The sequence below is a fragment of the Bos javanicus genome, chromosome 19, assembly GCF_032452875.1.
Source record: "Bos javanicus breed banteng chromosome 19, ARS-OSU_banteng_1.0, whole genome shotgun sequence".
NCBI lineage: Eukaryota > Metazoa > Chordata > Mammalia > Artiodactyla > Bovidae > Bos > Bos javanicus.
The window spans coordinates 36,661,472-36,731,257 of NC_083886.1; the positions used below are offsets into that span (position 1 = coordinate 36,661,472).

The 69,786-nt window shown below is 54.3% G+C and overlaps 1 protein-coding gene across 1 annotated transcript; it reads left to right on the plus strand.

Moving 5' to 3' along the window:
• The first annotated feature begins 1,975 nt into the window (after nucleotides 1–1,975).
• On the plus strand, nucleotides 1,976–36,205 carry MAP2K3 (mitogen-activated protein kinase kinase 3). The gene is made up of 12 exons (XM_061391316.1): nucleotides 1,976–2,193; nucleotides 10,736–10,802; nucleotides 11,079–11,127; nucleotides 11,867–11,980; nucleotides 12,077–12,196; nucleotides 12,620–12,736; nucleotides 13,617–13,668; nucleotides 14,750–14,877; nucleotides 15,307–15,384; nucleotides 17,083–17,222; nucleotides 18,272–18,317; nucleotides 18,812–36,205. The coding sequence occupies exons 1-12, from the start codon at nucleotides 2,145–2,147 to the stop codon at nucleotides 18,893–18,895; spliced, it is 1,044 nt and encodes a 347-aa protein (XP_061247300.1). The 5' UTR covers nucleotides 1,976–2,144; the 3' UTR covers nucleotides 18,896–36,205.
• Nucleotides 36,206–69,786: the final 33,581 nt, after the last annotated feature.

Sequence of the window (69,786 nt, forward strand, 5' to 3'; positions counted from 1 at the left end):
GCAGCATGCTTTCCATGCTTCCTTTGTTCATTCCTCACATATTTTTTAGGCACCTACTATGTGGAACAGGGTTGTGCAACATAGCATAACATGTCCACAACCCTAGGCTGTGCAACAGGAGTGCTGCAGAGAGCAAGTTGGCAAGATTCCTGTCCAGGATGGTCTGACGGTCCAGAGTGAGAGTCATATTAAAAGCAGAGGAAATAGGAAAGGCGTTGGTGGCGTGAGTGCTGTGCAGAGGAATACAACTGATTTGGGTGCATGGCCAGAAGGCCTCTGAAGGTAGTTCATTTAAGAGGATACCTGCAGGGGACTTCCCCAGTGGCTCAGTGGTTAAGACTTCACCTTCCACTGCAGGGGGTCAAGTGTTCAACCCCTGGTTGGGGTGCTAAGATCCCATATGCCTCCCAGCCAAAAAACCAACAGGTAAAACAGAAGCAATATTGTAACAAATACAATAAAGACTTGGTCCACATCAAAAAATCTTAAAAAAAAAAAAAAAAAAAAAGAGGAGGCCTATGGGATGAAAGGGACCAGCTCCAGGAATCATGGTGGAAGGTTGGAGGGGAAAAGATGTACCAGGCTGAGGGAACAGCAGAGGCGCAGGCCACAGGGTAGGACGGGTATTCGTGTGCACAAGGGGCAGCACTGAGAACCCGCTAACAGTGCGGAGGGAGCACAAGTCCCAGCAGTTGGCAGGGGCCTGAACCCAGAAAACCCACCGGACCAGGCTTGCAGTCCTGGTGGGGAGGTGTCTGTGCTGTTGCCCATTTTGCAGGTGGGTAAGCAGCAGGTCCCGAGGTCACAAGACCCATTTGGGACCAAGTACTCTGGGCCACTCCAGACACCCAGGAGTGGTGAGCCCGGGTCAGTTTCCCATAGGAAGTTCAAAAACACTTGCTGGGCATCTAGTGAGTGCCAGGCCCTAAGCCAGGCACTTGTGAGCTCACATTCATGAACCCATTTCAGAGAGGTTGCCCTGTCTCTGTAGCACAGGTATGTCAGCAGGCATGGAGATGCTCAGCACCCACCTCTGAGTGGCACGGTTGGCATTTGAACTCATAACCTGCTGAGTCCATAGCTCCTGTCTTTCTGCCCACGCCCCGGGTGCAGGAGGAAATAATGATAATAAGGAGGCCTCACCTTATCTCATCGGGCCTCCTCATCACTGTGAGGGTGGGCCCTGTGGCCACCTCATCTTACAAACGAAAAGGCTTCAAGCCTTTCTAGGAGGTGGTGGAATCTGCTTCCCTCACATGAGGCGCCTGGCAGGTGACACACTCATGCCCACGTGAAGCGAGGGACTGACCCCGTGACCTCTGCTAGACTGTTCATTCTAGTGACCTGGTCCCCGTGCCAGATTGGTGAGTGGCTCTTGAAATCCCCCAGGCTCCACGTGGGAGCAGGAGAGAGGGCTGGTCCGTCCGTAATGAATAGTCAACAAACACCTTCTGAGTGTCTGCGGAAGCCTGGGTCCCTTCCTTTCAGCAGCGCCTGGAGGCGGGGACGCGGAAACAGGCTCCGGGGTGACATGACTTGCCCAGGTCAGCCTGGCCAGGAAGTAGTCAAAGCGGGATGTGATCTCGACCCCACCAGGGGGCGGGCGCACTTTGACGCCCGCAGCACCCACTTTTCCGCTTCCCGGGCCGCAGCTGGGCGGGCCTGGGGTACCCAGGATTTCTGGGCACTCCAGCCTGCGCGAGCGGGGCGGGCCCAGGAGTGGGCTGGGCTGGTTTCCTGACCCGCAGCGGGAAGGACCCGCCCGGGCTCCAAGGGGCGGGGCCTGACGGGTTTCCCGGTGAGGGGCGGGCTTGACAGTCTGTGGGAGGAGCCACGCCCTGGGCCAATGGAAGGTGAGGCTTGAGTTTGACGGGCAGGCCCCCGACGCCGTTTGATAGGCAGGGGCCGGGCCCGGAGACTGGAGGGCCAATGGGTTCGCGGGGCGGGGCCTACGTCGGCGCCGTCCCGCCGGGGCCCTGCCGCACTGCCCAGTCTGGCCCCGCCGCCTGCCGCGGACACGTCCCTGTTGCCGCCCTGCCCGCCGCCCGGGCCACCCGCCCGCCCGTAGCCATGAGCGCGCTCCGCCCGGGCCGAGCCCGCCGCCCCCTGGACTAGTTCTGCCGCCGCCCGGACCCGCCCGCACCATGGAGTCCCCTGCCCCGAGCCCGCCCGCCGGCGTGCCCACGTCCAAAGGTAGGAACGCCCGGGCTGCGGACCCGACCTCTGCGCGGTCTCCCGGCCGGGCCCGCACCCGGGCAGCTTCCCGGCCTGGAACCCCTCCCTGATCGGTTCGGGCCCAGCCCGAACTCTGACGAAGGTTTCGTTCTGATCACCCCACACCAGGTCAGAAACCTTGCTTGGACCTCCCCATTTGGACCTTAACTGCAGCATGGACAGGAACAAACGCTCCCAGTCTGGGTCCCTCAGTTGGGACCCAGGTGGGATTCATTCCCATCTTGCACCCAGCCCCCCTCCACTCCTGCGTCCCAGGGCTGTATCCTGGCTGGGGTTTAACTGCCCTTCTGGGGATCTCTCTGTAAACGCCCCCTCCCATGTGGGTGTCCTGGCTACAGTCCAGCTCAGACCTCCCCTAACTCTCCCCCAAGGCTCTCCATCCTAGTAGGCCCCACATGGCCCCTTTCCTGGCCGTCCTTCAGCCCTGTCTCGGTGAGGGGGAACCTCTCTTGGCCTCCCATCACACCTTACTGCATGGCCTCTCCACTGGCTCCGCTCATCTGGACTTGCAGGCTTCTCTTTGTACTGGGGGACCCCATCTCCTCTTGTGCAGGGTTGATTGCTACCAGGTCTGTCCCCGCTGTCTGTGGGTCCAGGGCCAACTGCCAGGCGGTTGCTGGCTATGCAATGGTCTTGCTTTTGTCTTCTCCAAGCAGCCGGCCTTCTTGGAAATTTTTGTGAGGTGGCGGCTGCGGCAGCAGGATTTGTCATGCAGAGGGGGAGGACGAGACTTGGAGGGTGAAAGGGGGATTTTTTTTTTGGCAGGAAAAGGATAGGATGTTTTTGGCATGTCAGAGTCTCAGAGGGCTGGACTGTGTGAGAGATTTCCAAACCGGACGCATCCGTAATGAATGGGCTGCCCCCGCCTCCCTAACCTGCTGCTTCACGCCAGCAGCAGGAGTGTCCTTATCACACCTACCTTCCGTGGACTTCAGGCGTAGGATGTGAGATAGTGAATACTAAAGAGTTCTAGGCAATTGTGGGTGATGACGATGAGAAGCGCTTAGCAGACAGTCTGACTGTGTTACTGTTACCATTTTTCTTGCTGGAAAGGCCCCAGCCATGTGGGATCCAGGCCTTGCCTCTCCTGGTTTGTAGCTGCAGAGTGAGGAGGAGAAAGGTAACAGCTGGCCCTTAGGGGCCCTAATCAGGGGTTACCCCTGCCTCTGTCTCTCTGGGTGGGGCCGGGGTGGCAGCTGGAGCGCTTATGGGATCCCAGGAAGGGTGTGGGTCCTCCTTCCCTGCTGCTGTTCCTGGTGGCTGCAGTGGCTGTGGACCCGAGCCCAGCCGGCCAGGTGGAGGGTAATTAAGTCTTAACCTAAGTGGGAGGCTGGGTCCCTGACCGCTGCCTAGCTACTGTGAGTACCCAGCAGGGACTTGCACTGCGCCGACCTCGTGGAGCTTGGGAACCGGGAAATCAGACATTTCTCTTCCCCAGCTCCAGGTGTAGGCCTAGCCTGGCCAGGCTGTGAGACCTCAGGCAGGTCCATGATCCTCTCTGGGCCACAGGGTTTTCAGGGGCAGAAAGAAGAGATTGGAAACAGTGTTTGAAGTCCCTTTCTGCTGTTCCAGGCAGGGGACGCCTCATCAAAATAAAAATTAAAGTTGCAAGGTTGGGAAGCGAGAGGAGTCAGGTGTATGAAGGAATAAAGCACTTTGGGGCAACACTTATATGCTGTGTGACTTGAGCCCTGGTATTGTCTTCTCTGAGCCTCTCAGCAGAGAGAGGGCCAGGATGAGTTTCCAGTTTGTGGGTCTGGATAACAGATGATGTTGAGTGGGTTGGATGGAGGGTCAGGGGTCTACTCAAGGCCCAGGGACACCCTTAATCTCTTTGGAGTTTGTGGCAACACGTGGCAGGGAAGCCACAATACCCCCCCCCCCACCCCGAAAATCCCAAACTTTTCCTGTGTGCCATGCATTCACCCATTTATGGTTCACAGCCTCATTCACAGACAAGGAAGCTGAGGCTCAGAAGTGTTCAGCGCCTTGCCTGAGGTCACACAGCTGTGACAGATGGAAGTAGGGTTCTAGGACTCAGTGCCCAGTGCTCCCCTGTGTCCCTTTTCTGTGCTGGGTGCTTGGGCTGAGCTGGTGGGACACTTCCCCTTCCCCATCACACCTCTGTCCAGAAGCATCTCCTTGAGTCCATGCCTGACCTGGAGGATGGCCTGAGCCAGAAATGGTGCCTTATGTGTACACAACCCTTTATAGCTGGCACGCTTTATGCTCACTGCAGTGAGGCCCATTTGATAGGTGACAAAACTGAGGTCAGACAGGAGGAGTGGCTTGACCTAGCCCTTCTCATAGTGATGTCTTTCTTCACGCCTTCTTGAGGAATTTGGACCAAGCAGGGTGTGGTTGGCACCTGACCTTAGAGAGCTTTACCTCTGAGCTTCCTGCCCTGCAGGGGTGCCCTGTCCTGCCTTCCCTGCCACTGGCCCGGGGAGTTTCCAAGAGTGCATGAGGCCCCAGGCCCCGTAGCCCTGATATTTTCCCAGCCCCCTTGCCCACAGGCCATCTCTGCCTGGGGTCAGAGGCTGAGAGCAGCCAGGGTCAGAGGGCAGGGGCACGTTTGGATAGCACAGTCTGGGTCTGCTGCCTCCAGCCACATTTGTCCTTGGGGTGCCCCCAGCTGCACTGTGAGTGCTGCCCCCATGGGCACTTCCTGGTTGATCCTCCTGTGCCTCCTGCTGCCCCCTGGGCACACTGAGGCTGCAGGCGCACAGTGTCCTGGCCCTTCCTGCCATGTGGCTGCCCTCCCCTACCCGTCCTGTCCCTGGCTCTTGGAAAGATTGGAAGGTGGCATCTTGGGGACTTCCCCCACCCCTGGCATGACGCACAGGAAACTGTCTATCAGCCAGCCTGTGGCTCAGGGCCTGAAGGGAGCAAAGTTCTCAGTCACTTGTGCGGGGAGAGGGCCGGGGCAGCAGGAGGCTTCCGGCGGGTGAGTCAGCGGGCACTGGGCACTGACTCACTCTTGGGGCATGCCAGCCTGCCGGCTGCAGCTTAAAGGGCCAATGCCTGGCTGCTGGTGGGTGGGAGGGGGGCTGAGTCCCCGCCTCATGGGCCGGCCTCTGGTCCTGGGTTGGGCGTGGAGGCGGCCCCCTCCCTGGACCTGGTACGGGGTGGCTCCAGACCCCTGCTCCTGGCCCCTCGCCCATCCCCCCAGAAACTTCCTCTTGCTCATGGAGCTGGAGCAGGTGGTGGTGACTGTTCACTGCCCTCGGCCCAGGGGCTCCTCCTGCTCAGATGTGCAGCTGGGGGCTCCGGGCTGCAGAGGAGCAGAGGTGCCCTGAACTCCCACAGAGGCGAAGACTCTGGTCAGATCCCAGCCCAGCCCCCCCGATGTAACGCTGGACGTCCACTGCCCACTGTAATGCTTTCAGTCCCCTGGCAGTGCCCAGCTCTCAGATGCAGGCCTCAGCTTCTTCACCTGCAGAATGGGTATGGGAACCCTGCATGCTGGCAGCTGCGAGGATGTGTGTAGACAGCCTCATCCCCCTCGCTAGTACCAGGTACAGGAACAACAGAGACTGCCCTCTGCCTATGAGGAACCTCAGTGAGACAGGAAGTGGGCAGAGCCTGGGCTCAGGGGTGGGTGGGCCTGTGTTCAAATTCTGACTCGCTCCACTGCTTCCCAGCTTCCTCAGGTGCCCTCTCTGACCCTTAGTCTCCTCTTCTGTAAAGTGAGAGTAACCAACCCCCTATCTCAGAGTGGTGGTAAAGGTGGGAGATAGTGTTTGTCAAACAAATGTCATCTGTTATTTTCCCGTTGTTATGGTGGTGGCAGTTGTTCGTTGGTGGATGAACAAACAGAATGGGGACCTTGATGGTGGACTTTAAGCCTTATGACATGACTTTGGCTGCAGCTGGCACCTGCCAGGCTCTGGTCCCCACACTGGAGCCGGGAGCTTCATGGCCTCTTGGGCCTTCCTGGGGAGGGCTTGTGGGGAGCAGAGAGAATGGGATGGTTGCCTCCCCCACAGTGTAGGGCATGTGGCACCAGGAGTCAGAAGAGTGGGAGCCTCCTAGGCCAGCCGCTCAGTGGGCAGAGCCCCTTCAGGGCCAGGCAGGGCACTTGCTGTGGGTATGCAGGGTTGGGTGAGGACTCTCTTGACCGGGGAGCATCCTGGCTGGAGAAAAGGAGGCGGTGGAGGAGTGATTCTGAGGGTCCAGCTTCAAGGTTCGCCACTGAGCTGATGGGGAGCAGCTGGGAGGTAGGGCCTTGGTGGCCGTGGGGAACATTGTCAGTGTTTTGGGAGGGGTCACTGTTGGGCTGCAGAGGAAGAACAACACACAGAGAGCCCCGTGCCAACTGGATGGGGGAGATGGGGTGGGCCTGCCCGGAGCTCAGCTCTGCATGCTGGAGCTCATCGTCTCTAGGGACTGTATCTGCCTCCCCTTGGCGGTGCCTCTCAGAGGTGCCCACAGCATTGTCCACGTGAGTCAGGCTTCTTGCCCAGATGCTTCTGTGGTTGCTTCCCCCTCAGTGGCTCTGGGGACTCCTGCCCCCCGAGAAAGGGTCACCAGACTCACCCTGATGGGGACAGGTGCCTGTCACCCTCCCCATGTCCTGAGGACCCCTCTCTGGAGTGTCACTGCAGGCTGAATGGACAACCCAGGGGTTGTCCTGGCTCTCTGGGAGGCTGTGTCCAGTCACCCTTCCCCCCTGGTGTCCCTCCAGGCAACCCTGAACTGTCCTCCTGTGGTGTGGGGGCTGGGTCTGCAGCCGCTGCTGATGCCTACCAGCAGGTGGGCATCCGTTCTTTTTGTGTGTTTTAACTGCAGACACCACAAGATTGTATAGAATGTACCTCTGCATTTTAAGAAACAAAGAAAAGGGAATTCTGTGCTCCTGACACTCAGCTAAAAAATATCTCACATTTCTGTGCCCCTGAAGCCCTTCAGTGTCGCCTCTTCCTGATAACTGTCCTGACTTTTGTGCTCATCATTTCTGTATTGTTTTAAATCGAGCCCTAAGGTACATGTGGTATATTTAGGTTCACTGACCTGCAGGAGTCCTGGGCCAGCATCCACGCCGTGGTCTGTGAGGCCAGCGCTGGTGTATGGTGGCCGGTGGGGAGAGGTTGGAACTGGCCGGCAGTGAGGAACTGCACCATGGGGGTGATACTGGGGCCTCTGTTGAGGGTCAGCGTGTTAACATGTGGAAGCACTGAGCGTGTCTCAGCGTCTCCAGCTGTTATTGCTTCAAGTGAATCTCAGGCTCCCAGTGGTACAGTGTTCCCCCTGGGCAGCTGTACCACCAGCCCTGACTTTCATTGACTGCATCATTGTGTAGCTTCCAGGGTTTCTCTTAAGATTTTCACAAGCGAATGGTGCAAGGGGACAAGTGAAGGGCCTCGTGTGTCAACAGAGGTGTCTGGGCGCCATCAGGGAGTGTAAAGGGATGCACTTCAAGCCGGGTGTCTGAGGGCCAGCAGCGGAGGCTCAGTCCTGGCCAAAGGGCCTGACCCAGGCGGCCCTGGGCCCACTGCTGAGCATGTACCCTGACGGCACAGCCCGCAGCCCCAGAGCCGAGTCTCTACTCACTCCACACTTGCCTTGGCTCTTGTGCAACCCTGTCGCCAAAAGCAAGGCTCTCTCTGCGACAAGTTCAAATCCCACCTTTGTGCCTTACAGGCTGGGTGGTCCTGGGTAAGTCCCTCCCCTCTCTCTGAGCCTAAGTATCCTCATTCATACAGTGGGGATGAAAAAAAGCACCTGCCTGTCGTTGTCAGATACAGCACTTAGAGCAGCGCCCAGCCTGCATTGAGCTACGTCCCCACCTCTGTACCTCCAGCCCAGGCCTGCTCAGGACCTGACTGGGCACCTGGAGCCTGCCCCTAGCACAGGGGTGTGCCAACTGCCCAGCCATGACCTCAGTGTGGAGTGATTTCATCCCGTTTTACAGACAAGGCAACATGGCTGGTTGTCGGAGGTGGGGGCCTCTCTCTAACGCCCTCTTGTCCATGATAGCAGCAGCCTGCCACTCACATGCAGGCCTTTCCTGTCTCCGCTAGGAGTCACGATGCCCCTGGAGGAGAAGCTCCTCGATTCACCTCACTTAGGGAAACCAGGGCTCTCCACTCCAAGGAGTCTCCACAGCCAGGCCCGCATCTGCCACAGCGCCCCCAGTGCTGAGCCCACAGGGAGCACCAGGCTGGGCTGGGGCCGCTCAGCCTAGCAGCTCTGCCCGCCCCCCGCTCCTGCCCACCACCCCACAGTGGCGAGGTGGCCACTTGGCCACATGCTGGCTTCCTAAGCCCCGGGACCCCACCTCCCTTGTGCCCCCACCTCCTGCGGCCCTTCTCATCTGCAGAGTCCATGGGAGGGCCCCAAGCCATCCAGCTCACAGCCTCCATCCCCTCAGCACTGAGCAGGCAGGCCCTGAGGCCAGATCTGAAGACATTCAGCAACTTGGGGTGCTACTGGCATCTGCGGGGTAGAGGTGCCACCCCACAGGCCAGGATGTTCCAGCACAGGACGCCCAGCCTGGGGAGACAGGCCCACAGATGAAGGGGGCCTGGGGCCCCCCTGAGGAGAGGCTGCAGGTGTCTGCCCACCCACCCCAGGCAGATGCTGGAGCCCCTCCCACAGGTGGGTGGTTCACCCTGCTCTAAGTACAGCTGGGCCTGGGCCTTGTCTCCGCAGGGGCACTGATGCTCCTGCCCGTCACTGGATGGCAGTGCCAGCCCCCCCACCACTGGACCCAAGCTCAGGGGCCCATCTGGGTTCACAGATGAGGTGCTGAGGCCATACAGCAGGGTGTGCTGGAGGCTCGATCCAAACCTGGTCCAGAGGTGGCTTCAAGAGGGTGTGCACACCGAGGCAAGGGGTGCAGGCCTTGGGCGGGAGCCTGGAGGAGGCACTGGGCCGCAGGAGAGGTGTGTGGTCACTGTTTTTGCTCCAGGTGGTCTAGTTCCAGGGCTGCCCAGTGCTTGTGATGCCCATTCTTCTTCAGCACCAACTGCAGGCTGGGCACCGGGCCACATTCTCAGCTGGCCGAGAGCCGGGGACATGACTGCTTGGAGAGGTGACCCCTCGTCGGTCCCCAGGAGGCGTGGGCTGAGGAGGTGTTGCCTTGGGGCTCAGGCCCATCCAGCTCCTTGGGGAGGGGAGCGGGCTTCCTGGGGCCCTTGATGTTGGCAAACTTTAAACAGTAAAGGAACAAACTGTGCAGGTGTGGAGAGAGTGGGCCTGGCCAGAGCTGGCCCTGCTTGTGCCTCAGGGAGTCCTGTCCAGTGCCTGGGCCTACTCCCGGGAAGGTTGGACCCTGCTGGTCCCCTCTCACCTCACGCCCTCCTAGCTGGAGCTGGGGACAGGGCTCCTCCCAGTGGGGAATCTGAGGCCCAGAGGCATGAAGCCTGCCTGGGGCGGTAGGCAGGGGTGAGATGAGGCCTTGGGTCCAGCTTCAGGCCTGAGTCCGCCCTGCCTTGACCCCTGTAGGCCTGCTGGGCTTATCTCCCCCGCCAGCCCCCACCCCCTCCGCACCCCCAGTCAGCCGGGAGTGAGTTGGGGTGAAGTGCTGATGGTGTCAGGTGTGACTGTGGGTCCTCATGCTTCTCCACCTGGGCCCTTTCTGGGGCAGCTGAGGCTGAGAGAGGGCAGGGTGTATGCACAGGGGGCCTGCACACGGGGTGCCTGCACACACGGGGCCTGCACACGGGTGCCTGCACACACAGGGCCTGCACACGGGGGCCTGCACACACAGGGCCTGCACACACGGGGCCTGCACACACGGGGCCTGCACACACGGGGCCTGCACATGGGGGCCTGCACACACGGGCCCTGCACATGGGGGGCCTGCACACGGGGCCTGCACACGGGCACCTGCACACATACAGGGCCTGCACACGGGTGCCTGGACATAGGGTCCTGGCCCATGGGCCTGGCTGTGAGTAATGCCCGTTAGACAAAGCCCCGCTTGCTGGGTGGCTTCAATACTGGACTTCCTGTCTGGTGGCTAGAGCCCCATCTAGGTTTCACAGGGCTGGTCCTGCTGCGGCCGCAGATGGTCGTCTTCCTCCCTGATGCATGTCTTGTCTCTGTGTCCAAGCTTCTCCTTTTTAAGGAGCCTGTTGTGTTGGATCAGGGCTCCACTTTGTGACCTCACTGTGACCTGGTCATTTCTGTAAATCTCAAGTAGGATCATGCTCAGAGGTACTGGGTGTTGGGACTTCAGCTTTCACTCTTCAGGCCTGGGAGTGCAGGGGCCTCATGAGGGCTGGGGAGCAGGCTCATCTTCCTTGGGGGGTGCTGTCTTTTCTCAGATGACCGTGGAGTGACTGTTTCAGGATGACCGGCGGGGCTTGGACCCTCTAGCCTGGGCTGGACATGTCCTCTGGGTGCCTGGAGGCCTTGGGGTCCCATCCTGGCACTGACCACAGTGGCCCTTGGCATCTGTGTCTGTGCCGGGCCCCTGGGACCTGTCCCTCTCTGTCCCTGGGGATGTTGGTTGACCAGTGATTGACTGCATGCTCCCTTCTCTCCCTTTTAGGAAAGTCCAGGAGGAAAAAGGATTTACGAATCTCCTGCATGTCCAAGCCGCCGGCGCCCAGCCCCACGTGAGTTGGCCTCAGTTCCTCTGGCACTGCCTGGAAGGCCTCCTGCAGGGGCCAGTGTTGGGGGCCAGGCCGCCTGTGTGGGCAGCATCTCCTCTAAGCAGCTGCGGGGGCCATGTGCCTCGCCTGTCCTCTCGGAGCCCTCCTTGCCCATCTGAGGGCGTGTACATGTGACAGGCCATGTGCTGCCCCACAGATGCTTGGTGACTGTGGGGGGGGTGGGGACCCCCTTGAGAGGGCAGAGCTCTCTGGGGCTCACGCCTCCACTCTCCCCTGCAGGCTCCCCCGGAACCTGGACTCCCGGGCATTCATCACCATTGGAGACAGGGTAGGTGTCAACAGACCCTAGGAGGTGTCTGTGGGTGGAGACAGAGCTGGGCTGTAGAGGGGGCCTGGCTCCTCGATGCTGACCAGGTGGCCCATCTGGTGGCTACCTCCTGGGCCCTGGGGAGCTGGAGTCACGGTGCTGAGTGTGCAGATCCCTGGCTCTGCCCAAAGGGCCTGCGTTTCACTGGCACCTCCTGAGGCCAGTGGTTCCCTTGGGAAGCCAGGCTTGGAGGCCGTGTGCTGCCCACAGGACATGCTCAGGAGTCTTGTTCATCCGCCTGCTTGCTTCCTCTGGCAGCAGGTCAAGAGGGAGGGTAGACGACCAGGGCCTCGTTACTCCCTGGGAGGCAAGGCCGTTCTTTTGTCCTGTCTGTGTTCCCAGAGCCTGAAACAGGGACTTACACGCCATAGGTGATGAATGAGTGAGTCTGGCCACCTGAGAGGGTAGGGTGAGAGGAAAAGGGCATCTCTTTAGGACCCAGTACCGCTGGGAGCATTTCCCAGGCTGATGTGCTGACACCCTGTAGTAGCCTTCCGATGTAGGTGCTGTGCCTGTTTTAGAGAAGGGGAGGGGAAGCTCAGAGAGGTTACGTGACTTACCCCAGGACACAGCAGAAGTGGCTGGTGCAAGACTTGAGCACAAGACTTGACTGGCTGGCGATTCTCTTTCTGCTGCCCCAGCATCTCCACTGGTGCCTGACTTGGCCCCCCTGAACCCTCTCTCCTTTCTGTCCCCTAAGAACTTTGAGGTGGAGGCGGATGACCTGGTGACCATTTCAGAGCTGGGCCGAGGTGCCTATGGGGTGGTGGAGAAGGTGCGGCATGCCCAGAGTGGCACCATCATGGCCGTGAAGGTGAGCACTGTCCCCGACCCAGGGCCATCAGAACTGGGGGCACCTGGGGCTGCACCCCTGCCGCCCGGGCTCTGACCGCAGCCCCTCCCCCCGCAGCGCATCCGGGCCACCGTGAACTCTCAGGAGCAGAAGCGCCTGCTCATGGACCTAGATGTCAACATGCGCACGGTGGACTGTTTCTACACCGTCACCTTCTATGGGGCCCTCTTTAGAGAGGTGAGGAAACATGGCCAGCCTCCCCACTGGCCGAGTCAGCTGGCAGGGAGCCCAGGAGCTTGGGGTTACCCCAGGGAATGCTGCACCCAGCCTTCTCAGAAGGCTATCCTGGATGGGGCGTGGGGGTGGGGGACAGTATGTTGCCGGTGAAGGGACCCATCGGCCAGGGTCAGAGCTGGGATGAGCCGTGGAAGTAGGAGTCTGACGGGGGAGAGCCAAGGTGACAGTCGGGGGAGGCTGCCATGTGGACCCAGCAGTGTAGGCGAGCCTTGTCGGGGAGGGGCTGGGAGGTCAGAGATCCCCTGAGGGCTGAGGGGTGGAGGTGTGTCGGGGGCTGGCCGGCTCCATGGGGATGGGCATGGGAGGATGCTGGGCCAGGTAGCCCTGGGCGGATGTGGCTGAGCTGTGGCTGTCCACCTTCAGGGAGACGTGTGGATCTGCATGGAGCTCATGGACACGTCCCTGGACAAGTTCTATCGGAAGGTGCTAGACAAGGGCATGACGATCCCAGAAGACATTCTCGGGGAGATCGCTGTGTCTGTAAGTGGGGTTGAGGGGGTCCCAATGGTAGTGTCTTGGGCAGAGCTGGGCCCCCGGTGTAGCCTCCAGCTGTGGTCCTGCAGCTGGGCAGCTGCCCTTGGAAGCCCCAGGTGCCCCCACCCTGGAGCAGAGCCTGCTCAGGAGACCCCAGGGACCCTGGAGCAACAGAGATTTGGCAGAGCCAGGATCTCTGGGCCTTCCTGTGCAGCTCCTGAGTTTTGAGGCCACAGAAGAGGACTTAGTGTTCACAGCTTCCTTATCCTGAAGATGCTCGGAGGCAGCTCGCAGAGGCACGCAGTCAGGGGAGAAAACCACGGGTCTGCCTCTTGAGCTTGCGTGTCCTAGGGCAGGCGGCTCCCTGGGCATGAGCACCCAGCAGCCAAAGCAGAAGGGGAGTGGGGTCTGTGTACCTGTGGTCCTCATCCCTGACCACAGCTGCGAACATGTAAACTTACCCCCCAGGGCGTTGAGTCAGAATCTTCCGGGTGATTCCTGTGGGGAGTGGCTCTGAGCATGTAGCCCAGTGACTGCTAGTAGGGGAGGGGGGTGGATGCAAGGAGGCTGCAGAAGGGCCAGATTCTACTCAGGAGTCTGGTGGAGGGAGGGACAGCACTCTGGGGGTTCATAAGTCAGACTCCCCAGGGTCTTGGTCACATCACCTGAGACCCTGGCCCATTCAGAGCAGTGTAGGAACCAGGTGTATCAGTATCAGGGTGGCCAGGACACCCCAGCAAAGGCTGGGATGTGGGCGGGAGCCTCAGGTGGTGAGGGGCTGGGTGTGACCTGGGGAAGGGCGACAGACAGCCCTGGGTGGGGAGTCTTATGGCTCTGTCACTGTTGATGCGACCTGTTTCTCCCCACTTCCTATCCCATACACCAGATCGTGAGGGCCCTGGAACACCTGCACAGCAAGCTGTCTGTGATCCACAGAGGTCAGTGCCTGGGCCGGCTGGTGAGGAGGGGCCTGGCCTCACACACACGTTCCCGTGGTCCTGCCGGGCCTGTGATGCTGAGGCTCTGGGAGGCGACAGGCTGTGATGTGCCCGTTGGGTCCGGGCCGCTGTCCACTCCTCTCAGCCGTTCCCGTCAGCCCCCAGGCCCGTCCCAGTTTTGTTCCCTGGTGCTCAGAGCGCGGACAGGGTGGACCTTCATCCTGGGAAAGCCAGCCCATCTTGTCTCAACGTGTTGTTTACGTGTTGAGGAGCGTGCTGCACGAATCCGATCATCGTTTACACTGGGTCACGCCCACCCTCCCCTCCCTTTCTTGCCCTGTAACGCCCCAGCCCCTGACTCCACTGATTTTCTCAAGGGGGTTGGTTTTGCTTGTTCTCAGCCTCCCAATTGGGCTAGTGATTCTGAGACTTGGTGGGGCTGTGTGTGTCCTGCCTGTCCCCTCCCTCTGTGTTCTGAGGGGTCTGCTTTTCCACACGGAGTTCATTAGCCCACTCAGTGGTCCCCGGGTCACTGCTGTTGGCAGGTTTTCGTGGACCCTTTGGGCGTCTCTCTGAGCCCCTGCAGACGTCCTCGTAAAAGGCAGGAGGGATTCGAGTGTATCCTGTGCGTGTGCTTGCTGGATGGCCCCGCTGTGCCCCCTAGCTCACTCCGTGTCCACTCTGTGCCCACTCTGTGCCCGCTCCGTGCCCACCTTGAGTCCTGGGGCTCCGGGTTTTCCCACAGACCCGCCTCCTGTGTTTGAGCGGCTGCCTTGTGCTTCCTGGCCAAGACTGCTGGCCCCTCAGGGTGGATACTGGGTGGTTTACAGTGCTCATACTGTTAGTGATGGGTTCCCTGCATCTGGGTGGACCCCAGAGCCAGAGGTTGCACTGGTAAGTGGAGGCTGAGTCCCAACTGTGAAGCTGCAAAGACATGGTCCTGGGGGAAGCCCTGGTGGAGCCAACTTCTCTCCCCACCTATGGCTGGAGGCCGGGGCTCCTGACTGTGTGGCTACCAGCTCTGACCTGGGCAGTGGGGGCCAACAACCAGTAGCTGAAAGGCGTGTCCTACTTCTGGCAGATGTGAAGCCGTCCAATGTCCTTATCAACAAGGAGGGCCACGTGAAGATGTGTGACTTTGGGATCAGTGGTTACTTGGTGGATTCCGTGGCCAAGACAATGGATGCTGGCTGCAAACCCTACATGGCCGTAAGTGGTTCCCAGGTCATGCCCAGAGGAAGCAGCCAGGCTTAGGCACCTAGCTGTGTCCTCCTGCTCCATCAGGAATGAGGCCTCCCCAGACCCTGAATTTCCTTCTAGAGGGATTCTCCTTCTCAGCCCTCTCCACCCCTTTCTGACTGGCCCCACGGTGTCCATTTGGATGATAGGTTTCACCTCAGGGGGGTGGCTGGTGGGGCCTGCGAGAGTTGCCGATACCCCAAGGTGGGACCCCCAGGTGTGGCAGCTGTGTGGCAAGACTTAGGCTTCCACCTCGAGACCCGGGCCCTCACCAGCCTCAGCTTCCACACTTGCTCTGGGGGAGGTAGGATGGGTGAGCGCTGGCCCCTAAGTTTTTGTGGGGGGCAACCAGACCCAGCTGAGGGGGACTGGGTGACCCTCCTCTGGCTTCTCTTCCAGCCTGAGAGAATCAACCCAGAACTGAACCAGAAAGGCTACAATGTCAAGTCCGATGTCTGGAGCCTCGGCATCACCATGGTATGGCCTGGGGCACCCTTGCTGGTCGGGTGGAGCACAGGTGGGGGCTGTGCCAGGTCTGTGGGCTTCTGGGGGCCAGATAGTCTAGCCTGGACAGAAGGGTTGGTTGGCTTCACAATGTGAGAAGAGACAGTGCCATCAAAGATTATGGTGTCCTCAGTGGCGTGTCCGCAGATGCCTCATGCCCTCCCTGGGTTAGGGCAACGTTATGCCGCTCTCGTCGGTGATGACTTCCTGTTGGACTTCCTCAGGGCTTGTGGTGCTGACTGAGAATGCACAGCCAGCCCCAGACCAACTGGCTCCCTGTGCACGAGGGCTTCACGACAGTGGCGAGGCTCAGCGACCTGCCCTACTCATTTTTGCTGCTTCTCCACGTTTACTCCCACAAATAATGCCATACTATGTGTCTCTATGCCCAGAGGCTGCTTATGTTTTCATTTTTTGAGCTCTTTTAGAAAAAATTACCAGGAGAGAAATGACTAGGTCCAAGGTTTTTGTCCTTAAGCTGTTTTCGTCCTTAAGTTCTGGTGGCCACTGCATCCTTCTCTGCAGCCCAGGTAGGGTCCTCACTCCTGTGTGCCGGAGTCAGTGGAAACTATAGGGAAGAAAGGCTGTCTTGGCCCTATGAAAATCCAGGGTCATAGCCATTCCCGCCACACTGTGTCACCTCCATCTGTGGGCCTGTTTGTGTCTTGGCTGGAGGGGAGCCTAGAGCCTGATGAGAAGGTGCTTTTTGAGCACAACTGGTGACCTGTGTGGGTGCGTCTGCTTGAGTTGAGGTGTCTCCTGTTTATTATGGTGATCGCTTGTCAGGGAGGTGGACCTGAATTTTCATGTCAGCAGTCAAAATTGGAAGCAGAGTTTGTTGTGAGCCAGCCATTCTTTCCTACAAATGACTCCTGCAGGCGAGGCATGGGGCACAGGGAGATCTGGGTCTAGTAGAAGCGATGAGGCCATGGCAACCTTGTGTCCAGGGAGTCGAGGAGAAACAGTGGCAGGATCAGAGTAGAAAGGCTTCCTGGAGGGGGAAGCATTGGAGGTGGGGTTCCCAGGCGTTGGTGGCTGGGTGGTGGGGGCTTTGTGGAGGAGAAAGGCTGCAGACTTCATTTCCTAATGGGGCCTGGTAGATTGCTGCACAGCCCAGAAGATGAACCTCTCAGTCTAACATTCCTCCTGCAAGCTCATGAGAATCATTTCATTTCCCGCTTGCCTTTTCAGTAATAACAACAGCCCACATAAACGGCAGCAGACGCTAAGGTGTTGCTGAGACATTAGGGAGGAGGGAGTGGTTTGTGGGGAACTTCGAAGCTGATCGCTCTTCTAAGGCGCTTTGCTGACAGCAGCTTTATGGGGAGCACCCCAGGCTGCCAGCCCTCTGATTTTTCCAGGTTAGCTGGAACCTGGGTTTTAATGCAAAACCTTCTGAATTCAGATTGTTTGAAAACCTGATAGCCAAGCCAGTCAAAACTCAGGGTTGAATTTGTACCATGAGCTATATAGTCTTTGCTGGCTGGGACAGAAGAACTAACTCCTCTGTCCCTTGGCTTTCATCTTTGGACTGATGTCACCTGTCAGCCCCTTAACCTGCCTCACAGTCCAGCTCTGGCTGCTGGACTAGGACAGGCAGGATCTTTGGAGGCTTTGCTTCCGTGTGGGAGTGTGGGTGTCTCTGACCCAGCAGTGCTATCTCCACTGCAGATCGAGATGGCCATTCTGCGATTTCCTTACGAGTCCTGGGGGACCCCCTTCCAGCAGCTGAAGCAGGTGGTAGAGGAGCCGTCCCCCCAGCTCCCAGCTGACCGTTTCTCCCCTGAGTTTGTGGACTTTACTGCACAGTGGTGAGTCTCAGCCCTGCTCAGACCTGAGGGTCTCCCTGAGCCCAGTCAGTACCCTTCCCTGCCCTGGCCAGATCCCATCCTCCCTGGGCCCGGTCTCCTTTTTGAGCAGATAAACCCCAATAACAGCATGAAAATAGTAGGCAGAAATAGAGTATAAGGATAATTTGACAAACTATGGTCCTGGGAAGAGTTTTTAATACAGTTCCTCTAGAAATGGACAGATGACATAGATCAAAAAGAAAATGAAGAGTATATGGAGGATTTAAATGCACAGTGAATTTGCTTTTGTTGATGTTTAGAACTTTGTATCACATTAAAGAATGCCCACAAGATCCTTATAAAGATTAATTATGTTTGAGATTATAGAGGAAATAAGGGAAAAGGCAGGAGGTAAAGTCGTATAGGCCACATTCTCTTAACTATAATTAGATGGAACAGAAAATACAAACTATAGAGATAAAAGCTACAAGGAAATTAAAAGTAAATTCTTCTAATATACTCTTGGGTTATAAGAGAGATCTAAAACATAAAATTATAAAGTAGTGAGAAGTGAAGACTGAGAGTATAACATACCAACAGCTTTGTGCTGTGGCCAGAGAGACGCTCAGGGGAGAATTCACAGCCTTTCTTTCTTTCACTGGAAAATAAGAAAGTCTGAAAACAGGTGCGCCTGGCAGACAGGGTCATTCTCTCCCAGCACCCATGGTAAGGAACTTCCTCTCTCGATTAAGGACACCAAGCATATGATGGTTAATGGTAGCATTTTAGTACTGGGATCATTGGAAATCTCCTAGGTCACTATAGAGATAAGAAAGCTCACACCCCAGGAGGCAAAGAAACTTGGTCCAGTCTCTGTGGTGGGCACCATGGATCCCACTCTGCCCTTGGAAGCCCCCAGGACAGGTCAGTCCTTTCTTTCCTGAGCCTCGGGAGCATGTGTGTCTCCTTGCTGCTTGGGCAGGGCTGAGCCCAGCCTGACTTGACTGGCCTGGATGGGCTGGACTCACTTCCCTGCCATCCTGGCCCCAGCATACCCTGTTCTCTCCTAGCCTGAGAAAGAACCCCGCGGAACGCATGAGCTACCTGGAGCTGATGGTGAGTGTGGGTGGGGCTCTCTGGGAGAGGGCTGCCTCTATGCACAGCAGTGGGCAGCTCCTCTGGCTTGCCTCTGCATTCAGAATTCTTTGAGGAACTTTGTCGTTCATTCTCTCATTCACTTGTGTACTCTGGCTCCCTCTTTCACCCTTCATGCCAGGCTCTTGGAGTGGGGCAGAGGGCCAGCAGGGCAGGTGGGCCATTTTATTTGGAGGTGTCGGGAGGTTTTGCAGGGGAAGTGGGCCTCAAAGGATGAGTGAGGACCTCCTCGCCGATGGAGAGGGCACTCCACTTGGAATGCCCATTGTGGACAGAGTCCTGGCGTGTGCAGGCAAGAGCAAGTTGAGGGTGGCAGTGAGAGAGCTGAGGAGGAAGCCTGAACACTCTCTACCTGGAGGGCCTCTAAGGGCAGGGGTGCTGGAAGGGTCGGGGTGCAGGTTAGGACTAGGAGTTGGCTGGTTGCCCTCCAAGGTGACTGCCTTCTGTACCCTCAGGAGCACCCTTTCTTCACCTCGCACAAAACCAAGAAGACTGACATCGCTGCCTTCGTGAAGGAGATCCTGGGAGAGGACTCGTAGGGGCAGGGCTTGGACCTTCTCCAACTGTCTGTTGGGGCAGTGCTTGCCCACACCCATAAGCTACTGCCGCCCTGGCCTGGGCACCCAAGAGGAATCCAGGGGGCTGCTGCTGCCTGACAGGCAAGGTCCCAAGTGCCAAAGAACCAGACCGTCGGGGACCCCCAGTGCCTCTGCCCCTGCTGCTCCAAGGACCCCAAGACTCTGGACTTGGAGGGGCCTGATGCCCCTCACAGAGAAGGCAGCCCTGCCTTGTGCAGGCCACTACCTTGGCTCAGCCCTGGATGCCACCCAAGTTGTATATTTTTTTATCTCTCGACTGAATGGACTTTGCACACTTGGCCTAGGCTGGCCACACCTCTCTCCTGGCATTGGTGAGGGGACCCAGCATGGGGATGAGCCACGTGAATTCCCTGGAGCCCCCACAAGGCAGGTGCCAGAGCCGCCGAGGCCTTCACCCCAGCACTGGCAGACGGGGCGCTAAGGGCACCGGGGTCACCTTGCCCTTGCCTGCCGCCTCTAGGGGTGTAGTTTCACCTTTATTTTTTTAATTTATCTTCCTGATTTTTTCTTTCGCTTTGTGGGTTTGGCTGGTTTTTCTTGCATGGTTTGGAGCCGATCACTTTTCTGTCACCTGCTAGGGGACCAGCAGGCTAAGACCTGCCCTGTCTGCTCAGGCTAGGGTCTTGGGAGATGGGCCTAAGGTCTCCACTCAGAGAGGTGCTAGGGGAGCCATCCAGCTCATTCTCCTTGGGGACCGGCTCGAAGGGGGCTGTGGATTTGCTTTTGGTATTGTTTAAAAATATATATATATATTTTTTTTTTTTTGAAGAAAGGACTGCCTGTCCAGGGTCCTGTCCCTGATGGGTTGGGGCAGTTGGCTGATTGCTGTTTTAATTAAAAAAAAAAAAAAAAAACAAGTGGGGCAAAAGGTTGTGTGACTGTGTGTCGGAGGTGTGAGCCCTCCTGCTGCGCAGTGGTGGCTGGTGGCTCTGAGGCACAGGGCCAGGCAGCATGGTCAGGGGGCCTCTGACCTTCCAGGGCTGTGCGCTTCCACACGTGAGGACACGAGGCTGCCTCCAGACTGTGATGAGGCTCCAGGCCCTTGCTGGACGCTGGACAGAGCGCAGACTTGGGCCTGGTCCCCAGGGGCACTGACGAGTGCCTTGTCAGGTGCTGCGCCTGGGCTGGGCGGCCACCTCACTGAGGGTAATTTCATTATCCCCAGCTCACAGATGAGTCCAGAGAGGTGAAGTAACTTGTCCAGAGTCACACAGCTCATGATTGGAGAACTAGGCTCTGGGGCAGAGGGAGTGGGGCAGCTGGAGGACGGCCCCCTTGGCAAGGTTCTCACTCTGTGATCCTTGAGGCCTGGGCTGAAACTCTCTTCCTTCAGACTGAAGTAGAAGGGAATTTACTTGCTCACATAAGCGGAAGTGTGCCTGGCTTCAGGCACCGTGGAATCCGGGAGCCAGGTTAATCTCCTGTGGAACTTAAATCCACCTTACTTGTTTTCTTTGTCTCAGTTTTGTACTCCCCACTTGGGGCCATGTCAGGACTCAGTAGCTGCTGCCAGCTTAGCAAAGTGTTCCAGAATTGCTAAAGCCCCAGGACTGGCTCATCTCGGCTGGGAAGGGTCACAGGCTCATCCTCATGCCCATCTTGGGCAGCAAGGATCCTGCTCAGGAGACTTCTCTGGCCTGCACACCAAGATCTGAGAGCAGGGCCTCACTGGCCCTCTAGGGGAAATGGCATGTTCCTACAGGAGACACGGATCCTCCTGGGGTCCCTCTTTCCTCTGCCTCTATCCACCAGCCTCCCATCTTCAGTTCAGCCAGAGGCGAAGTGTGACTTTCATGCCCAAGGTTGGCCTCCGCCTGGGACAGCCTCTGTGGGTAGTCCTCCTGGATGCAGCGTTTAACAGCCTCAAGCTCCATCTGGGCGGGGAGGCCGTTCTCACCTGGGGGGTCTTTGTGACTGTACCCTGTGCCTAGAACGCCCCTTCCCACCTTCTGTGGGTCTCTGCTTACCAGCTCCTGACTCCTGTGACTTCCCCAGGGAAGCCAGCCTGCACATGGCTCCATCGATGTACTAATCTGGGCTAGTTAGACCCGCCACTATCGTGTGCTCAGTGCCGGAAGCTGCGGAGTGGGGAGCGCCCCACCTCTGATCAGTGGAAACACTAATGAATGAACACGTGAGAAAGGCCTGAGGGCGTGGTCCTGCAGGTGCGCCCGTGGATACCTGCATAGATGGATCGGCCAGCGTGCGAATGTGGCTCCGTGCGCTCGCGCGCGCCCCCCACCTCAAGCGCGCGCGCACACACGCACGCACTCGTGTCCGCGCGCGCGCGCGCGCGCGGGTCCAGCCGACCCGAGCCCCGGGCACAGCCCGGGGTGCTCCTCCCTCCGCAGCCACCAGGCGGCGCGGCACAGCCCTGGCTTCTACCCCTCGGCCCCGGAGTGCCCAAGCGCCGGTCCTCCACGCGGAGACCCGGAGGGGTGCCCCCTGTTCTGGGTTCACAGCGCTCTTGTTCAGTCGCTCAGTCGTCTCCGACCTTTGGCGACCCCATGGACTGCAGCGCGCCAGGCTCCCCTGTCCTCCACTGCGCTCTACAGCTGGTAAATCATCTGCAGTGTCCAAAGGACTTTGCCGTTTACAAAGCCCAGAGCTGTTCACAAAACACAGCTTACAAAGTAATAACTGACCGATAATAAGGCCCTCCGCAGGGTTGCAAAGCACTTTTTACCCAGCAAGTGGTTCACAGTTTGCCAAGCAAAGTTCCTAGATACCTCTTCACGTTGGTTTGAACATGGTTGTTTACAGGTTCGGATACTATGGAGGGGGCCCTGCAGCTTTCACAAAGGGCGTCCAGGTATCTAGCTGGGAGAAGCCTGCGTGCAGGTCACTGACATTCACAAAGCACATGACGATTTATTCAGCCATGAGCACGCCAGGTGGAGGCTCCTTCCACTGTCCATGTGGGTGGGGCCCATGGGCACAGGAACCAGATGGGGCGGGCAGGGGCCTTCCCAGACCTGGGATGAATGAGTCTCTTGGGGACTGACAGACAGACGGTGGAGCTGCATGAACTGTCTGCTTCAGGTGCAGCAGTGAGAGCCTCCTCACGAGGCAGCACTGAAAGCCAGCATCTGGGCCTGGCTGGGAGCAGGAGGTGGCCCCTGTGGGAGGATTTGGTGACTTCCTTTCTGGAGGTGAGGGAAGGCAGCTTTGCTCCTTAGACATCAGCTTGGCTTCTTCTCAGAGCCCTGCTGTGGCTCCTACCTCGTCCAGTCCGTGGCCCACGCCAGCCAGCCTCCACACCCCATACTCCTCCTTGCTCCCTGTGCTTCAGCCACGCCATGCTCAGACCTGCCTCAGGGCCTTTTAACTCGCTGTTCTCTGTGCCCAGATCGTGCCACTCTGCCCTGTCAGTCCTGGCGGGACTCGGACATCTCTTTTCGCCTCAGAGATGCCGTCCTCTTAGAGCGGCCTCCCTGGCCACCTTGTCGCTGTGCCCCCTTGCACTGCTGTGTCTTCTTCACACTCTTGCCTGCTGAGCAGCTCTCCAACTACACTGGGAGTTGTCTTGCCAGCTGGGTCTGTCTTGCTCAGAGCCTGGCCTGGAGAGGGCCAGGCAATGACAGAGGGAGGAGGCAGGTGCAGGGAAGCTGCCCTCTGGTGCCAGAATGATACCAGAACCAATGCAGTGGGGCCCAGAGAGCCAGGCTCTGCCAGTTCTGTGCCACAGCTCAGGGGTGGGCTGGGGACTGCCCTTCTATTTCTTTGAGGCTGTGGGTCCTGGGAGGGCTCTTAGAACCAAGGCCACCCCTGGTTGTACTGACTGGGGGCTCGGAGAAGGGATGTGATGGGCTCACGGTCACACAGGGAGCAACACCAGAGCTGGGATCTTGGCAAGGTCTGGGGACGGGGCTGCCTGCATCACTGCAGTTGTCAGCACAGTGGTCCCGGGACGGTGAGTAAGGTTTATCCTTCTCCCACCCCCTCCAGTTTTTAAGCCCGTCAGGATGGCTCTGGCTCAGGAAAAAGGGAAGGGGCCAGCATGTGGCTCCCGCCATCAGCCCTCCATTCGCTGTGTCCTTGAGTGCTTTGTGGGTAAAGGCAGTGGATGAGAAAGCTGGGCCGGGGTCATTTCCTCTCCCAGCAGGGACTTAAGAGCATCTGGCCAAACCTTTGTCCAGTGCAGGGATCCCTCCCTAGTCACACCCTCACCAGGGGCTGAGACCTCTGCTTGCACACCTCCCCTGATGGGGAGCTTGGTCTCATTCAGACGTGCTTCTTGGAGGGATCTCAGATTCTTCTTGTCCTGGTTCCACTCCCTGAGGCTTGTGATGCCAGAGCCTCATGTGTAGACTCTGGCACACTCTAAATGTTCATTTCTTTGCCTCTTGTGAAAGCCGTTTTGAATACTTTTGGAAACCAGGTGGGAGGGTCTATATATACATCAGCTGTGCTATGTTTATCGCAGCTCGTTTATCCTCAGGCCCAGGGCAGTCAGGTTCTCCTGGAGATCACAAAGCCTCAGCAAGGGTCCAGGCTTGCCTGAGGCCCTCCAGACAGTGAGCTCAGTAACCCAGGAGTCCTGTCCACCCCCCACTCTGATCGAGCCACCTGCCAAGCTGGGTTTAGCTGCATTCACCCCCTCCAGCCTTGCAGAAGTCGTGGGCTGCTCTGTTTCTGTCCTGGACTGGCTTAATGGCAGGACTTGGATGGGGAGATGCTTGGGAGGCAGCAGCAGCTGCCATCTCTAGTTGTGGATGCTCCAGCCCAAGAAGTTCTTTTCCTGGCTCCCAAACCCTCTATGGCTCCCTGTTGCCCACGGGATTCAGGGAACGGAGGCCCAGCACCACATTTCTACAGAAGAGCCTTGTCTGGATTATTCTCTGCAGGGTTTGGCACATGGTAGGTGTCACCTGAGCACCTACTGTGTGCCAGCAACGTTCTAGGACTGGAGCTATAGGTGGACCTAGACAGACCTGGCCTGCCCTCTTTGAGGTCAGAAGGCATCAGACGGAGCATAAGGAAACTTATAAAAGCTTAAAGCTGCATTTCACACTCTCTTCCCATTGTCATTCTCTAAGGAGAAGCATCGAATTATTAAATCATTTAAATTAATTAAACTTAATGGCAATTAAGTAACTCACTTTAATTAAGTAAATTATTTAATTTCTCTCTGATGAGAGATGCAATACTAATGAAAAAGATTTTGTCATATGGGGCTGCAAATAATTGTAACATCTATTTTTGCAGTCCTCCAAGAACCAATTTTTGCCTCCCTTGAAAATGCATGGTTTAAAAAAAAAGAAAAGAAAATGCATGGTTTAGTTTAGAGGATTATAATCTACTCAGTGGAGTGAAAAGGGGACACGTGAGGGGGGACCTTTATTGAGTGCTTGTCATGGGGGGCAGCCCACAGCCTCAGAATACTCCACACGACAGGGTAGGCAGCAGCAGGAGGCCTGGCCATCTCATAGGTGAGGAATGGAGAGAGCATGCCAGGACAGCCTGTGCAAAGGCCCTGGAGCCCAAGGGGGAAGAACAACAGCAATGAGAGGAGCACCTTTCTGAAATGTTCTCATGCCTTTTTGCCCTCAAGCTCTGCTCCAGGCTTCCCACCCTCAGCTCTTGGTTCAGATACACTGAGTTTGACTCTGTCACCCAGCACAGTGACCTTGAAGATGGCATAGCATCTCTCAGACTCAGTTTCCTCTTTGCAAATTGACTAGTAATGCTGATCTTACAGGATTGCAGGTGGCTTCCAGGAAATGCTGGAGAGCGCAAGGTCCATCACGATCCTGGCACCCAGTAGGTATGCAGTTAATGCTCTTGGGCTGGGCCCAGAGCGTGAATTATGGGTCTCAGGCATGGTATTCAGTGACTCCAAATTCATTTTCTATCTCACAGTTGCCTTTAAAACAAAGCCTCATTATTTGTGGTACCATGGGATGCATGTTTGTGGCTGAGATGGGCTTGCTTTTTTTTTTTTTTAATTTTTTAATTATTTATTTATTGGTTGTGCTGGGTCTTTGTTGCTGCACATGGGCTTTCTCTAGTTGCGGTGAGCAGGGGCTACTTTTCTGGGCTTCTCATGGCGGTGGCTTCTCTCATTGTGGAGCACCAATTCTAGGCCCATGGGCCTCAGTAGCTGCACCACACAGGCTTTGGTTGCTCTGTGGCATGTGGAATCTTTCTGGACCAGGGATTGAACCTGCATGCCCTGTGTTGGGAAGCAGATTCTTAATCTACTGTACCACCAGAGAAGTCCTGGGCTTGACTTTTAAATCTTGGTTTCAAGGTCTGCCCTTGGAACTGTAAGATTTCACAGGCTACTATGACAGGTAGGGATGGGATTGTGCATCTCGGGGTGCTGGAGGCTCTGACTGGAGCCAGGACAGAGCCTAGCTGGCGTCTGACCCTCTGTCGGAGCTGACTGGTCCCCTCTGTCTATGGGCAAGTCATGACTTTTCTCAAGGCTCAGACTTGTTTGTTGTGAAATGGATTGGTCAGGCTGCTCCCTGTGTGATCGCAATGGTCTCAGAGAGGAAAGCTTTGGGGAGGAGGGCAGGACTCAGGCGCAGGGCCTGGGGGCCAGGATGACTCACGCTGTTGCTCCCTTTCCTTTCTTGCTCATTTTAGTCTTTCCTCCAGGAATTCCCTTCAGAGTTCTTGGTTGCAAGCAACACAAAGTGCCTGTCCACCATAAGTAAAGGGGGGCATTTCTTGGATCAATCTCAGGGCTTACAGAGTAGACAAGAGAACTTTCAGGTACCAAAGGGGCTACAAGGGCCTGGGCATCAAGGCCAATATTGTCAGGACTGTGTTGTCATCATTGCCCCAGATAGTAAGCTTCTAAGTCCCAGGCAAGAGTGGTCTAGTGACCAGACCAAAGTCTGGTCCTTTCAGCTTCTGTAGTGGGAAATCGAACAGAGGGACTCCTCCCCACTAAGAAGGGGTTTGGGTACTGAACAGTCAACCCCATCCTAAAACACATATTCCCTACACCCTCTTTTTGCTGGTGACTTCCTACTCCTACTCAGCCCTCAAAAGTCACTTCCACAGGTATTGGTCATCTCCTTTGCAGGGTTCCCCTCAAGCTCCCTGCTTCCCTCCATCCATCCAGAGTCGGCTTCCTGCCCCGCCCCGCCCCGCCCCGCCCCGGCCCGGCCCCGCCCCGCCCCGGCCCCGCCTCACTCTACCCTACCCTACCCCACCAGCCTCACCCCACCAATCCAGCCCCGCCCCCACCATGACGCAAAAACCGGACCACGCCCCCATACCACGCCCACAGGTCCCGCTCCGCGCCCCGGTGCAGCGCTATCCCTGCCAGGGAGGTTTCCTGCCTCCGCGCTGCCTCTGGCTGCTTCAGCTGGGTGCGGCTCCAGGCACCGGGGGATCTGTGTGGGAACACGCGCTGTCTCGCTTCCCAGTAGGCACTGCCCAGGATTCCCTTGCACCTAAACCCTTCTCGGTGTCTGCTACACGGAGTACCTCTATGAAAAAGGGTGGGGATGCAGGCGCTAACCGAGGTCAGGTTTTCAGTCCGTACATGTGCTGGGTAAGTGACGCCTGCAGTCGTCACAGGGACCCTCCCGCCCCGCTGCTCCCTCTCCGTCGACGTCCCGGGCTCTCCGCAGAATCTGGACTCTACTTCTCCCGGGTTCCCTCAGGGCTTTTTCATAACACTGCTCTCTTGGCGCACCCCCTCAGTCGCTCCGCTTTAGCTGTGTGGCCTTGGGCAAGTGACTGCACTTCTTACTCGCTCTGTGCTGGGACTTGTTGCCTCCTCAGGGCCAGTGCCAGCATGGCTCACTGGGCAAACGAATCCCAGGTGTCGTGGCTGGCTGAGGGTCCCGGAGAAGTGTCTGGGGCCTCGGTGTGAGGGGAGTGTAGAGGCTGAGAGGATGGGAACTGCAACAGACCTGGGGGGCTTCCTCCTGCGTGTGGAGCGCTGGTGCCTCACCAGAGCCTGCAGACCTCCTTACAGGGACCTCATGCTGGTCCCTGCGCTGTTCTGGGCTTGGCTGCTGGCTGAGACCTGCTTCTGATACTTGCTTCAGAGAGTGGCCCTCGGGCCTTGGGGCCCGCACTGCCCTGAGAGCGCAGTCCGAGCTCCCGAGAGCCGACTCCTGCATCCTGAGGCAACCCCGCCCATCTGCTGCTGCAGAGGTGGCGCTCCTCGCCTGGAGCAGCGCAGATTCAGAGGCGTGATCTTCAGGCCAGAGCTCCCTGGGATCCGGTCGCGGCCAGGACAGAAACGCCCCCTTCGTGGGCCGCTCGGGCTCTCTCCCGCTCCCCTTGCTCCTGCTCCGCGATGGTTTCGGCAGGGAGAGCATCCTTTCCGAGGTTGTGCAACCTGAATCCTTGCCTCAGACTCTGCTTCTGAGAGAATCTGACTAGACCACCTGCTGGCACTAGGTATCTTGGGTGTATTTTAATCAGATGAGTCTATTGGTCAGGATCAAGGTATGGCGGCTTATTAAAAACACCAGCAAAATCACACTAAGGATGGTTTAAAGCAGATAAACAACCATCTCTCTCTCGTACAGTTTGAGGGTCAGCGATCTGTAGCAAAAGGGCAGTTTCATGGCCCAGGGCCTAGGTTCCTTCCATCCTGGGTGTCTGAGGCCTTTGTTCACACCATTCCAGGTGGTCCCTGACACCAGCCCCTGTTTGGAGCAGCAGGTAGAGGGAGAAGCGGCACCTCCCTCCCCTTGAACGGCATACGCATTATTGGCTCACCTCAGGTTGAACAGTTTAGTCAAATAGTCACCACACTGCAAGGGGGGCTGGGAAATGTAGTCCACACACGCAGCTCAGTGCCCACCTAAACCCCAGGGGCCCTGTGGTCTGGGAGGAGAGGGACAGAAACAGGGGAAATCTGTTCATGCTATGACACACAGGGAGGACAGAATATTACCGTGAACCATACTGCAACCATATTCTTCCTTCAGAGATAATGGTCTCTATTTAAGAAAATATGCTTAGGGTCCGTGGTGGTAAAGGCGCTCCTGTAAGGGAAAGCCCGTGGGGTGCAGGGGAGGTTAGGGCTTGTATAGTGCAGTGGGGGCTGGTAAGGCAGGGACAGGAATGGGCCAGGAGGAGTGGTCTGTGGAAGGAGCCCCTCCTGTGAAACCTATCCGCGTCCACTTTTGAGTGGACATGTGACCCACTTCAGTCTGCGTGAGGGCTGTCTAAGAGCAGTGGGGATATTTGCAAAAGACAGAGCTGACCAGGGAATGTGAGAGACACAGGCCAGACCAGGCTGGGTTTGAGGGGCCCTGAAGGATCTCAGAGAAAGCCAATTCCCCCATGAAGGGCCAGGATCACGGCATCTTAACTAAAATACCCACAGGATGTCCCGTGGGCTGATGAGGGCTCCACTCATTTTCCACATATGTTTGCAAAACCAGAATCCTGCCAGGAATACAGATGTACTTTCTTGGTTCATACAGCACCAAGTCCATGAGTTTCCATTTTGGTGGCTGCCTAGTGGTCCATCGCCATGAGGTCCCTTCTTCACCACATACCCCCTAGCTGGATGTGGCCTCCAATAGATACCAAGCTTTCACCCCAGTAACGTGGACATCCTTGAGCAGCAAGTCAGCTGGCATTTCAGATTTAGGTGATTTCCCTGGGCACGATTCCCAGAAGAGGACTGGGGCAGAGGGAAGCACATTTGCCCGTGAGGCCACGGCTTTTGGAGCCAAATAGCTTCCTGGCTGGGTTGTGCTGAGTGGTCCACCTGCCTGCAGAGCCCGGGGCAGGGAGAGGGAGGGGGGCCACTTTTGTTTTGTCTTTCTTTCAAAGATTTTTGAAGTGCTATGTGTTTGCTGTAGAAAGTTTAGAAGATACTGAGCAATTCAAAGAGCAAATTTATCTATTATCCCATCTGCCAGAAATATTTATAAATGGCACTTTTTTAGAATTCATTTTCATTGAGATAAAATTGACATATAACATTGTATGAGCTTAGAGTGTGCAGCTAGCATTTTGATTTATATCCTTCCAGTCTTTTTTTCCCCATATATAAAAGTTCCTATCGTGCAAAAATTCACATGCATAAACCTTTTATTACAAAAGGTTCAAACATATACAATGCTAGGTTGGGTCATGAGGCTTCAGGCACCCAGCTCCCAGTTTCAGCAGTGGTCAGCACACATCAGAATGGTCTCGTTTCTGCCCTTGCCACTTCTTCCCCTCCCAAGCGGTCGTCCTGTTCATCCCAGACATCGTGTAATTTCATCCACAAGAGTTTCAAAATATATTTCTGAAGGTTATGACTTAAAAGACAATTACAGCGTCATTGTTTAGATCTTCATGCGTCACAGCCATTCCTTAATATCAGCAAATATCCAGTCTCAGTCTACAGTTGTCTCCTCAATGTCAGAATGAACAAAATATGGTTTGAATCAGCATCTGAATAAGGTCCCCATGTCACTCTGCCTGATGTATCTCCTAAATACCTTTCATCTAAAGGCTCACCCCCTGTCTTTTCTTCCTTGTAACTAGTTGGGAAAACCAGGTTGTTAGACTCATAGAGTTTCCCGAAGTCTCTCTATTTCCTGTAAGTTGGGAGCCAGGTCTGGAGACTTGATCAGATTCAGCTGGGACTTTATTTATTTACTGGACAAGAACATTAGGTCGGGGGCTCAGTATTCCCCCCAGGGAGAGGTACAGCGTCCTGCCATCTCTGCTGTGTTAGCAGCTGCTGATTTGCAGCACCTGGATTCGCTAATTTATTAGAGGTTGCAAACTGGTGACATCCTAATTCTATCATTCCTGCTTCATTTGTTAGCTGAACGCTTTTGTGGAGAGAAAGTTGCCCTCCCCCAGTGTTTGCACTGGTGGTGTGGGTTCTAAAGGAAAGGCAGGATGTAAGCTTGGGCTTCCCTGGGGGCTCAGTGGTAAAGAATCGCCTGTCAATGCAGGAGACCCGGGTTTGATCCCTGGGTCGGGAAGATGCCCTGGAAGAGGAAATGACAGCCCACTCCAGTATTCTTGCCTGGGAAATCCCATGGACAGAGGAGCCTGGCAGGCTATAGTCCATGGGGTCACAAAAGAGTCGTACTCGACCTAGAGACTGAACAACAACACGGATGTATGCTTGTCTGTCCCTGTAACGGTTTTCTGAGTTAAGTTTGCCAATGGTGATCAAGTAGGGATGAAAACACCATTTAGGAACACATGGGTTCAAAGATATTTTGGGGGGATTTCCCTGGTGCTCGGGTGGTGAAGACTCCATGCTCCCAATACAGGGGGCCTGGGTTCAATCCCTGGTCAGGGAACTAGATCCCACATGATGTAATTAAGACCAAGCTTAGTCAAATAAATAAATAAATAAAAATAAATATTAAAAAACCCTGAAACCCCAAAGATCTTCTATGTGTTTCAACTGATTATGATAATTACCCTTCCTGATACTGGAGAGAGGATGGGATGGCTGGATGGCAACACCGACTTGATGGACATGAGTTTGGGTGAACTCCAGGAGTTGGTGATGGACAGGGAGGTCTGGCTGCAATTCATGGGGTCGCAAAGAGTTGGACATGACTGAGCAACTGAACTGGACTGAACTGAACTGAGGGTCTCTCCCCTGTATGTGATCATTAAGAAAATGGCTTACCGTTGCTGGCCTTTGTAGTTGTGAACACAGCTACGAATTCTTGAACTCACGTCTCCCACCTTGACTCTGGGGAACTGGGCCTTCTTCAGCTACTGGCAGAGTGTGGCAGATGGGCATGAGGGGCCCAAGGTGCTGAGGGGACCATGCCGCAGAGCCTGGCTCCTCAGAGGCCCTGAGCTGGGGAGCCTCCCAGCCAGCATGTCCTCCCTCTGGATGTAAGCAAGGGGCTGCCATCAGCACCATGAGGAAAAGAAGCCTCCACGAGGTGGGTCCCGCATGGACTCATCTTCACAGAATCGTTTACACAGTCAGCCGTGGGGCGGTCATGGGGCAGCAGGTCTTCAGAACCCTCTCTTCCACTCTCGCTTTGAGCAGGAGCCGCGGTGACCCGAGTGCACAGCCCTGGCCCCCTCCCCTGGTTTCCCTGGACTGCAGGCTCTGGCTGTCCCTCCAGCACTGGAGGTTCCTTTCTAAGCCAACCTGAAAATATGTTTTCTATTAATAGGTGAGTTAAGATGGAACAATCAATATGTTTAACTTCAGTTCTGCGTGGTGTTTTATGTTACATTCACACCTACCTGTGCAAGTCTTTTAAACAATGTGTCTTTCACTGTGGTTTTTATTTTCTCTCTCACTGGACTTTATTTTTTGGTACTTAGGAAGGGTTCCTATTTTTGTTCCAGCTGTTACTTTTATAGTAATATCTGTAAGTGACACTTGGTCCTCTCTTTTTTTTGTTATTGGTTTCCTCCTATGAGCCATATTGAAACTTGCTACAGTTGTCTTCCACAGTATCTGATTTGAATTAATATCCTTTTACTCTTGGGTTTCCCAGGTGGCTCTAGGGGTAAAGAACCTGCTTGCCAGTGCAGGAGATGTAAGAGATGTGGGTTTGATCCCTGGGTTGGGAAGATCCTCTGGAGGAGGGCATGGCAACACACTCCAGTTTCTTGCCTGGAGAATCCCCATGAACAGAGAAACCTGGAGGGCTGCAGTCCATAGGGTCACACAGAGTTGGACATGACTGAAGCAACTTAGCATGCACGCACGCCTTTTACACTCAGACATTAACTAGGCAGTTAGTAAGCTTTTTCTATTTTTTACATGCTCTTCCCACTTTCCCTCAAATAGACTATATCTGGTGTAACCGTTCGGCTTCCCAGGTGGCACAGTGGTAAATGGTAAAGAATCCGCCTGTCAATGCAAGAGACATAAGAGATACGCATTAGATCCCTGGGTCAGGAAGATTCCCTTGAGAAGGAAAAGACAACCCACTCCAGTGTTCTTGCAAGTGAAATCCCATGGACAGAGGAGCCTGGCAGGCTAGTCCATGGGGTTGCAAAGAGTCGGACACGACTGAGCAGCATGCACAGTGTAACCATCATTGGTCTTAACTGGGTAGATTCTCACGTGTTTGCACGTTCAGTTCTCACAGTCAGACCTCAGGGCTGTTTCTCTGGTGGTCTTGGTTGTTTCAGGCTTCTTTGCTGGCAGGTCCTTAGGAGGCAGGTGGAAGTAACAGTCCTGAAGTTCTTGCCTGTTGATCTGTTTATGACCGTCGTACTTCCAGGTCAGTTTGGCTGGATCTGCCCCTCTCTGAGGCTGCTGGCAGGAAGGCTTGTGTTGGAGACTCTGACAACAGCCTGATTTCCTGGGAACCGACTTCATCTTTTTTTGCTTGAATTCCCAAAGGCAGCCATAGAATATGTTGGACAACATGTCTCTCTGTTGGCTGTTCTGGATCCGTTTTTCCAGATACTCAACGATGTTCAGTTGTTACATATTTCAGGGACATTTTTTTTTAATTACAGTATTTAGTCTTCGACTAAACACTTGGTTTCCTTCTTCAGCGACTTGTGTTATACACGTTCCATCTTCTGCCTGTTCTCCACGTAGTCACTTTCTCTCGAATCCTGTTTATCTCTTCCACTTTTTTATTGCTTAAAAATTTCCACCTGTTCTAACTTCTGATTCTCTTAGGCATCATCTCTTGTGTTTAGCTGTGTTGTGTTCCTTCTGGTTTACTAATAGTTGTCATTCTGAAATGAGTTTTATATTTTCTTCCCAATTCTTTCCTCAATTCTAGCACATCTTTTCTTAGGTCTTCTCATTTTGATTTGTTATTCTTTTGTATCTTTTATTACTGTCTTACTTTTTATTGACATGTGCAAGAGTTTTAGGGTACATTAAAAAAAAATTCTGGCTGTGGTCCTGTGGCCTGTGTTTCTGGAATGCCTTCATTATCTGTTTCATTTCCTCATTTCTCCCGTAACTTTGCATGGGGCTTGACTATAATCTTCTCTGTTGTTCATTTTTATCTGAAATGACTTTCAGAACTTTGGAGAGGATGACTGGGGCGGCTTCACAATCTTTAGTACTCTTTCCTGCTGTTTTCATGACATGTTAAAAAAAAAAATGGTCTCCTATTTCCTCCTTCCCTCCCTTTCTTCCCTCGCTCCTCCCACCCCTTTCACTTCTAGTTTTTGGCCCCTCCTATGCCTCTTCTGCTCATTTTGGCTTCTGTTCTCAGCACCTCCTTCTCAATATGGGGCCCTGCCCTGGAGGGGAGTTTAGTTATTCATGTTAAGAGTTGCAGGTCTTCTGCAGCCTCTTCACACGTTGCCCGGGTACAGTCACGCACACCTAGTGTGTGTAGCCACCCCTCTGCCGGTCACTGTTTGAAAGGGGATGAGATGGCTTTGGGGCCTTCACCCTCCTGGGGGACAGACAGGGAGTGGGCCGAGCACTGAGAGCAGTCACTCCAGATGCAGCCAGGAAGATGAGACAGGAAAGATGGAGGGACACCCTCAAAAGGCAGAGTGAGGGCCCCAAGGACATGACTCACAGAGAGAGCCTTCTTGCCCTTGAGATGAGGCTGCTCAGTGTTCCTGGTGGGCTCCAGACGGAACCTTGCTCTTGTTGTCTGACTCCTGCATCTTGAGTGTGTGGAGAGGGTAGATAACACACTGTTTTAGTTCATGAGGCTCTGGAGTGAGAGGAGCCACCAGACAGTAGCTACTTTCCATCCCTGGAGACCCCTGCCCTGAGCTGGAGGCCGTGCTGGATGGGACGAGGCGTGTGCTCTCCATGCAGGGAGGATGGAGGAAGGCTGTTTGAAGGATTTGGACAGAGGCAGTGCCTGCTTGCTGGAGGTCCGTGACTCCAGCCCCCCTTACCATTGGGCTGGGGCCATGTGACTTGTCCCAGCCATGGGCTAGAAGAGGAAGTAATGTATGTTGACTTCAGAATGACACGGTGGGAGCTGGAGCCCCCTGATCCGTTTCCTTCTGGACAGAAACTCTGCAGGTTCTGAGTGAAGGGTGGAGGCTGCCAGTGCTGTTGGGGTCAGCATGCGGGAGAGAGTGGCGTGGCCATCGTCCTGCTCGGTCTAGGCCAGGACATGAGTGTGCGTATACCCCCAAGATTGTGGGGTTTTGTCCTCCTGGCATATCCTGGTCTATCTTAACCAACGCAGGTGCTTACTGCATTTTTACACAACACTGAGGCCTTGCCAACCATATTCTTTTATAACATTCTTTTTTAAAGCTAACAATCAGCTTCACTGAAGCACAGTTTATAGAAAATAAAACCCCCCAATTTTAAGTTACAGCTTTATGAGTTTGAGAAAGATCGCCAGCTGTGTAACCATCACCTCCACCAAAGCAACAAACAGCACTTCCTTCTTCTCAAATCCTCTCTGGCCGCTTGATAGTCAGCCTCCAGTCTGGCCACCGGCTCCTGGCAAAGGCTAGTTGCTTCTTGACATGATGGCTTTGCCTTTTCCAGAAAGCTGTATAAATGGAATCCCACTGCACGTAGCCTGTTGTGTCTGACTTCATTCACTTAACATGATGCTTTTGAGGTTTTCCCAAGAGTCTGTTGTTTTTTGTTGCCGAACAGCCCTCCACAGTGTGTGTGGCTCTGCCTCCCCATGGAGGGACATTTTGGGTTCTTTCCAGGTTTGGGCTGCTGTGAGTGAAGCTGTTATGAACATTTGTGCCCAAATTTTTGTGGTCATGTTTTCCTTTCTCTTGGGTAAATCCCTTAGAGTAGAATTTCTGGGTTGTGTGCAAATGTATATTTGACCCCAGAAGAAGCTGCCAAGCTGCGTTCTCAAGTGACTGTACCATTTTCGTCTCCTGATAAGCCACCCATCAGAGTATAACCTGCCTTTACAGTTAACTCGTATATCATTCACATTTCCCTGCTTAAGGAAACATTTTTCTGAAACAGGATTTCAGTGGTTTTGATAATTCAAAGCATCCCCAGTTGGTTAGCATTTAGGGCCTTTGCATTTTTTCCTAATTATGGATAAGACTGTGAAGGACATCGTCTATGTGGTGGTGGTGCACCTCTCTGGTTGTGTCCTAAACGTGGGATTGCTAGGTTAAATGGTATAAACATTTTTTCTGATTTTTGATATGTATCAATACATACTAAGTTCTGAAACCATGCACCAGCTTGTATCAGGACCAGCATGTGGGAGCGTGTTCATTTCTTCTTGGCAGATTTGGAAGAGCCCTTCATGAAGTGGTGATGTTAATCTCTCCTGCCTTATGCTGTGAATACTTTTCACAGTTTTCATTTTGCCTTTTAGCTCTGCTTCAGGCATTTTTTAAAATCCACAGACGTTTTTGAGCTGTTTTGTCATCCAACACGTCCGCCTATTCCTTTGTGACTGTCTCTGTGTGATGCTTAGAGAGTCCCTCCTCAGCTGAAGATGATAAAGAGTCCCTGAGATCCCCGCCCCCCCACTTTCCAAAAAAGAGCTTCATTCTTTACATTTAGCACTGTATCTATTTATTTTTAACTGTGAAGCCTGTAAGACATACTAAAGAGTCTGTTACACAAATGCAAGTTTAACAAATAATAGGAATAAAAATGCCCACCCCAAAAAGAACCAAGAGAAAAAGAAGTCTCAGAAGAGATATACATGTGCGTTATTTATTTTTATTTATGTAGATGTTATAACTGAACAAAACTGAACTACCTTTTGTTTAGGAACACATCTGGCGAAAGTGTAAAGGTGAGCAAGGTAGTGACCCCGGCGTCTGCAGGGCAGATTCCTCTACGGGAAGGGGTGAAGCTGGACAGGAGCATTCAGGGCTTCAGAGGGACTGTGAAGCTCTATTTCTTCAGATGGCTGTGGGCCCTCTGGGGCCCATCCAAGCGTTCTGGCTTCAATTGGACAGTGATCTTGTATCTCCATTCTGTCTGTATATATCCCACATGTCATTCAAAAGTTTTAAAACTGTGGCAAAAGGCATGTAAGATAATACTATTGTCTTAACCGTTTTTATGCGCACAGTTCATTCCTGTTAAGTACAGCCTTGTTGCTGTGCAGCCAGTCCCCAGAACTCATTTCATGTTGAACTCTGTCCTGAACAAAAACAACTCCCCACTCTGCCCCCAGGCCCTGGCATCTGCCGTTCTGCTTTCTCTCCCTGTGAACCTGACGACTCCAGGTGCCTCCTGTGCGTAGAGTAATATTTGTATTTCTGTGACTGGCTTAATTCCACTTAGCATAACGTCCTCAAGATTCACTCATGTTGCAGCAAGTGTCAGGATTTGCTTCCTTTTTAAGGCTGAATAACATTCCGTTGCATGCATAGACCATCCACATGGAATTTTAAAGAAAGAAATAAAAATGTGAATGCTTTGCTTTTGTATTTGATCCTTTAATTGACTAGGACTGTATGTGGGTGGATGGTGCGAGGTAGGGGTGGACATTTGAATTTCTCCACTTTTTCACAAGCTTTGGTGTAAATGTGCACCACGTGTAGGGCAAGGTGGGGAGATAAATGAAGCAGCTATTCTTTTTTTTTTGCCAAATATTGAATGTCTGCAACTTGCCAGGTACTTTTTTGGGTCTGGGGTACATCTCCATGAGGACAGTGACCCTATCCTCACTCCGATAGTGACTGGTGCCAAATGTTGGAAGACATGGGCCTGCCTGGGGTTACAGGAAGAAGTGGTCACTTCCAGCTTTTTGGAGGATGTTACCAGAAGGTGGCCCTTTATCTGGGCCCTAAAACATGGTTGGGATTTGGAGACAGATGAGGAAAAAGACCTTTCACTTAGAGGGAATGACTTAGAGGCCTGGAAGTTGAATGCAGGTATGGTTTCATAGTTTATTAAGTTAGAAAGCTGTAGGTGACAGAAATCCCCAAGTACAGCAGCTTGAATAAAAAAATACATTGAATTATCTCACGTAAAGAAAAGTTCAGAGGCAGCTATTCCACTGTTCAGTGGAAGCTGTCTCTGGCCATCCTACTGTTTTGCCTCCTGCTGTGTGTTGGCTTTTTGTTCTTAGGTTTATTGCCTTATAGCTACAAAAAGACTGCCTCAGCTCCAGCCTTCACATCCTTTCACCATGACCTTCAAAAGCTGCAGAGAAGGTGGGTAACCAGTGTGTAAAGTGTCCACTCCTCCCAGGTCTGTCCCTTTGTGCCAGGAGGATCATCTTTCTCAGCCTTCCTTTATGTCTCCCTGTTCAGCCACTGGCATTGGGACTCTGTGACCAGGTTAGCCCCATCTAGATTCATCCTCTAGAGCTGACAACCTTCTGCAAAGATGGAAATGTTCTGGATCTGTGCTGCCCAGCATGGAGGCCACTGGCCTCATGTCCCTACCAAGCTATTCCTACCGAGCTCTTGCATGCAGCTAGCGAGACTGCAGAACTGAATTTTTATTTAACTTTTAATTAATTTAAATTTAAATAGCTAGATGTGGTGAGAGGCTCCTGTATCAGAGAGCATGGCTGGAATAAGGTCTGGGTTTAGATACTGGGGTGGAGGGACCTGGCTCAGAGAGGGTCAGCATGGGTCTGCTGGGGACCTCCCTGTGAGTAGATGCAGATCAGGTGAGTGTGTGTGTGTGTGGAGGGTAGGGCCCCCATGGTCACAGGCACTTCCGTTTTCCCCCAGGCAGGACCCTGGGGAGAACTCACCTGGGGGTGGGTCGGCAGGTACACTGGATGCATCCCTTCCAGAAACTTTGGTCCCACCTCTAACACTGTAGAAAGCGCAGCTCCCGGCCCGGGCACCTCTGAAGACCTCTGACTCAGATATCCAGCTTCTGGTGAGCATGCTGACCACTCGCCTGGTGTCTACACGGAGGCCCCTCCCAGAGCACAAACTCGGACACAGCAGCGCACAGCCCTGCACCCTTGCCACCATGGACTGACACTCTGAGTCTGTGGTGCCCATAGGCCATGGGGTGGGGGCTGGAGGGGCCCGGTGCACATGTGCCCAGGGAAACGTGCGGGGGACCCTGGGTGGGGAGAAGGTGAGGTGGTCCCACTGGGCTGCAGGGGGTGGTGTCTCCTGGCCTGGCTCCACCAGAGCCTGCACCTTCTCTGAGGTCTCTGGAGTCAGAGTTTGAAGCAGCCCGGGCAGGCCCTAGCCCATAAGTCAGAGAAACTCAATGGAAACATCATGTGGGTATATTTTCAGCCTTGCTGGCCGGAGCTGGAAGTCAGCATTGCTCTGGCCATCAGGGAGGATGAATGGGCTGCCTGGCCTCCTGAGAGAGTGGTGGTGAGGGGGGGATGAACCCAGAGGGTGGTGACATGGCCAAGGTCACACTGTGTGTGGGGCAGAGCTGGGGGCTGAAGGGCCTGGGAATGGAGCCCTGGGCTCTGGAGTGAGGACTCAGCTGCAATACAGGCTCCTCCTTGGGAGTCACTTTACTTCCCTGTGCCTCAGTTTCCTCATCTGCGAAATGGCACCACAGTGCTGCCTCGGGGGTGGACGCCAGCATGATCACGGCCAGGTCACAGCAAGTACTCAGAAGCACTGACACTTGTGCAGCCAGCTCTGTTCTGAGCGCTTTTTGTGCCACTTGCAGTGAGCACCCCCTCAGGGCGGCTCCCTTCTGGAGGGTGCAGTGCAGAGTTCTGAGCTTAGGTGGGCAGCGCCTGGCCATGCTCCTTGCCAAGACCCTGAGGGTGAGGCTGGTTCCGGGGCCCTAAGTCCATGGCTCCCAGTCTGAGGCCTGGCCCCACACCCTCGCCCTGCCATCGCTGCCTCTGCTCCAGGACCCTCCCCATTCCCTGCCTGCCTGCCTTCCCGCCCTCAGTTTCAGGCACAGAGCGGGGCTGTACATCCACTGATTCACTCAGTCACTCATCCAGCGCACGTCCACCAGACCCACAGTGAGCAGGCTGTCTATGGACATGGCCCCAAACCTGACCTGCCCCAGGGGGTCGGCTGGGTGGGTGGGGTGGTGAACAGACACCAGAGACACAACCACCCTAACCAGTCATGAGAGGAATGAGGCAGGGGGAGCTTTCCTAGGGCCGGGCCCTCCCCCACCTGGAGGTGATGTGAAGTCGATGAGGCTGGGGACAGCGGTCCTGGCTGGGCAGGTGCAAGGGGCCCATGGTGAGGAATGGAAACAGCAGCTCGCTGGGTGTCCAGACCAGCAGGGCTGGGGGTAGCTGTGGCTGGAGGGCAGCAGCAGGGCCTGGGGTCCCCTCGGAGGACGGTGGTGTCCTTTTCCAATGGCTGACTCGGCCTGACGTGGGTCTGCGAGCTCTGTGGGGTGAGCAGGAGGTCCAAGGCCGTGAGGCCGGTGAGGGGCTGAACTAGAGCAAGCCTGGATCCGAAGGCCCCTGGGGCAGGTGTCCCTCGGTGGCAGGGTTAAGTAGGCTCATTATGTTAACCTTTCTTCATGCTGCTGCTGCTGCTAAGTTGCTTCAGTCGTGTCTGACTTTGTGCAACCCCAGAGACGGCAGCCCACCAGGCTCCCCCATCCCTGGGATTCTCCAGGCAAGAACACTGGATGGGTTGCCATTTCCTTCTCCAATGCATGAAGGTGAAAAGTGAAAGTGAAGTCGCTCAGTCGTGTCCAACTCTTTGTGACCCCATGGACTGCAGCCTACCAGGTTCCTCCGTCCATGGGATTTTCCAGGCAAAAGTACTGGAGTGGGCTGCCATTGCCTTCTCCGTTCTTCATGATTCCCCTTAAATAAAATTCCTGAGTGTGTTTATGCATCTGCCATGTGGCCACTGGTCAGGCCCGGCATCCCACAAGCAGCCCTGCTCCGACAGCATTGCCCAGAACCGTCTGGTTCATTTGGAGGCATGTGTGTGGCTCTGTGTTTGGATCCCTTCTCTCTGAGTAAAGGTCCCTGTGGCTGCTCCCTGTGGCAGCTCCCCGTGGCAGCTCCCCATGGCTGGTCCCCGTGGCAGGTCTCCATGGCTGCTGTGCTGCGTGCCTCCATGTGGATATGCATGATGTGTTTACCTTTCCTCCTCTTGATGGGTCGCTTCAGTTTAGGGCGATTCTGAACAAAGTGGCAAGAACGCCATAGTGTATCTTCCAGTGGATTTATTTCCTGGGGGTTCACACCCAAGAGTGGACCGCTGGGTCACAGGCTATGCTGCCAGATGCTGTGCAGATGCTGCCAGATGGCTTCCATGGGGCTTGTCCTAATTACACTCCCACCCACACAGTATGGGAGGAGTTAACAAACCCACTGAGGAAAAAAATGGAACATACTCACAAGCCCCACTATGTAAAACAGGATAGAAACTGGAGTAAGGTTCACAGTGGGGGACCCTGTACCTCTTGTGCCAGGTCACCTGTGAATCCTAGGGGGCTCTGGGACCCAGTATAAACCCCTGTTTCCTTCCCATGGGTAGGAGTCATGTGCCAGAGAGGGCAAAGTTTGTTAAAATGAAAATTCCAGAGCCCCATCCACATAGCATTTGATTTGCAGTCTGAGGTGGAACCCCTGCCCCCCGCCCCCCGCCACCCTTCCCTCACCCCACCCTTCCCATCCCCTCCGCCCCACCGCACCCCCACCCCATCACTAGTCCTCACGCAGTGACTCAGAACCGTGACTGACTGGGTTGAGATGGCTGCAATGGACATGGTACCTGGGAAATGCATTTTCCCGGAGAAGTGTTGTCAGAGCTGGTGCCTGAGTTTTATCTCCTCTAATTTTTATCTTAACTGGGGTCAAGTCTCTGCTGGGACCTGGCCCGTGTAGGGCTGGAGGACAGGGAGTGGGCAGCATGGCTGGAGGGATGCTGGTAGAAAAGATGTGTCTCACTGACCATTTTAACTCAGGGCCCGGGGCTGGGCTGAACACAGAGAGATGGATCCTTCTTAGAATCAGGGACAGTGAGCAGGGCCAGGAGGAGATTAATGTGGCTGGGCTCTGCAGGTTGTCCAGGAGTTGGCCATGGGCTAGCAAGGAAGGAGGAAAGGCTGCATCAGGCAGAAGATGTGGCAAGTGCAGAGAGTGCTGGTCAGCCTGGTGTGGTTGGGGCTGCAGATGCATGCCCACAGGAAGCAAGGCAGCTCTGAGTCCCCTCCTCACCTTCCCTTTGCCCCCACGCAGGCCACAGCCAACTCTCAGATGGAGGAGAAGACCCATCCTTGTGGGCCCAGAGTCAGTGCAGAGGGGGCTGATGCTGGTCCTTGTACTCTTTTCTGGTGGGGGCCAAGCTGCCCCTCAACCCGTGAGCTGTTGGCGCAAAATGTCAGGAGGAATGAGAAGGCGCCCTTGGTGTGAGTTTATGTGTAACGACACATCTTTATCAATAAGCTGTCAGAGTGCTGGCAGGACTGTCACAGTTGTCCATCCTGAGGGTGTGCACTTTTTGTCCCCTCTGCCTGTGTCCCCTGACTTCCTAGCGATGGATGGTGGGTAGGATGCCCCTTTGCAGATGGAGATGAGGCCTGGAGCTTTGGCCCACTGCAACCTCAAATCTCCTCATCTGTGAAGTGGGGATATGATGTGTATCAATTAACTATTGCCCTGTAACAAACATCCCCTAAATGCAGGGTACAAAATGATACTTTCATTTTGCTCACCATCTTTGGGTTGGTGATTTGGGTTGAACTCAGCTGTTCTCCAGTGGGCTTGCTCACTGTTAGCCAACTCAGGTGGGATGACTGGGCCTCACTTCCAAGAGGCCCTGTACCTGTCAGCAGGCCAGCCCAGGCAGAAGTCTACAAACTTGTTAGAGACCTGGTCTTGGTCTTGGCATCACCTCTGCCTGTCCTCCTAGTGCTGCCAAGCTCAAGATGCAAAGTGACAGGGAATAGAGTTCGTCTCCCGATAGAGGTCACCACGGGGAATCTGTGACCTTAGTTGCAATTTACATGTGGTCAAAAGCCATCATGCATTCAATCAGTAAACAAGTTCTGAGCTCCCAGGCCCCATGTCAGGTGTTGCTGGGTCCCCAGAGAGAAATCAAACTCAGTTTCTGCTCTCAGAAGCTCTGATTGCTGAAGAGGCAGACATGGTCAGACGAGGATGCCCAAGGTGTGAGAAGTCGAGGGAAGTTCTGATCCGATGCAGAAATGAGGTCATGGAGGTGGGTGGCACAAGCTCTAATGGGCTTATTTGGCTCAAAAGTGCTGATTTGGGGCTTGTTGTTCACCACAGGTACTCGTGATGGTCTTGTTGGCTCTGGGCTATTAGGTGACGCCCGGGCAGCTGAGGTCACTTAGCTCAAGATTGGTCCTCGGCCAACTGGCTTTGACCCCAGTGATTCAGTAGGTGAGCCACTGACCTCAGGGCCGTGGGGCCAACATCTGGGTGATGGGACATGTTGCTGGAAGTGGGGAGCCAGGGGGGTCCTGGGTGACCGAGACTCTGAAGAGTCTGGGGTCCAAGCTACCAGGAGGGGAGCCGTCCAGGCCCAGGGCCTTTAGCTGGCAGGTGCTCTGGGAGGGGGACTTTGAGGGCCTGGTGAAGCCATATTTCTCCTCGGGGAAGGTCAACTCCCCAATCTGCTTCCTTGGGGACTCCTCTGCCTGGCTGGCAGGGCTCTGGCAGATGGGAGGCTGTGGGGACAACCAGCCCCAGACTCCCCTGCTCAGCGGGGCCTTGGCCGCCCACAGGCCTCGTGGGCCCTGGCTCTCTGGAGCCCCATCCTCCCATCGGCCTCAGGCAAGGAGGAGTCTCAGGCAGCTCTTGCCCAGGACTTCCTGCACTTCACCTTGCTCAGTGCTGGAGCATGAGCGCTACTCTGTGGAGGAAGGAGGAGGCCTGGGACTCACCTCCTCAGCTGGTGGGCAGAGGGCCAGCCGGACCAGGCCTCACTCTGCTGGCCTCAGACCCATCAATTGCAGAGGGCATGGGGAGAGGATGGGTGTCCTAGGGCCTAAGTGAAGAGCCAGGACGGAGCGTCGTGATGGAGCGTTGAGGATGAGCCCATGTCTGGGGCAGGCCGCTCGCTTTCCACGGCCTGTTTCCCGTCAGTCAGATGGGACGCTCTCAGCATCTGCCTCGGGTGAGGAGCCGTTCGAAGTGGGGAGTGAGCGTTTAACAGCACCTGGCGTGCGTGTGTCTGGGTGAAGCCGGCTGCCAGAGTCATGTTCGTAACTGGCCCGGATGAGGTTCGGGGTGTCGGTTCCCACAGAAGCCCCATGAGGCGGGCTATACTCCTCAGTTTATAAGCCTGCTCCCCAGTGCAGGGTCAAACGATGGCCTGAGGTCCCTGAACTGGGAATGTGGGCAGTGAATGAGGCCGTGCTGCCCACAGAGCCCCATGGGGTGTGGCCTGCCAGCGGCGAGCCTCCCCTCACTGAGTCCCCTGGTCCCAGCTGGCGATGGCCCGGTGGGAACCAAACGGGGGCCCCAGACATCTCAGAGTGACACCCTTGTGGCCGGTGGGGCTGCCCAGCAGTTACTTTACGGGTGAGGGGCCCCTCACGTTTCAACACCCAGAATACTAACTGTGGTGGTAAGCGGGTGCTGCTGTGACTCTGTGCCAGGTTGGTTCTCCAAGCACGCAGGGCCACTCTGCAGGGAGCCACTTCCATGGCTGGTGAGTGGTAGGGCTGGGCTTGAACCCTGGGCAGGGTCCCAGAGGGTGCACTTTCCCCACCAGCTGCGGTGTTACCACACATTTATTACTGAGAAACTGGCACAGAGAAGTCTTGCCTCTTTCCCCAGGTCCTCCAGCCCTGAAGTGGCTGTTGGAAGCCACCCCGCCCACACTCCCAGACCCCACGCCCTGGGGTCCACTCACCTGACCCTATCAGCTCACTGGACCCCTTCCTACACTCACCACAGGCCCAGCTCACCCCAGGCCCAGGCCTCAGCGTGCCCACCTGAGTCGTGTCCTCCTGGGCCCGACACACCTGGCCCTTTCTGTCCTCCAGCTCCCTTGTACCCCTCCTCTGGTCCTCCCCCACTCCCGCCAGCCACAGCTCCAGAGCTCGAGGCAGGGGTTCGGTGCGTCTTGCCACCCCTCTAACCTGCCACAGGCCCTTCTCTTCCCTTTGAACTGTCTGTCTTGCTGTGGAGGAATCTATTCATAGACGAGATGATGCAAAATTTATAAAGCGTGGTTGGTAGGGCTGAATCCACCCGACACAGGCCACCTACCCGTCCCTCTGGGCAGCTCTTCCTGCCTGTGTGTGTGTGTGTGTGTGTGTGTGTGTGCACGCGCGTGTATGTGTCCAAGTGCACATATGAGAGCCGGCTCCCCCACCCACCCCCGCCACCCCGTTCAACCCCCTTCCTTCTTGGCCGCCCCTCTTGGCACAGCCAGCCTAAGTGTCCACTCTTGGGGGCCCTGGGCTTAGCCCACCTAGTGTGGAGCAGCCCAGTCTGTAGCCCCCTCTCCACGCTCCAGCTTGACCCTCTGTCTCTTCACCTGAAGAATGAGGGCCCTAAGCCTGGGTGCCTGACTCATGCCTGCGGAGCCTGTGCCTTGAGGCAGGACTCAGTCAAGACTCCCCGCACCCCACAGAGTGTTTGTAGTTACCCCACATTTACAGATGGGGAGACGTAGGCACGGAGCCTCAGACTGTGATCCTGAGGGTGGAGGGCTGGGCAGCGGGAAGCTGGGATCTGAACCCCCTGTTGCCTAATCTCCACTGCCCACCCTGTGGAGTTCCAGGAACAGAAAGGTCCTAGGGCTGGGGCTCCGTAGATGACTGGTGTCCAGTCCCTTCACAGATGGGTGGGCAAGGCCCAGGGACGAGACACCAGCTGACCAGGGACACGGAGGGACGGCTGCGTGGCTCAGCTCTCCGCCAGTGGGGAGGGTGCCTGTGGCCCTTGCTGGTGGTGGTCATGGGGCAGCAGGCCCACTCCAGACATGCCACCGGCCCTCCTCATGTCCCCTGAGCTGGTGTATTCTCCTCTGTCAGGTGGAGACACGGGGGCTCAGAGAAGGGATGTGGCCAAGGTCACGCTGCTGGCAGGCGGCTGGAGGCACACGCGCCCAGACCCTCTCTGCTCACTATCACCTGTGTGGCTGCTTGTGGTCCTGCCCTGGCCCTGGTGACTCCCCTCTTTTTATTGAGGTAAAAGCCACGTGACCTAGAATTAGCCAAAGTGCACAGCTCAGTGGTGCTCTGTATGCTCACGGTACTCTGCGGTCGGCTCTACGCTCTAGTTGCAGAGCGTCTTCACCCCCAGAAGCAGCACCCTGTGTGTGTCAGCGGGCACCCAGCACCCCTGCAGGCCTCGTCTGTGAATGTGCCTGTTCTGGACACTGTGTAGGTGGAGTCACGGTCTTTGTCCTTTGTTTCACTTGGCATAATAACCTCCAGGGTCGTCCTCCCGGGGTGGAGTACTATTCGACTGCACGGACCACCTTTTGTATGGTCACCTGGTTTGTTTCCCGCTTTAGCCACTGTGGGCAGTGAGTTCTCAACCTTCATAGATGGTTTTGTGTGAGTCCTGGATTCGGTTTCTTTGGTCGGAGACCTTGGAGAGGCATTTCTGAGTTAGAGTCCCTGGTGTTTGGAGGGTTCGACCTCCTTCTGTCCTCCCACCAGGCTGTATGTTGCTCCTTCCCTCCCTTAACCCCAGAGGCTGTGGCCTGGGGCCCAGGGCTTGGAGGAGCCAGGTCACAGACAGGAAGGTCAAGGCCCACAGGGAAACAGAGCGTGGCCAGCCACAAGGGGCTGAGCTGGGGTTTGACCAAGGCCCACCGGGCCCCTGAGCCCTGGCTCTCATACTCTCACTGTGTCTCCAGGTCAGGGGTTGGGGGCTCACTCCGGACAAAGCCAAGCTGTGGGGCATTCACGGTCCCTCTTCTTGGGGCATTGGTTTTCCTCAAAAATCCGGGGCAGGACATGACACTTCCTGTGAGAGCAAACCTCAGGCAGAGTCCGCAGCAGATGCCAACCTCACATACATTTTTCGTCCTCAACAGGAGGCATCTAAGAAGCAGCACGGCTCGGATGGGGATGGGATCCCGGCTGCTCAGTGGCCAGGGTGTGACTGGTACTCCGGACAGGCTCCCGGTGTGCGAGAGGCAGGGTCTCTGCATCCCTGGCAGCCGGCTGAGTTCGCCCAGACTCCTGAAGCCCCAGGGCAGAGAGGGAGGAGATGGCCAGCACAGCCGCAGGGCCCCCTGCCCCGACCCTGGCACCAGCGGGGGTGGGGCTGCGGCCCTGGCTTTCCTCCTTCCACAGCCCCAGCCCCACGGGCTGGCCATATCACCCCCACCCCTTCTGAGCAGCTGTGGACCCTCGGTGGACATCGAGGTGAACAGCGCATCTGTCTTCCTGCCCTGGCTGAGGAAGCCCCTGAGGGGCTGTATTTACCACTGCTCTCACTGTGCACGCTTCCCTGGTGGCTCAGTTGATAAAGAATCTGCCCGCAATGGGGAGCCCTGGGTTCGATTCCTGGGTTGGAAAGATCCCCTGGAGAAGGGAATGGCTACCCACTCCAGTATTCTTACCTGGAGAATTTCATGGACTGTATAGTCCACGGGGTTGTAAAGAGTCAGACACGACTGAGTGACTTTCAGTTCATTGTGCACGTGGGTTGCCCACTAGGGCCGAGGGGCAGGTTTGGGCCTGGTGAGCAGCTCAGGATTGCAGGCAAGGGTTGCTCCCCTTCTGCACTCGGAAGCCCTTGAGACAATGTTCTCGCTGGGGAAAAAGATCTAGTGAAACGCCAGGTGGAGATGAACACTGTCGGGGAAAATAACACAGAGAAATGGGACAGCGAAGGTGGGGGAAGGCCTCTCGGAGGAGGCACCACCTGAGTGGACACCTGGACAGGGCGAGGGGCCTGGAGGAAGAGATTTCCAAGGTGGGGTGGGGTGGGGTGAGTCAAAAGCCCTGATGGGGCACGGTGGAGGAAGCTGCCTCGGACCTGGCCCTGTTGCAGGGAGATGAGAATGAGGGCTCCAGGTGCTCTGGGGCCCCACTTCCCAGCCTGGGGTCCGCCTGTTGGTATCCTTCATCTGGTGGACATCAGAGCTCTGCCCAGTGGGGCAGAGAGGGGCTTGGTGCACCCATGCCTCACGGCCCACTTAGATGATGCTGGCATTCCGGGGGTGACCCTCTCTTAGAAAGGACGGGACCCAGCTTCCTGGAGGACACGTGCTTTTTCGAGGCCACAGGTGAGGGGTCAAGGCTGCAGACACTGGCTGCCAGACCTCTGATGATGTCTGGTGATGTCAGACACCAGATGATACCACTTTCTGTCCCTCCTGGAGAGGGCGGGGACAGGGCAAGTTCAGTGGGTGGGCTCAAGGCTGTGATGAAGAGCGCCCTGCCTGAGCACCACCCCCTGCCCTGAGCACGCCTCCGCCTCCCGTGAGGCCCCTCAGTGGCGCCTCCCCTCTGTGTGTGGGAGGGGCCTCCTGAAGCCTCAGCAGATACCTGTTGAGGTCCAGCGTCCAGGACTGGGTGCTGTCCACACAGCAGCAAGAGCGGCTGGCAGGGGGACCCTGGCCCTCCAGTTTCTCGGCAAGAGGACTGGCCCAGCCACCCTCCCTGCCTTAACTTCTTTTTCCTGCCCCTCAGAAGCAGCTGTGTGGGGCTCCAGCCCTGGACGGACCCAGGGCCCTCCTCATTCTTGCTCCAGTGGACCCAGAGCCTTACAGCGCTCAGGCCTGGTTTACTCCCTAGGCTCGCCCGTTTCTAGGGCCCGGTGCGTGGGGCCCCGTTCTGTGGCCTCAACTCTGCATCCCGGGGCTTGTAGCTGAGGCCAGCCCTCACTGGAAGGGACTTAGCCCAGCAGCTCTGGGAATCTCAAAGGGCTGGCCCTGTGGGCACACAAGGTCCCATTACACACTCTGAGCGAGGCTTTCCAGAGAGGCTGAGCTACTGGCCTGGGGTCGCACAGCACCTGCCCTTGCTGGGCTCTGCCTCCAGCCCCTCCCAGCCCCTCCCCGCCCCTCGTTCCTTTCCTCTTCTGCTCTTTTCCTAGAAGCGTGGAACCAGGGGCCAAATGAGTCCCAAGCACTCAAATAGAATGTGCCCATTGTGCCTGGGGCCACCTAGCAAGATGCAAAGTGGGGCCCCAGGAACCGAGAGTCCCCTGAGGGCACTGACAGGACCCTGTCTGTGGAAGGAGGGGTGCGGTGTGTTGTGTGGAGGTGACTAGCCTTTCGGAGCTCCTTGCGGCCCAGTCTGCCCCCCTCACCAGTTTCTCCCTGTGGGTGTGAGACCAGGAGGTGTGGTGGGAGTGTGTTTCTGTGGGGCCAGTTTGGTCATGTGGGGATGGGGGGCCCCGTCTCTGAGCCCAGAGAGGGGGCAGCTAATGTGACTTGAACGGCAGCCTGGAGACGGGCCAGTCGTGGGGCCTGAGCCGGGTCCTTCCCTGGTGCCCAGCCCTGTGGTGGGGACAGTGACGGTCAGATGTCCTGGAGGAGCCAGCAGGAAGGACTGGTGGTGGGCACACACAGGGTGGGCACAGACAGGGTGGAGCTTGGTGCTGCTGATGGCCCCCGTCAGAAATCCCAGGCTGTGCCACTGGGCCCTTCTGTGTGGGTAGTGGGCCACAGCGCTGCCTCACGCATGCTAGACACTGTCCCCTCCTGCTGGACATTGGGCCATTTCACCTCTTTTAGCTACTAAAACAGGCCCTGAGGTTACAACTTCACATATCTTAATTATTTCTGGAGGGTTTGCTGGCTGTTGTCAAGTCCCTGGGTCAGTGGGTCAGCAGGTTTCATTTCTATGTTTAACTTGTAACGGACATGTTAGGTAGGTAGAATAGGGAAAAGGAGTCCAAAATGGGGGCGGCTAAAAGACAAGGAAGGTCAAAGGAAGGTCCGAGGACCAGAGTGAAAACTTCAGGCAGAACAAACAGCACTCCTGGCTAAGCCCAATTTGCATAGGGCAGGCCCAGGTGGAGGAAAAAAACATACAAAAGGAGGAGCCAAAGCGCTCTCTCACGGACCCTCTCTCCTGCGTGCGTGCGCTCTTCTCTCTCTCTCTCTCACTCTCCTGCTATCTTCTAAATAAAACAGAGCTGTAACACTGATTTGCCTAAGAGCTGTAGCATGGTTTGTCCAAGACCCAAGAGCTGTGACACGCCAAGGGCTTTAATGTCCGTCACTTCAAATCTTTGTTGTGACGAGACAAAGAACCGAGGAACATACACTCGCGTGACATCTCATTTTGGACTCCTTTTCCCTATTCTACCTACCTAACATTTCCCCCTCAAGAGATGGGAGGCCCAATTCTTTGGGAATAGGGGCGTCGAGGTCTTTCTGGCTACTTCCTGCTGAACTGGGATGGCGAGGGGTATTGGGCCTCCCTCTCTTGCTAGTCTCAAGCCTCAGAGTCCTTATAGCCGTGTCCATCTAAGGGTGTGTGATATTTTCCGTGGTCGGCTGTAGTTCTATATCTTTGTTGAATTGGCACTGCATGTTGTAGCTGGTTGACCTGGGCAGAGACAAAACAGGTTAGACAATTGACAGTACATGGAATAATCATAAGCATCATCAATATAGCATAACAAGGACTAGTAGGGGCATTAGCCAATTTTAAATTTACATCGCCAGGATGGCTCAAGTCCCTCCTTATTCAGGGATCAGAAGATCTATCTCCTGTCTATTTTGGAGTACAGTCTCTGTCAAGCTGTGTTGGCTCTTTAGAGTTATCCTGAGAAATCTTATCCCCAGAAACCAGATTTTAGGGGTGTTCGTTAGAATGACACTCATTGGTAGTCCTGAACAAGTATCTGAGAGCTCCCAGGGGCTTACAGGTGTATCGAGTGTCCTCTTCTGTTTTCTTCAATGGCTTGACTCATGAGTAGTGAATCCAGGAGTCATGTCCTGGTACCTTGACTGCTGTGGGGTAGAAAGTATTACAGGGTAGGGGCCCTTCCATGTGGGCTGGAGTTGAGCCTTTGGGGACCCATCTTTCCAGACTTTAATTAGGACTTGAGTCCCTGGAGTAGTGACTCTTTAGAATCTTTTGGGTCCTGGTTCATACCCCACAAACGTATATCCTGTTGGAATTGCCCAATGGCTATGATATAAGACTGGAGGGTCTGAACCTCTGGATGTAGGAAGAGGTCATTGACATAAACAAAAGGTCTCCTATATAGCATCTCACAGGGCTAAGACCAACCTATTCCTTAGGGGCAATGCGGGTGTGGAGGAGAGCTATTGGTAAAGCCTCCTTCCATCCCAGGGAGGTCTCCTGGGTTATCTTTTTTATCGCTGATTTTAATAATTGATTGGCTCTTTCTACTTTTCCTGAAGATTGAGGCCCCCAGGAACAATGGAGATAGTAAGTAATGCCCAATGCTTTCGAGACTCCTTGGGTGACCTTAGAAGTAAATGATGTCCCATTGTCACTTTGTAATGACCTGGGCAGACCGAATCTTGGAATGATTTCATGGAGCAGTTTTTTAACTACCTTCTCAGCCTTCTCAGTCCAGGTGGGAAAGCCTTCAATCCATCCTGTGAATGTATCTATCATAACTAATAGGTATAAATACCTATTAGTATCTATCATAACTAATAGGTATAAATACCTATTAGTATTTATCATAACTAATAGGTACAAATACCCTTGAGAAACTGGCATCTGGGTGAAGTCCATCTGCCAGTCCTCTCCTGGGTAGGCCCCACGTCGTTGGACGGGCTGGGCCAGCTGGGGTCTTCGAGCTCCTTGGGGGGTGTTTAATTGGCAAGTGGGACAAGAGGAGACCACCTGTCTTATAGTTGTTTGGAAGCCTGTTCCTCTGAAGGACCTTTCTAGTAATCTGTGGAGGGCCTTTTCTCCTAAATGAGTAGTGGCATGTAAGGAGTTAACCAACTTCCATTGGAGGTTTCCAGGCAGAAAAAGGAGTCCCTCCTTTTGGAACCACCCCATATGATCTTGAAAGCCCTCGCTCTTAGCTTTAAGAGTCTCACCTTCAGTATATGAAGGAGTTTCTGGCAAATTAGTCTGTGGAACTAGGGTGGCAATCCCTATTAGGTCATGGTTCTGTAATGCTGCTCTCCTAGCTGCCTGATCAGCTTCTTGGTTCCCTCATGCCACTTCCGTGTTCTCTTTTTGGTGTCCTTTACAGTGGGAGACTGAAACCTCAGTGGGCAGATGGAGTGCCTCCAAGAGTCGAAGAATCTGATCACCATATTTGATTGGGGACCCTTGGGTGGTCAAGGGGCCCCTTTCTTTCCAAACAGCCGCATGTGCATGTAGCACCAGAAAGGCATACTTGAAGTCAGTGTAAATGGCTATTCTTTTTTCCTTTTCCCAGCTCTAAAGCTTGAGTCAGGGCTATGAGCTCAGCTAATTGGGCTGAAGTACCTGGTGGCAGAGGCTTGGCCTCTATGGTCTCAAAATTGGAGACTACTGCATACCCGGCTCTTCTTTTTCCATCCAAGACAAAGCTGCTTCCATCAGTGTACCAGATTTTCTCAGGATTGGTCAGAGGATCTTTTGACAATCCCTCTCAGGGTTTTGTCCAGTGGTCCAAGGTTTTTAGACAAGAGTGAAACGGGAGAGAGCCCTCGGGGGTAGGTAGGAGGGTGGCTGGGTTAAGAATCTCACAAGGGGATATAGTGAGGCCTGGATTTTCCATCAGCATTACTTGATATCTGAGGATTCTTTGATCAGACATCCATAAATGGCCTCTCCCATTTAGGAGTTGTTTTACTTGGTGGCTGGTAAAAATAGTTAGTTTGCCCCCAAAGGAGAGTTTTAAAGCATCTTCTATCATGATTGCAATAGCTGCAAGATTTCAAAGGCAGGGGGGCCAACCTCGGGAAGTTGGATTGAGCCTCTTGGATAAGTAAGCTACAGGCTCGGGCTCAGATCCCAATCTTTGAGTTAACACTCCCAAGGCTATTCCCTCTCTTTCATGGACATAAAGTTGGAATGCTTTTTCTGGGTCTGGCAACCTCAAGGCAGGTGCCTGAGTTAAGGCCTGTTTTAGTGTAGCCTCTGCCTCCTTTTGAGGAGTTCCCCACATCACTGGGATTGAATCATCTCGTCCCTTTAAGCTTTCATATAAAGGCTGGGCAATTAGACCATAATTGGGTATCCAGATTCTACAATAACCAGTTAGCCCCAGGAAAGCTCGCAATTGTTTTCGAGTTGTGGGGGAGGGCAACTGGAGGATTCCTTGTACCCGATCAGAGGACAGCCTCCTGGACCCGTGTGTAATTTGAACTCCCAGGTAAGTGACCTTTGTCTCGACCATCTGTGCCTTAGCACGGGAGACTTTATATCCCCTTTCTGCCAAGAAGTTTAGAACCTGAACTGCATGTTGTTGGGCACTTTTCTCATCTGGAGAGCAGATTAGTAGGTCATCTACATATTGTAATATTTTCTCATTAGGTCCCAGGTCCAGATTTAGGAGATCCTGGCTAAGGGCCTGTCCAAACAGGTGGGGGCTATCTCTGAACCCCTGAGGTAATACTGTCCAAGTCATCTGTTGGTGTTTTTCTCCTGGGGCTTCCCACTCAAAGTCAAAAAGGTATTGGGATTCTTTAGCCAGTGGTATGCAAAAAAATGCATCTTTGAGATCCAAAACCACTTGGCACTGGGTGGGATTTCTCCCAAGATTACATAGGGATTGGGTGGGATGGAGGGGGACTACAGCTTCATTTATGATCCGGAGATCTTGAACCAGTCGCCAGGTTCCGTCTTTTTTCTTTACTGAGAGGATTGGGGTGTTACATGGCGAACTGGTGGGGACCAATAGCCCACAAGCAAGGAATTTATTTATTAAAGGCTGTAGTCCCTCCCGAGCCTCTCTTTTGAGAGGATATTGTTTCCGATTAGGAAACCGAGTGGGATCTCAGAGGACAATGATGACCGGTTCAGCTTGGTGGGCTCGTCCCGGAATCCCCTGCTCCCACACCTGGGGGTTAATTTTGTCTTCCCATAGTTTTTGGTCCCTCTCTGTTGAAGGTGTAACGGGTTCTTCAGTAGTAAGCAGGAGCTGTAGAGCTCTAGGGGCTGAAAAACTTCCCATCACAAGGGTGGTCCCCAGTTTAGTGAGTATATCTCTTCCCAATAAGGGGGTAGGACACTCAGGGACCACCCGAAACTGGTGGGAAAATATTTGTCTATCCCAGCAACAAAGAAGTGCTCGGGTGAATCTTTTAGTAGTTGCTTTTCCTGTAGCACCCAAAATGGTACTGGTTTGGGAAGAGAAGGCTCCGAAGTAGGAGATCAAGACAGAGTAGGTAGCCCCTGTGTCAACCAAGAAATTCTTGGACCTACCTGCCACATCCAGTTGCACCCTTGGCTCCAGCCCTGTGATGGTTATCTGTGACAGGCGGGCTGTCTGGAGCGGGCCGCTTCAGTCCTTTTGAACCATGTGAGGGTAGGCTTGGTGCTTGACCTTGAGGCTCTTGGGTCCCGAGGGCAGAGTGCCGCCCAATGTCCCGGTTGATGGCATTTGTGGCAAGCTGTTCTAGGAGACTTGTTATGGTTTGGACACTCTTTGGCCCAATGCCCCACCTGTCTACAGATCAGGCATCTGTCTCGTGCCTTGTCCCTCAAGGACTCGGGGTTTGCCATAGGGCTTCTCTGGAGGGCGGCCAGCATCTGGGCATGCCTTGTCTCTTTCTTTCTCTCCTTTTCCTGGGCCTTGGCCTCCTTCTCCTGTTCTCTGTTATAAAAGGTATTGGTGGCTGTCTGGACCATCTCACCTAAAGAGGCAGCAGGGTCCTGCTGTTGTAGCTGCTGTAACTTAAGAGTCTAAGTCCAGGCTCCTGAGTTATTGCTGAGACTGGGCACAGTCCCACAAGTAATCATGAGTGGACTTCCTTAGGGGTGAGTCTTTCTGAAGCTTATCCCACCCAGAACTGTTGCAACCTGAGAGCCAGGCGTCCCTGGGTCAGGGTGCAGATCCCCAGGCAGGCTGAGGTGTGACAGCCTCCTAGAGATCGAATCCCCCGGCAGCTCGAGGCGTGACAACCTCCTGGGACCCCTGGGACCAGAGGATCCCCGAACAGGTTGAGGCGTGACAACCTTTCGAAGACCAATCCCTAGGCAGGTCAAGGCATGATGACCTCCTGGGACCCCCCGGACTGGAGTTTGGGCGTCCCCAAGATCTCCAGTGTGACCAGTATTGGGTAGGATTAGGGGGTTGGATATTACAGAGTATTTCCCTCCAAAGGCCAGCTATTTTCTGGTTGTCTCTCCAGAAGATTGTAGAGGCAGTCTTGTGGGTCTGGATGGGGCTCAGGAAAAGAGCATGAAACAGGCGGGAAGGGCTCAGAAGCCAACAGACCCACCCAGAGGTGGCAGGACAGCTCCGAGGCACAAGGTCAAAAGAGGGAGGAGTGAGTGGTTTCCCAATGGCTGGGATGATCCTCTCACTCATTAGCATATGAATTCCATCCCCTCACAAAACCTAGCCAGGCCTAATACCGTGGCCGCAGCCCTTGCCCTCGGCAATGGTTCACACCCTGAAGGGTGCCTTCTCTCTGGATCCTAACAAATCTACCTCTTATCACTTTGTCTCACGATGAATTTTTGCAATGAGACATCAGAGCCTGAGTTTCATTAGTTTTGGCCGGGCTTGAGTCCCGGGAGAGAGCTGAAGGACAGGAGGAAAAAGCAGTGGGAAAAACATGCCAAGGAATCCCCTTCATAGCCCGCCAGAAAATTTGCTAAATATCTGACCGGTGCTCACAGTTTCATTGGTCTGATCCTTGGCACAGAGAAGAAAAAGACAGAAGAACCCCCACCGGCTTGTGTAACAGCTACTGGGGCTCAGCAGATAGCGCCTTTGGGACATGCTGAGGAGCAGCCTCTCCAGAGTCCATCAATTGTGCCCCCTGCCACCCGCCTGTTTGCGGGAGGTTCGAGGAAACAAGAAACAAGAGATTGTAAAGGTTCGTCCAGCCATAGGAGCAAGGACCTCTTACCTTAACCAGAGGTCTTCTGGAATCTGAGACTGGGCCGCGTGAGCTTTCTGCTGAGTTCGTTTTTCGCTGTCCTGGTTTCCAGCACGATGGGCCTTGCCCTGTGCTGGGTTTCTTCGCCTTCCGCTTCTAGCGCGGGAGCTTCACCAAGTTGGGCTCCTGCTGTGCTTGGCCTCTTCCACGAGGAGGTTGTTTCAGCCAGGTTATATCCGAGTCACGGCACCATAGATGTCACGCGAGTGTATGTTCCTCGGTTCTTTGTCTCATCACAACAAAGATTTGGAGCGACGGACATTAAAGCCCTTGGTGCATCACAGCTCTTGGGTCTTGGACAAACCGTGCTACAGCTCTTAGGCAAATCAGTGTTACAGCTCTATTTTATTTAGAAGATAGCAGGAGAGTGTGTGTGAGAGAGAGAGAGAGAGAGAGAGAGAGAGAGAGAAAAGAGCGCACGCACATGGGAGAGAGTCCGTGAGAGAGCGCTTTGGCTCCTCCTTTTATATGTTTTTTTCCTCCACCTGGGCCTGCCCTATGCAAATTGGGCTTAGCCAGGAGTGCTGTTTGTTCTGCCTGAAGTTTTCACTCTGGTCCTCGGACCTTCCTTTGACCATCCTTGTCGTTTAGCCACCGCCATTTTGGACTCCTTTCCCCTATTCTACCTACCTAACAGACACATGGGGACGGAGTCTGAGGGAGCAGCCTCCTCCGGCCCCTCACGTGCCCCTTCTAGAGGCGACCACTGGGTTCCTTGTGTGTCCTTGCTGTGTACACACAGCATTGACACAAAATTGTCTTTTTGGTTATTTTGAACAGAAAAAGGCAGCATGTGTGAATGCTGCCCCGCACCTTGCCTTTCTTTCATGTGTCACCTCTGGAAGTGTTTCCTGGCCAGAGCTATCGAGCCGCCGTGCTCGCTGTCTCAGCTCTGTGACGCTCTGAGGGCGCCAATGTCCCTTGCATCAGCGCCCCGTGGTGGGCGTCCTGACTGTCCAACCTTTTTTGTTCTGCACACAGGCTGCTCTTCGCCAGTGGTATGTTGGGCCCCTGTTGACCTGGGGAAGTAATCTTTCAGTGTCATATCTTTTTGCCCTTTCATACTGTCCTTGGGGTTCTCAAGGCAGGAATGCTGAAGTGGTTTGCCATTCCCTTCTCCAGTGGACCACGTTTTGTCAGAACTCTCCACCATGATCCGTCCATCTTGGGTGGCCCTACACGACATGGTTCATAGTTTCATTGAGTTAGATAAGGCTGTGATCCATGTGATCACTTTGGTTTTCTGTGATTGTGGTTTTCATTCTGTCTGCCTTCTGATGGATAAGGATAAGAGGATTGTGGAAGCTTCCTGATGGGAGGGACTGGCTGTGGGGAAATCTGGGTCTTGCTCTGATGGGCAGAGCCATTTTCAGTAAATCTTTAATCCAATTTTCTGTTGATGGGTGGGGCTGTGTTCCCTCCCTGTAATTTGGCCTGAGGCTGAACTATGGTAGGGGTAATGGCTCCCAGGACTGTTGTTGTATTCAGTGCCCCTGACCCTGTGGCAGGCCACTGTCGAGCCACGCCTCTGCTGGAGACTCCTGGACCCTCACAGGCCAGTCTGGCTCAGTCTCTTGTAGGGTCACAGCTCCTTTCTCTTGGGTCCTGGTGCACACAAAGATTTGTTTGTGCCCTCCAGGAGTCTGTTTCCCAGTCCTGTGGAAGTTCTGTAATCAAATCCACTGGTCTTCAAAGTCAAATTCCCTGGGGGTACTCATTCCCTTTGCCAGATCCCCAGGTTGGGGAATCTGTTGTGGCCCATAGAACTTTCTCAACAGTGCGAGAACTTCTTTCATATAATTGTTCTCCAGTTTGTGGGTCATCTGCTCGGTGGCTCTATGGTGGGGCTAATGGCCACCTCCCCCATGAGTATTTATGCCACACACAGTGCCTCCCAGGTCTGCTGCAGCCAGAGCTCCTGTCCCTGTGACAGGCCACTGCTGACCCATGCCTCTGCAGGAGACACTGAAGCACTCAAAGGCAGATCTGGCTCAGTCTCTGTAGGGTCTCTGGGTCCTGGTGCACACAAAGTTTTGTTTGAGCTCTCTGAGCGCCCCTGGCAAGTATGGGATTTGATTCTAAATGCACTTTTGCCCTTCCTACCATCTTGCTGGGGCTTCTCCTTTGCCCTTGGGCATGGGGTATCTTTTTTTGGTGGGATCCAACATTTTCCTGTTGATGGTTGTTCAGCAGCGAGGTGCAAGCTTGGAGTTCTCACAGGAGAAGATGAGCGCACATCCTTCTACTCCACCTTCTTGAATCTTAAACATCCCACCGTGAGCACCCAGGCTGCTGGTGCCCTGTGGGGTGTGATTGGGTGTGAGCAGCTGATGGTGTTTCTTCTGGGATCTCAGAGTCCAGGGGGCTCACCATTACACCATGAAGCCTCCATGGACCTGTCGCTCCCGCCTCTGAGCCAGGCCTCAATATGCTACTGGAGAAGAGCAGAGAAATAGCTCAGAAAAGCATGAAGAGGCTGAGCCAAAGCAAAAACAACACCCAGTTGTGGGTGTGACTAGTGATGGAAGTAAAGTCTGATGCTGTAAAGAGCAATACTGCATAAGAACCTGGAATGTTAGGTCCATGAATCAAGGTAAATTGGAAGTGGTCAAACAGGAGATGGCAAGAGTGAACATTGACATTTTAGGAATCAGTGAACTAAAATGGACCAGAATGGGAGAATTTAATTCAGATGACCATTACATCTACTGCTGTGGGCAAGAATCCCTTATAAGAAATGGAGTAGCCCTCACAGTCAACAAAAGAGTCTGAAATGCAGTACTTGGGTGCAATCTTAAAAACAACAGAATGATCTCTGTTCATTTCCAAGACAAACCATTCAGTATCACAGTTATCCAAGTCTATGCCCCGGATCTATGAAGACCTACAAGACCTTCTAGAACTAACACCAAAAAAAAAAAAAAAACAGTCTTTTTCGTCATAGGGGACTGGAATGTATCCAGGTATCCAGAGATACCTGGAGTAACAGGCAAGTTTGGCCTTGGAATACAAAATGAAGCAGGGCAAAGGCTAACAGAGTTTTGCCAAGAGAATGCACTGGTCATAGCAAACACCCGCTTCCAACAACACAAGAGACAACTCTACACATCGATATCACCACATGGTCAATACCGAAATCAGACTGGTTATATTCTTTGCAGCCAAAGATGGAGAAGCTCTATACAGTCAGCAAAAACAAGACCAGGAGCTGACTGTGGCTCAGATCATGAACTCCTTATTGCAAATTCAAACTTAAATTGAAGAAAGTAGGGAAAACCACTAAACTATTTAGATATGACCTAAATCAAATCCCTTATGATTATACAGTGGAAGTGACAAATAGATTCAAGGGATTATATCTGATAGACAGAGCTCCTGAAGAACTGTGGATGGAGGTTTGTGACATTGTACAGGCGGCTATGATCAAAACCATCCCCAAGAAAAAGAAATGCAAAAAGGCAAAATGGTTTTCTGAGGAGGTCTTCAAATGATTGAGAAAAAAGAAGCAAAAGGCAAAGGAGAAAAGGAAAGATGTATCCATCTGAATGCAGAGTTCCAAAGAATAGCAAGGAGAAATAAGAAAGCCTTCCTAAGTGATCAGTGTAAAGAAATAGAGGAAAACAATAGACTGGGAAGGACTAGGGGTCTCTTCAAGAAAATTTAGAGATACCAAGCTAACATCTCATACAAAGATGGGCACAATAAAAGACAGAAATGGTACAAACTTAACAGAAGCACAAGATAATAAGAAGAGGTGGCAAGAATGCACAGAAGAACTATACAAAAAGATCTTTATGACCCAGATAACTACGATGGTGTAATCACTCACCTACAGCCAGACATCCTGGAGTGTGAGGTCAAGTGGGCCTTATGAAGCATCACTATGAACAAAGCTAGTAGAGGTGATGTAATTCCAGCTGAGCCATTTCAAATCCTAAAAGATGATGCTATGAAAGTGCTGCACTCAATATGCCAGCAAATTTGGAAAACTCAGCAGTGGCCACAGAACTGGGAAAGGTCAGTTTTCATTCCAATCCCAAAGACAGGCAATGCCAAAGAATGTTCAAACTACTGCACAATTGCACTCATCTCACACGCTAGCAAAGTAATGCTCAAAAGTCTCCAAGCTAGGCTTCAACAGTCCATTCCGTGAACTGAGAACTTCCAGATGTTCAAGCTAGATTTAGAAGAGGCAGAGGAATCAGAGATCAAATTGCCAACATCCATTGGATCATAGAAAAAGCAAGAGTGCTCAAGAAAAACATCTATTTCTGCTTCATTGACTACATCAAAGCCTTTGACTGTGTGGATCACAACAAACTGTGGAAAATTCTTAAAGAGATGGGAACACAAGACCACCTTACCTGCCTCCTGAAAAATTTGTATGCAGGTCAAGAAGCAACAGCTAGAACTGGACATGGAACAATAGACTGGTTCTAAATTGGGAAAGGGGTACATCAAGGCTGTATACTGTCACCCTGCTTATTTAACTTCTACGCAGAGTACATCATGTGAAATGCTGGGCTGGATGAAGCCCAAGCTGGAATCAAGATTGCCGGGAGAAATATCAATAACCTCAGATATGCAGATGACACCACCCTTATGGCAGAAAGCAAAGAGGAACTAAGGAGCCTCTTGATGAAAGTGAAAGAGGAGAGTGAAAAAGCTGGCTTAAAACTCAACATTCAAAAAATGAAGATCATGGCATCCAGTCCCATCACTTCATTGCAAACAGATGGGAAACAATGGAAACAGTGACAGACTTTATTTTCTTGGGCTCCAAAATCACTGCAGATGGTGACTGCAGCCATGAAATTAAAAGACACTTGCTCCTGGAAGTAAAACTATGACCAACCTAGACAGCATATTAAAAAGCAGAAACATTACTTAGCTGAAAAAGGTCCGTCTAGTCAAAGCTAGTCATGTATGGGTGTGAGAGTTGGACCATAAGGAAGGCTGAGCACCGAAGAATTGATGCTTTTGAACTGTGATGTTGGAGAAGACTCTTGAGAGTCCCTTGGACTGCAAGGAGATCCAACCAGTCCACCCTAAAGGAAATCAGTCCTGAATATTCATTGGAAGGACTGATGCTGAAGCTGAAGCTCCAATACTTTGGTCACCAGATGCCAAGAGCTGACTCATTGGAAAAGACCCTGATGCTGGGCAAGATTGAAGGTGGGAAGAGAAGGGGACGACAGAGGATGAGATGGTTGGGTGGCATCACCGACTTGATGGACATGAGTTTGAGCATGCTCCAGGAGTTGGTGATGGTCAGGGAGGCCTGGCGTTCGCAGTCCATGGGGTTGCGTAGAGTCAGATATGACTGAACTGAACTGAACTGAAACGGTGCAGCAAGCGTCCTTGATCAGGTGTGCCACACGTGTTTGAGGATATTCATGAGTCAGAGTCTTCAGTGGGATTCCCATGTGGCTCCTACCAATGCAGGAGAGATGGATTTGATCCCTGGGTCGAGAATATCCCCTGGAGGAGGGAATGGCAACCCACTCCAGTATTCCTGCCTGAGAAATCCCATGGAGAGAGGAGCCTGGTGGGCTGCAGTCTATGGGGTCACAAAGAATCGGACACGACTGAGTGACTAAACAAGAACAAAGTGTTCATGGGGCCTGGGGGTCAGCGGTCTCTGGCAAGCTTGTGTGAATGGCCCCCATGGTGGCCATTTGGCCAGTGATGAATATGATGCCCACTTCCCCATGCCCTTCTGGGGACTTTGAAAATCTGTTGGTGAAATGGTACCTCCAGTCAACTGCGTTTTGGAGTGCACTGGCAGAGTAGAGGTTGAGGGAGAGGGAGGGACTCCTGGTGAGGCGGTTGGCTGTCACACGGGGTGGTCCTCTGTGTCAGGGGTAGGCAAGTCTTCCTGAGAGATTGACGTCTGGCCCTCCAGATGGAGGAATTATTGCTGCAGGCGAGAAAGAGGCAGGGGCTCCTGGCAGGTGAGTCACTGCAGGCCAGTCAGGGAGGTGTGGCTGTGAGTGTGGGTTTAGGGGGCAGTAAAGCTGTTGGCTTGGCAGGAGGGGACAAAACCGGCCTGTGAGAGCCTCGATTTGCCCTCTTGGTGCTGAGGAGTCAAGCAGGCGAAGGAGAAGGCAGGGCCCAGGGAGGATGGGCAGGGTGACCCTACAAACACTGAGCACAGGGTGGAGGGAGCCCGATGTTTTATTCATGGCCGGCACACAGCCATCCATCTCTGCTGCCCAGCCTGCGCCGCCTCCATCATTCTGCCATCTCAGGCTATTTTGGGCTTGGGCTCTGCCTTCCTCCCCCATCATCCAGGCCCCTCTCCCCTCCTGGGGTGGGGGCACTCATCCTGGCTTGAGGTGACAGCCAGAAGCCATGCATCTACCACCACCAAACTGAGGTTCCGAGAGGTGCGAGGCCTGCAAGGCAGATGGGGGTTGTTCCTCCCATTTCAGGTGTGGGGAGGGGCCCGGAGGGCCTCAGGTGGTAGACAATGTCCCCAGATCACATGGGGCGTCAAGACTGCCAGGAAGCTGGAGCTGTCCCCACCTGTCACCGGGCAGAAGATGGGCAGGTCCCCCCTGTGCCAACCCTGGGCAGTGTGCCAGCACCCATGTTCTGCATCTTCCTGGCCCCACGCACACCTGAGCCATCCCGTTTCCCACAGCTGCACTGGCGTGTTTGCCTCTTGTCTCCCTGGGGAGTGTTGCCTCCACATCATCTGATCTGCTCACCCCTCAGTGCTCAGGGCCGTGCCTGGCACACAGTAGGTGCTGTGCAAATACTGTCGAATGAATGGTTGCCAGTTCTGTGCTCACTGACTTCTGCCCCCCAAACCCCTTCCCTGTCAGTCTTCCCGATTCTATGACACTTACTGGGCACCTACTGAATGCCAGGCCCTGTGCAAGGGGCTAGGGGCACAGTGGTGGCAGAACAGTGGCCCTGTCCTCAAGGAGTTGACATTCAAGTTGGGGATTAATAAATATCGGGGGGACATAGTGCATTGAAAAGAAAAAGGCAGGCGAGAAGGGCTCATGCTGCTGGGTAGGAGGAACTGCAGGATAATATCTAGTGGTCTGGGAAGGTCTCCCAGAGCAAGTCATGGCTGAGCCAAGACTTAGCAGGTGAAGGACTGAATGAGAATCCATTTGGGGAAGAGCATTCCTGGCAGAGGCAACAGCAGGTCCAAAGGCCCTGGGATGGGCTTTTACTTCCTTGCTTCCCCTCCCCCATACCCAGATCCTTGATAATCTCTGCAGTTCCACCTGCTGAATTCCAAACCTCCTCCCCACCTCCACTGCCAGTATCCCTGGCTGGACATGGTCAGTGGCTGCCTTGTGGCCACCCTGGGTCACACTTGTCCACCTAAATTCCTCTTCACATGGCACCTGATTCCAACCTTCCCAGCACAGAGATCCTCTGCTCACCCGCTACTGCTGACAGTGGGAGCCCAAACTTCAAGCATGGCTGGGCTTCGTGGCCCCACTAGGTTCCCTCTGCTCTCCTCTTTTACGCCTGCTGTTGGTCCTGAAAACCCATGGGCCCCACTGCTGAGTCACCCTCAGGTGCCCCTCTGGCCTGGGTTGGAAGTGTCCCTAAGGGTCTGTGGCTGGGCTCCTGCAGCCCAGAGAGGAGGGGTGAGCCGTGGTCACAGGAGCAAAGGAGAGGGATGAACAAAAGCAGACTCAGGCACTGGCCTCTGTCTTCTCACTTGTGAGGGGGCATGGAGGGCAGTGTCCTCTCCCCAGGTTTCAAGCTGGTTTTTAGACTCCTCAGGCTACCCTGAGTGCCAGGGTAGTGGAGGAGCGGGGCTTGCTCTTCCCCTCCCTGTCTGCTACTTATCCACTTAACAGCCCTGATGACCTTGGGCCAAGAGGGGAGGGCTGCTTCTGGAGGGCCCGTCAGCCCCATTAACACTGTTAATAGCCCCCGGGGAAGCGAGGGCCACCGGGTCGGGTCGCAGCAGCGGCTTGGCCATTAACAATCCATTAGCCCCGTCCCAACCCCCACTCCAGCCAGGGACCTGCACTTCCTGGCAGAGCTTCTGCCCCCACACTAACCCTGCAGGCTCAGAGGCCCCCACCTCTGCTCAAGGGCTGGCTAGCCTGTGTAGGGCTGAGGAGAAAGGCAAGGAAGAGCCTGGCAGGTGTGAGCTGGTGGCTGGACCTCTGAGCAGGGGGTGATGGCAGGCAGGGAGGGGGTGCGCTGTGGGGCCAGCAACTCAGCAAAAACTGCCCTTTGTCCCTTTACCAAGTAGGGGTTGTATGCTGTCCTCTGCGTCCTCCCTCCAGTGTGCGTGAAGTGCCTTTTACCCAGGAGCAGCTGTGCCAGATCAGGTAGGCAGTCAACAAATATCCACCGAGCTCTCAGCCAGTAATGTTCTATCAGACCTTTGGTGTGAGAACAAGACATAGACCCCCCTAGTTACCGAATTCATGCATTCGCCAACGCTAGGTCTCCTGAGCTTCCTGCCCGCTTCTCATACTTTCTAACTGGGAGAGTCTAATTCTATTTATTGAGCATCCACTGTATGCCAGGCCCTGAGCATAGCAGTGAAAGAGACAAATATTCCCGGGGCGGGGTGGAAAATAAACATGTAAAGCAACCAATGGGGCAATTTCTGAAAGAAAGTGCCGTGCAGGATATAAAACACGGTCTCCCATGAGCAAGAGTGGGGGTGGCCTCTGTGGTCTGAGGACTTGGGCTGGGGCTGTCGAGGAGGACACCACTGAGCTGAGGCCTGGATGGTAAGAAGGAGCCTGGCAAGTGGAGCGTGGGGGAGGAGTGCTCCAGGCAGCAGGGACAGCAAGTGCGAAGGCCTTGGGGTGCTGAAGGAAGCCCAGAAGCCAGTGAGAAGCACAGCAAGAGGTGGGTGAGGGCATGGGGGGCACTGAGGACCCCGGGGGTCTGGTTTCTTGCTACGCACAGGACAGTTGCCGGCGAGCTCAGAGTAGTGCTGGATTCCATCCAGCTCGTTTCCAAGGGCTCGTCTGGCTGTGCGTGGCTGCAGAGGGGCCAGCACAGGGCCTGAGAGGGGGCTCTTGCCAGTGTCTTGGTGAGTCTCAGGCAGAGGGGTGAAGGGTGGCTACAGACTTGGACTTGCTTGGAGTCCGAGTCATCAGGAGTTAGAAGCTTTGCGAATCTGAGGATTAGACGCTCCCAGTTAGAACCAGAATGAGAAGCCTCCGGGCACTTGGCCTCAGACACTGACAGGAAGCTCAGGAGAATTGGCTCCTGGCCTTGTGGCCTCAGCCCCCTGGCAACCTCCACCTCTGCCTGAAACAGCCTGCCCACCACTTTGACTCAGCTGCCCCTGAAACTACCATGTCTGACCCACTCCAGGCCCCCAGCGTGTTGGCGGGCTGCAGGGCTGGCCCTGAAAGGCTGCTCTGCCTGTGTCCCTCATGGCAGGACTGGCCAGCTGTCTACACTGAGTGCTTCATAATATTCCTTTTCCGGCTCCTCCCGAGGCCCTGATGAGATGCGGGCTGCTGCCCTTTGGGCTTCATGCAGGAAGGAGCTGAGGTTCAGCAAGGGTCCAGATTGGCCTTTGCCAACCACAGGGGACAGGGTGGAGAGGAGTGTGAGTGGGTGCGGTGGGAGGGCGGCCACCTGCCTGCCTTGCTAAGGGAGTGGTGGGGGGAGGGGAAGACGGTCTTCAAGTGAGGAGGAATGTCAAGTGGTGTTGTAATTGGGATACTCCAGGAAGTGGTTCAGTGGGTGAAGAATCTGTCGGCAATGCAGGAGCTGCAGGAGATATGGGTTCGATCCCTGGGTCAGGAAGATCCTCTGGAGGAGGGCACGACAATCCAGCCCAGTATTCTTGCCTAGAGAATCCCCATGGACAGAGGAGCCTGGTGGGCTACAGTCCATGGGGTCACAAAGAGTTGGACACGACTGGCGCAAATGAGCAGCACGGGAGAAAAACAGTTACGCATGCTCAATTATTTTATATCAAGCCCATCAGGGTGAGGACAGACCCCAAATCTCAGCAAAGTTGGTGTGTGTAGGGGGGCGCTGGTGCTGGGGTGGGAGGAATGGAGGTTTCTTCAAGTTGCAAGGCCAGGAGGGTCCCCTTACCCCACAAGCTCATACCCTCATGATGGAGGAATTCCACATACTATGGGGGACACCTTGGTGAGGATCCCAGAAGCAGACAGACCCTTTCTCCTTGACCATGCTAAGTGGAAAGGAGGGCCTCCTGGGAAGGACAGGCCAGCGTTTATCTCTGTCTGGGTCACCACCAGCTTCACACTCTCCATGCCTCTCCACACCACCCGCCCTTGCCCTCCTGATAAGGTCCCAACTCCCTGGCCTGAGTGGTCCTTATCGTCTTGTCTCATGGTCTCCCTCCGGCCCTGCCGGGTCCTGCCCTGAGCCGCTTTGATTCTTAACCAGGCCTGGTAGGTTCCTGCTCCCTGGACCACCATCTTCCTTTTGCTCACAGCTGGAGAACTTGATGTCATTTTTTTCCTGGTTTGGTTCAACTTTTCTCCTCAGTAAATCACCCCATGTGTCTCACCTGCTGGCAGGAGTCCCTGGTATGTCCTCGGCCCTCAGTTACCTCATTTCTTCAGCTGGGATGGAGGCTGGACTGAAATTTCAGAATTCTGAAGTACCTGTGCCGGGAAGGATCAGGGTCTCCAACCCACAGGCCCTCGAGAAGGTTTCCACAGTGGTCGGCCAGAGATCAGTCATCCCCAGGAGCTCGGCGCTCAGCAGAGCCTGGCCCTTGGCAGGTAGTCAGGGTGAGTGACGAAAAGCTGAACATTTTGAATTCCATTTTAGAATTAAATTTTAAATTTCAAATTAATTAAAAGAAATGTATTTGGTTGCACCAGGAGTTGTGGCACTTGGGATCCTTAGTCGCAGCAGATGAACTCTTAGTTGAAGCATGTGGATCTAGTTACCTGACCAGGGATGGAACCTGGGCCCCCAGCATTGGGAGTGTGGAGTCTTAGCTACTGGACCACCAGGGAAGCCCCTCAAACTAATTTTTTAAATCATGATTTTGCCTTCACAAATATGTCTGGGAATGGAACAGTGGCTGGGAAATGGGAACTTGATGGAGAATCATTTCTGGGGGCTCCCAGGAGCCACCCCATGGGCCTCCACTTCCCCATCTGTGAAATGGGAACACTCAGGTCTCCATGGAGGACTGAGTGTGTTAGAGAGGTTCAGTGTTATTGACAGTAGCTGTAACAGCTCCGCCTCCCATGGAGAAAAAGGTCAAGATTTCTCCAGGCTCCAGAGGAGGCCCTCCTGAGCTTCCACCTCCTGAGTCCTCATTCACCTACCTATCCCTCAGTTTCCTTTCTTCCTCATTTACAGCATCAGTTTTTTCATTCACCTCTCACCTCCATCTGACTTCAACCTCCCCGCTAGATGGAGGTGAGAGGTGAATAAAAAAAACTGATGCTGTAAATGATTAAGGAAGGGAACTGAGGGACAGATGGAGGGTCAATGGATAGATGAATGGATCAATAGGTGGCTGGATAGACAGGCAGATGGATGGATGGATCAATCGATGAGAGGATGGGTGGGTAAACAGATGGCTAGGAGAAGGACAGTTATAACGATGATGAGAAGAAGCAGCGATGATGTATGGAGGGATTCATTTGTGCCCTGCCTGCATTTCACATACTCAATCTCATTAAATTCCCATTTCTACTTGGTGAGGGAGGCATTTATGCCCCCATTTCAGAGATGAAAAAAGCTGAGTCTGAGATGTGAAATAACTTACTAAGGGCTCACAACAAATGACAAAAATCCTTTCTCAACCTCCCTCTGTCCTCCTCAAATGATGCTGGGGGTGAATGTGAGCCCAACCTTCAGAACCCTGAGACCAGCAAGGCTGAAAGGGGCCCCAACCGGGATGGGGGGCCCAGGTAGGGGCAGTGCCTCCTCACCCGGTGTGAGCTATGTGCTGATACAAAACTCTGGATTCCTCACTGCACGAATTTTGTGCCTAAGATCTGGTTTGATGGAAGGCTCAGGAGGGATCCCCAGACAATGGTGCCCCAGCTCTGGGCACTGCCCTCGCAACTCGACATACCCCCGTCCCGATGAACACACACACACACGACACGCTGACCAGAGCCCCACCCAGACGGAAGCAGCCCCCGCCTGCTGCTCAAGGACAGAAGGGTACTGGTTACTTGCACACCTCTTATAATGTGGCTCTGACTACTCCAATGGCAGCTCTGTCCGGCTTTGAGCTACTCTGGCGGTAGGAAAAGTTGCGCTTTCTTCTACAGGAAGAATGGGCCAGAAGGAGGCCGACTTTTGGCCTCCAAGAGACTTTGATTCCACACCTACCTCCTGGTCCCACCAGCAACCATTTCTCTTTTCTGTTCTCTCTGACCAAAGGCCCTCCTTGCTCCCGTTCATTTTGTAATGCTGGGCCTTTAGGCACCTGAGGACTAGGGGGAAACTGAGCCCTGAGACGCTTTCAGGAAAGGGGCAGCAGCTGTTGTGAACCTCAAGTCTGGAGTCAGTACTTCGTGGCCGTGTGATATCAGACTCGAGGTCTCTGTACCTTGGTTTCCCTCAACACAAAGTAGCCAAGATGCTCTCACAGGGAGAGTGGGGGTGTGGGTGGAGAGATTGCCTGGAGAATTCAGTGTTTTGAACCCAGGGATGAGCTGAAAATATCCTGAGGTCTTGGGGCCTCCCCAAGAAACCCAGGTTCTGGGCCCCCATGTTCAGCTGAGCTGCCTGCTTTGGGAATTGGACGAGGGGCTGCTTTCTTCAGGCCACCCACCTGCCCCATTACAGAGCCCCGTGTGGACAATACCTGCACCCTCCCAGCTTCCCCGACCTGGGCCCTCTCATCTCTCGCTGCCCCGTCTTCTGAGTGCTGGTTTTGGGTGCTGGAGATTCTGGCTTCCCAGGGGTGTCAGGAGCCTCAGCCCGGATGCTGGGGAGGGACCAAGAGCTGCACCTGGGGAAGATGGCTCCTTGGTGGACTTGGAAATGGCAAGGCCAGCAGTGAAAGCACAAGGTCTCTTAGGGCACCCCCAAGGACAGCACCTGCCTGGCCCCCACCCCAGGGCACAGAATCCCCTTCTGGTCTGACCCCCTGCATGAAGTAGTAGTACTTCACCACCAAGAAGAGTCACAGAAGTGCTCATATCCCACTCTTGGGGCTGGGGTTATGGCATTTATGTTCATCTCTGGCCCCAGAGTGTGGTTGAGATGAAATGTGCCGCTCAGCTTGGAGCTTATGCAGATAGCTGCGCTCAAGGAAGGGTGAGCTTGGGGCTCTGAGGTGTGTGGCCATAGGCCCAGGACCAGAGTCGTGGTGCTGCCTCTCTGGGGCTTTCTGGCCCTTTCCTGTGCCTTAGACACCTCCTCAGAATCTTAGTTTTGAATGCACCTAACATCCAGGATCCCCGCGGGGCCAGTTATCACAGAAGTTAAAAAGCTCACTGTGATATGGCAAGATGTGAGCTGTGTGTGCACATTGATGATAAAGCTGAGCGGCACGTTTCATCTCAACCACACTTTGGGGCCAGAGATGAACATAAATGCCATAACCCCAGCCCCAAGAGTGGGATATGAGCACTTCTGTGACTCTTCTTGGTGATGAAGTACTACTACTTCATCTATTGCTACTGCAGATACCAGGGTTTGCTGCTTCAGTTTACAGCTGAAGGAAATGCTCAATTTCAGCTGTGCTTGGTAAAAATAGTGATACTCTCCCCATTCAAACACGTGGGCCCAAGTCCATCCCTGACATCTTGCCTGCTCCCACCCTCTCTGCCAGGAAGAGCAGCAGCAATAATAATGCCACATCCAGTGATGGATGGTGACAGGTGACGATCACTGGTCTTTATGGAGGCCTTGCACTGTGCCAGACACTGGGTGAGTGATTTTTCTGTGTCTTATCCTTACCACTTCCCTGGTGGCATAGACAGTAAAGAATCTGCCTGCAATGCGGGAGATCTGGGTTTGATTCTGGGGCTGGGAAGATCCCCTGGAGGAGGGCATGGCAACCCACTCCAGTATCCTTGCCTGGAGAATCTCCGTGGATAGAGGAACCTGGTGGGTTACAGTCCATAGGGTCGCAAAGAGTTAGAGACAACTGAAGTGACTAAGTACACACAGCACGTCCTTACCATAGTGCCAGCAGGGTAGGCACTATATGGTCCCCATTGTGCAGAGGAATAAACTAAGGCACAGAGAAGTTAAGTAACTCAGCCAAGGTTACTCAGCTTATAAGTGATGGTATCAGGATTTTAATCCAAGCCTATCTAACCCCAGAACCTGTAGTCATTACTGAACCCTCTGTGTTCACAGAGGGATGTTCCCTGGGACTGGGCTGGGCTCTAAGGATGTATAGTTGATTCTGTGTTTGTCCTCCCCATCCCTAGGCTAATGGATTTTAAATGGAGGCGGTACTAACTGTCCCCAGCTGTGGATGAGCCAGTCTGGGGGCAGGGTTCCCTCCAGCTCTGAGCCTGTGGCTAAGATGCCAGTAGGGGTAGCACTGGGCCAAGAGAACAGGGTAGGCACAGGTGTGCAGGCTCCTACAGACCACTGGGGAACCACGCGCTCCCGTCCCTCAGGCCAGCAGCTCCTCCTGGCCCCTGGCACAGGGCGAAGCTGTCCCCAAGGAGCTTCTGTGAGATTTAGGTCATCACAGAGTGTTTATTAATCACCACAGACAGGACGGGGTTGGGCAGCTCCACGGGGAATCTGGAGCCGGAAGGAGCGCTCACAGGAAGGAGCGGCGGGGGGTGGGGGAAGGGGGGTCAGGATGGCTCTCTGGACCAGCCTCCTGGGCAGCAGGGAGCCCCTTCTCCCCTCCAGCTTTTATTTTATTTATTTTTGGCTATGCTGGGTCTTCCTTGCTGTGGGAGGGCTTTCTCTATTTGCAGGGAGCAGGGGCTACTCTCTAATTGTGGGCACGCAGTTTCTCATTGCAGTGGCTTCTTTTTGTTGTGCAGTATGGGCTCGGGGCATGTGGGCTTCAGTTGTTTTGGCCCAGGCTTAGTTGCCCTGCGGCATGTGGAATCTTCCTGGACCAGGGATCGAACCCATGTCCCCAGCACTCTAAGGCAGACTGCCAAACACTGGACTACCAGGGAAGTCCCTTGAAGGTGGTGTAAAGGCACAACTGACCCACAGAGAACAGCGCGTCTCCCTCCTGCCCCTAACCTCCCGATCCT

Excerpts from the sequence above, each read along its gene's own strand:
- MAP2K3 (XM_061391316.1), top strand. The coding sequence starts at position 2,145 with ATGGAGTCCCCTGCCCCGAGCCCGCCCGCCGGCGTGCCCACGTCCAAA. Across the intron at positions 2,194-10,735 it reads CGGCGTGCCCACGTCCAAAG|GAAAGTCCAGGAGGAAAAAG; the intron begins GTAGGAACGCCC and ends TCTCCCTTTTAG. Across the intron at positions 10,803-11,078 it reads CCGCCGGCGCCCAGCCCCAC|GCTCCCCCGGAACCTGGACT; the intron begins GTGAGTTGGCCT and ends TCTCCCCTGCAG.